The following is a 72,089-nucleotide window of genomic DNA, read 5'->3' as shown; positions in this document are numbered from 1 at the left end:
TTGAGACTTGTCCTTTTGTGACCCATTCTTTTAGTGACCTGTTCTTATGCTACAGTCTTTTTGAGATTTGTACTTTGGCAACACGTTCTTTTAGGGAACCGTCCTTATGCTGCCCGGTGTTTTTGCAGCCTTTCCATATGCTACACAGTATTTTTGAGATTTGTTTTTTAGCGACCCGTTCTTTTAGGGATGTCTCTATATGCTACCCAGTCTTTTTTCAACCTGTCCATATGCTACTCATTGTTTTTGAGACTTGTCCTTTGATGATTAGTTTTTTTTTTAGCAACATGTCCTTATGCTACAAATTATTTTTGCGACCTGTCTATATGGTACAAAGTGTTTTTGAGATTTGCACTTGGACCACATGTTCTTTAAGCGATGTGTCCATTTCGTACAAAATATTTTTGAGACTTGTCCTTTAGCGTTCCGTTCTTTAAGCGACCTGTCTTTATGCTAAACAGTGTTTCTGACACTTTGGTGATCCGTTCTTTTAGCGACCTGTCATTGTGACCCATATTTTTTGAGACTTTGCCCTTGGCGACCCGTTCCTTTACCGACTTGCCCTTATGCTACACAGTCTTTTTGAGACTTGTCTATTGCTGACACATTGTTTTAACAATCTGTCGTACGGCAACCGTTCTTTTAACGGTCTGTCGTATGGCGACCGTTCTTTTAACGGTCTGTCGTATGGCGACCATTCTTTTAACGGTTTGTCTTACGCCGGCCGTTCTTTTAACGGTTTGTCCTACTGCGTCCATTCTTTTTTAACGATCTGTTTTACAACGACCATTCTTTTAATGGTCTGTCTTACGGCGACCCGTTCTTTAAACGCTCTGTCCTGCCGCTACACTGTTTTCTTGAATCTTGTCCTTTGGCGACCCGTTCCCTTGGCGAACTATCCTTAAGCTACACAGTTTTTTTGAGACTTGTCTTTGGCTACTCGTTCTTTTAGCAAAGTGTGCTTATGCTACCGACTATTTTAACGACCTGTCCATTGGTACAAAGTGTTTGTGATACTTATCCTTTGGCTACCTGTTCTTTAGTGACCTTTTCTTATGCTACAGTCTTTTGAGAGTTGTATTTGGCGACCGTTTCTTTTAGCGACCCACCCGTATCCTGCCCAATCTTCTTGGGGCCTTTCCATATGCTACACAGTATTTTTGAGAATTGTCCTTTGGCAACCTGTTCTTTTAGCAATCTCTCCATATGCTACCCTGTCTTTTTACAACCTGTCCATATGTTACAAAGTGTTTTTGAGACATGTAGTTTGGCCACCTGTTCTTTTAGCTATCTGTTCATATCGTACAAAGTGTTTTTGAGACTTGTCCTCTAATGACCCGTTTTTAGCATCTGTCCTTATTCTACCTGGTATATTTGTGGCCTTTACATATTCTAGCCAGTCGTTCTGAGACTAGTCCTTTGGCGACCCGTTCTTTTGCCAATCTGTCCATATGGTACAAAATGTTTTTGAAACTTGTTCTTTGTAAACCCTGTCTTTTAGCAAGGTGTCTTTTAGCAGACTATTTTTAAGGTCGTCCATGTGATAGAAAGTGTTTTTGAGACTTGTCCTTTGGCGACCCATTCTTTTATCGATCTGTCCATATGGTACACAGTGGTTTTGAGAATTGTCCATTGGCGACCCGTTCTTTCAGCAACCTGCCCTTATGTTACAGACTAGTTTTACGACCTGTCCATATGGTTATGCAGTCTTTTTGAGAATTGTCCTTTAGCGTCCCGTTCGTTAAGCAACCTTATGCCACCGACTAATTTTACAACCTGTCCATGTGGTACAAAGTTTTTTTCAAGACTTGTCCTTTAGCGACCCGTTCTTTTAGCAATCTCTCCATATGCTTCCCAGTATTTTTTCTCAATCTGTCCATATGCTATTCTTTGTTTTTGAGACTTGTCCTTTGGAGACCAATTCTTTTGGCGGCCTGTCGTTCAGCAACCCACTGTTTTTGCAGCCTTTCCATATGCTACACAGTATTTTCGAGATTTGTCCTTTGGCTACCCATTGTTTTAGCAATCACTACATATACTAAAAAGTCTTTTTTCAACCTGTCCAAATGCTACTCATTGTTTTTGAGACTTGTCCTTTGGCGACCAGTTTTCTCTAGCAACAGGTCCTTATGCTACAAACAATTTTTTAACCTGTCCATACAGAAGAAATTGTTTTTGAGACTTGCCCTTTGGCGACCCGTTCTTTTATCGATCTGTCCATATGGTACACAGTCGTTTTGAGAATTGTCCATTGGCGACCCGTTCTTTCAGCGACCTGCCCTTATGCTACAGACTAGTTTTACGACCTGTCTATATGCTACCCAGTTTTTCAACCTGTCCATATGCTATTCATTGTTTTAGAGACTTGTCTTTTGGCAGTCTGTCGTTCGGCAACCCACTGTTTTTGCAGCCTTTCCATATGCTACACAGTATTTTTGAGACTTGTCCTTTGGCGACCAAGTCTTTTTGTGACCTGTCCATATTGTCCAAGGTGTTTTTGATGTTGTCCTTTGGTTGCCCGTTCTTTTAGCAATTTGTTCTTATGCCACAGACTGTTTTCATGACCTGTCCATATGGTACAAAATGTTATTGAGACTTGTCCTTTGGCTATCTGTTCTCTTAGCAGCCTGTCCTTCTGCGACCCAGTCTTATTGCGGCCTTTTTTATACACTACACGCTAATTTTGAGACATGTCCTTTTGTGACCCATTCTTTTAGTGACCTGTTCTTATGCTACAGTCTTTTTGAGATTTGTACTTTGGCAACACGTTCTTTTAGGAAACCGTCCTTATGCTGCCCGGTGTTTTTGCAGCCTTTCCATATGCTACACAGTATTTTTGAGATTTGTTTTTTAGCGACCCGTTCTTTTAGGGATGTCTCCATATGCTACCCAGTCTTTTTTCAACCTGTCCATATGCTACTCATTGTTTTTGAGACTTGTCATTTGACGATTAGTTTTTTTTTTTTTAGCAACATGTCCTTATGCTACAAATTATTTTTGCGACCTGTCTATATGGTACAAAGTGTTTTTGAGATTTGCACTTGGACCACATGTTCTTTAAGCGATGTGTCCATTTCGTACAAAATATTTTTGAGACTTGTCCTTTAGCGTTCCGTTCTTTAAGCGACCTGTCTTTATGCTAAACAGTGTTTCTGACACTTTGGTGATCCGTTCTTTTAGCGACCTGTCATTGTGACCCATATTTTTTGAGACTTTGCCCTTGGCGACCCGTTCCTTTACCGACTTGCCCTTATGCTACACAGTCTTTTTGAGACTTGTCTATTGCTGACACATTGTTTTAACAATCTGTCGTACGGCAACCGTTCTTTTAACGGTCTGTCGTATGGCGACCATTCTTTTAACGGTCTGTCGTATGGCGACCGTTCTTTTAACGGTCTGTCGTATGGCGACCGTTCTTTTAACGGTCTGTCCTATGGCGACCGTTCTTTTAACGGTCTGTCGTATGGCGACCGTTCTTTTAACGGTTTGTCTTACGCCGGCCGTTCTTTTAACGGTTTGTCCTACTGCGTCCATTCTTTTTTAACGATCTGTCTTACAACGACCATTCTTTTAATGGTCTGTCTTACGGCGACCCGTTCTTTAAACGCTCTGTCCTGCCGCTACACTGTTTTCTTGAATCTTGTCCTTTGGCGACCCGTTCCCTTGGCGAACTATCCTTAAGCTACACAGTTTTTTTGAGACTTGCCTTTGGCTACTCGTTCTTTTAGCAAAGTGTGTTTATGCTACCGACTATTTTAACGACCTGTCCATAGGTACAAAGTGTTTGTGAGACTTATCCTTTGGCTACCTGTTCTTTAGTGACCTTTTCTTATGCTACAGTCTTTTTGAGAGTTGTATTTGGCGACCGTTTCTTTTAGCGACCCACCCGTATCCTGCCCAATCTTCTTGGGGCCTTTCCATATGCTACACAGTATTTTTGAGAATTGTCCTTTGGCAACCTGTTCTTTTAGCAATCTCTCCATATGCTACCCTGTCTTTTTACAACCTGTCCATATGTTACAAAGTGTTTTTGAGACATGTAGTTTGGCCACCTGTTCTTTTAGCTATCTGTCCATATCGTACAAAGTGTTTTTGAGACTTGTCCTCTAATGACCCGTTTTTAGCATCTGTCCTTATTCTACCTGGTATATTTGTGGCCTTTACATATTCTAGCCAGTCGTTCTGAGACTAGTCCTTTGGCGTCCCGTTCTTTTGCCAATCTGTCCATATGGTACAAAATGTTTTTGAAACTTGTTCTTTGTAAACCCTGTCTTTTAGCAAGGTGTCTTTTAGCAGACTATTTTTAAGGTCGTCCATGTGATAGAAAGTGTTTTTGAGACTTGTCCTTTGGCGACCCATTCTTTTATCGATCTGTCCATATGGTACACAGTCGTTTTGAGAATTGTCCATTGGCGACCCGTTCTTTCAGCGACCTGCCCTTATGCTACAGACTAGTTTTACGACCTGTCTATATGCTACCCAGTTTTTTCAACCTGTCCATATGCTATTCATTGTTTTAGAGACTTGTCTTTTGGCAGTCTGTCGTTCGGCAACCCACTGTTTTTGCAGCCTTTCCATATGCTACACAGTATTTTTGAGACTTGTCCTTTGGCGGCCAAGTCTTTTTGTGACCTGTCCATATTGTTCAAGGTGTTTTTGAATGTTGTCCTTTGGTTGCCCGTTCTTTTAGCAATTTGTTCTTATGCCACAGACTGTTTTCATGACCTGTCCATATGGTACAAAATGTTATTGAGACTTGTCCTTTGGCTATCTGTTCTCTTAGCAGCCTGTCCTTCTGCGACCCAGTCTTATTGCGGCCTTTTTTATACACTACATGCTAATTTTGAGACTTGTCCTTTTGTGACCCATTCTTTTAGTGACCTGTTCTTATGCTACAGTCTTTTTGAGATTTGTACTTTGGCAACACGTTCTTTTAGGGAACCGTCCTTATGCTGCCCGGTGTTTTTGCAGCCTTTCCATATGCTACACAGTATTTTTGAGATTTGTTTTTTAGCGACCCGTTCTTTTAGGGATGTCTCTATATGCTACCCAGTCTTTTTTCAACCTGTCCATATGCTACTCATTGTTTTTGAGACTTGTCCTTTGACGATTAGTTTTTTTTTAGCAACATGTCCTTATGCTACAAATTATTTTTGCGACCTGTCTATATGGTACAAAGTGTTTTTGAGATTTGCACTTGGACCACATGTTCTTTAAGCGATGTGTCCATTTCGTACAAAATATTTTTGAGACTTGTCCTTTAGCGTTCCGTTCTTTAAGCGACCTGTCTTTATGCTAAACAGTGTTTCTGACACTTTGGTGATCCGTTCTTTTAGCGACCTGTCATTGTGACCCATATTTTTTGAGACTTTGCCCTTGGCGACCCGTTCCTTTACCGACTTGCCCTTATGCTACACAGTCTTTTTGAGACTTGTCTATTGCTGACACATTGTTTTAACAATCTGTCGTACGGCAACCGTTCTTTTAACGGTCTGTCGTATGGCGACCGTTCTTTTAACGGTCTGTCGTATGGCGACCATTCTTTTAACGGTTTGTCTTACGCCGGCCGTTCTTTTAACGGTTTGTCCTACTGCGTCCATTCTTTTTTAACGATCTGTCTTACAACGACCATTCTTTTAATGGTCTGTCTTACGGCGACCCGTTCTTTAAACGCTCTGTCCTGCCGCTACACTGTTTTCTTGAATCTTGTCCTTTGGCGACCCGTTCCCTTGGCGAACTATCCTTAAGCTACACAGTTTTTTTGAGACTTGTCTTTGGCTACTCGTTCTTTTAGCAAAGTGTGCTTATGCTACCGACTATTTTAACGACCTGTCCATTGGTACAAAGTGTTTGTGATACTTATCCTTTGGCTACCTGTTCTTTAGTGACCTTTTCTTATGCTACAGTCTTTTTGAGAGTTGTATTTGGCGACCGTTTCTTTTAGCGACCCACCCGTATCCTGCCCAATCTTCTTGGGGCCTTTCCATATGCTACACAGTATTTTTGAGAATTGTCCTTTGGCAACCTGTTCTTTTAGCAATCTCTCCATATGATACCCTGTCTTTTTACAACCTGTCCATATGTTACAAAGTGTTTTTGAGACATGTAGTTTGGCCACCTGTTCTTTTAGCTATCTGTTCATATCGTACAAAGTGTTTTTGAGACTTGTCCTCTAATGACCCGTTTTTAGCATCTGTCCTTATTCTACCTGGTATATTTGTGGCCTTTACATATTCTAGCCAGTCGTTCTGAGACTAGTCCTTTGGCGACCCGTTCTTTTGCCAATCTGTCCATATGGTACAAAATGTTTTTGAAACTTGTTCTTTGTAAACCCTGTCTTTTAGCAAGGTGTCTTTTAGCAGACTATTTTTAAGGTCGTCCATGTGATAGAAAGTGTTTTTGAGACTTGTCCTTTGGCGACCCATTCTTTTATCGATCTGTCCATATGGTACACAGTGGTTTTGAGAATTGTCCATTGGCGACCCGTTCTTTCAGCAACCTGCCCTTATGTTACAGACTAGTTTTACGACCTGTCCATATGGTTACGCAGTCTTTTTGAGAATTGTCCTTTAGCGTCCCGTTCGTTAAGCAACCTTATGCCACCGACTAATTTTACAACCTGTCCATGTGGTACAAAGTTTTTTTCAAGACTTGTCCTTTAGCGACCCGTTCTTTTAGCAATCTCTCCATATGCTTCCCAGTATTTTTTCTCAATCTGTCCATATGCTATTCTTTGTTTTTGAGACTTGTCCTTTGGAGACCAATTCTTTTGGCGGCCTGTCGTTCAGCAACCCACTGTTTTTGCAGCCTTTCCATATGCTACACAGAATTTTCGAGATTTGTCCTTTGGCTACCCATTGTTTTAGCAATCACTACATATACTAAAAAGTCTTTTTTCAACCTGTCCAAATGCTACTCATTGTTTTTGAGACTTGTCCTTTGGCGACCAGTTTTCTCTAGCAACAGGTCCTTATGCTACAAACAATTTTTTAACCTGTCCATACAGAAGAAATTGTTTTTGAGACTTGCCCTTTGGCGACCCGTTCTTTTATCGATCTGTCCATATGGTACACAGTCGTTTTGAGAATTGTCCATTGGCGACCCGTTCTTTCAGCGACCTGCCCTTATGCTACAGACTAGTTTTACGACCTGTCTATATGCTACCCAGTTTTTCAACCTGTCCATATGCTATTCATTGTTTTAGAGACTTGTCTTTTGGCAGTCTGTCGTTCGGCAACCCACTGTTTTTGCAGCCTTTCCATATGCTACACAGTATTTTTGAGACTTGTCCTTTGGCGACCAAGTCTTTTTGTGACCTGTCCATATTGTCCAAGGTGTTTTTGATGTTGTCCTTTGGTTGCCCGTTCTTTTAGCAATTTGTTCTTATGCCACAGACTGTTTTCATGACCTGTCCATATGGTACAAAATGTTATTGAGACTTGTCCTTTGGCTATCTGTTCTCTTAGCAGCCTGTCCTTCTGCGACCCAGTCTTATTGCGGCCTTTTTTATACACTACACGCTAATTTTGAGACATGTCCTTTTGTGACCCATTCTTTTAGTGACCTGTTCTTATGCTACAGTCTTTTTGAGATTTGTACTTTGGCAACACGTTCTTTTAGGAAACCGTCCTTATGCTGCCCGGTGTTTTTGCAGCCTTTCCATATGCTACACAGTATTTTTGAGATTTGTTTTTTAGCGACCCGTTCTTTTAGGGATGTCTCCATATGCTACCCAGTCTTTTTTCAACCTGTCCATATGCTACTCATTGTTTTTGAGACTTGTCATTTGACGATTAGTTTTTTTTTTTTAGCAACATGTCCTTATGCTACAAATTATTTTTGCGACCTGTCTATATGGTACAAAGTGTTTTTGAGATTTGCACTTGGACCACATGTTCTTTAAGCGATGTGTCCATTTCGTACAAAATATTTTTGAGACTTGTCCTTTAGCGTTCCGTTCTTTAAGCGACCTGTCTTTATGCTAAACAGTGTTTCTGACACTTTGGTGATCCGTTCTTTTAGCGACCTGTCATTGTGACCCATATTTTTTGAGACTTTGCCCTTGGCGACCCGTTACTTTACCGACTTGCCCTTATGCTACACAGTCTTTTTGAGACTTGTCTATTGCTGACACATTGTTTTAACAATCTGTCGTACGGCAACCGTTCTTTTAACGGTCTGTCGTATGGCGACCATTCTTTTAACGGTCTGTCGTATGGCGACCGTTCTTTTAACGGTCTGTCGTATGGCGACCGTTCTTTTAACGGTCTGTCCTATGGCGACCGTTCTTTTAACGGTCTGTCGTATGGCGACCGTTCTTTTAACGGTTTGTCTTACGCCGGCCGTTCTTTTAACGGTTTGTCCTACTGCGTCCATTCTTTTTTAACGATCTGTCTTACAACGACCATTCTTTTAATGGTCTGTCTTACGGCGACCCGTTCTTTAAACGCTCTGTCCTGCCGCTACACTGTTTTCTTGAATCTTGTCCTTTGGCGACCCGTTCCCTTGGCGAACTATCCTTAAGCTACACAGTTTTTTTGAGACTTGCCTTTGGCTACTCGTTCTTTTAGCAAAGTGTGTTTATGCTACCGACTATTTTAACGACCTGTCCATAGGTACAAAGTGTTTGTGAGACTTATCCTTTGGCTACCTGTTCTTTAGTGACCTTTTCTTATGCTACAGTCTTTTTGAGAGTTGTATTTGGCGACCGTTTCTTTTAGCGACCCACCCGTATCCTGCCCAATCTTCTTGGGGCCTTTCCATATGCTACACAGTATTTTTGAGAATTGTCCTTTGGCAACCTGTTCTTTTAGCAATCTCTCCATATGCTACCCTGTCTTTTTACAACCTGTCCATATGTTACAAAGTGTTTTTGAGACATGTAGTTTGGCCACCTGTTCTTTTAGCTATCTGTCCATATCGTACAAAGTGTTTTTGAGACTTGTCCTCTAATGACCCGTTTTTAGCATCTGTCCTTATTCTACCTGGTATATTTGTGGCCTTTACATATTCTAGCCAGTCGTTCTGAGACTAGTCCTTTGGCGTCCCGTTCTTTTGCCAATCTGTCCATATGGTACAAAATGTTTTTGAAACTTGTTCTTTGTAAACCCTGTCTTTTAGCAAGGTGTCTTTTAGCAGACTATTTTTAAGGTCGTCCATGTGATAGAAAGTGTTTTTGAGACTTGTCCTTTGGCGACCCATTCTTTTATCGATCTGTCCATATGGTACACAGTCGTTTTGAGAATTGTCCATTGGCGACCCGTTCTTTCAGCAACCTGCCCTTATGTTACAGACTAGTTTTACGACCTGTCCATATGGTTACGCAGTCTTTTTGAGAATTGTCCTTTAGCGTCCCGTTCGTTAAGCAACCTTATGCCACCGACTAATTTTACAACCTGTCCATGTGGTACAAAGTTTTTTTCAAGACTTGTCCTTTAGCGACCCGTTCTTTTAGCAATCTCTCCATATGCTTCCCAGTATTTTTTCTCAATCTGTCCATATGCTATTCTTTGTTTTTGAGACTTGTCCTTTGGAGACCAATTCTTTTGGCGGCCTGTCGTTCAGCAACCCACTGTTTTTGCAGCCTTTCCATATGCTACACAGTATTTTCGAGATTTGTCCTTTGGCTACCCATTGTTTTAGCAATCACTACATATACTAAAAAGTCTTTTTTCAACCTGTCCAAATGCTACTCATTGTTTTTGAGACTTGTCCTTTGGCGACCAGTTTTCTCTAGCAACAGGTCCTTATGCTACAAACAATTTTTTAACCTGTCCATACAGAAGAAATTGTTTTTGAGACTTGCCCTTTGGCGACCCGTTCTTTTATCGATCTGTCCATATGGTACACAGTCGTTTTGAGAATTGTCCATTGGCGACCCGTTCTTTCAGCGACCTGCCCTTATGCTACAGACTAGTTTTACGACCTGTCTATATGCTACCCAGTTTTTTCAACCTGTCCATATGCTATTCATTGTTTTAGAGACTTGTCTTTTGGCAGTCTGTCGTTCGGCAACCCACTGTTTTTGCAGCCTTTCCATATGCTACACAGTATTTTTGAGACTTGTCCTTTGGCGGCCAAGTCTTTTTGTGACCTGTCCATATTGTTCAAGGTGTTTTTGAATGTTGTCCTTTGGTTGCCCGTTCTTTTAGCAATTTGTTCTTATGCCACAGACTGTTTTCATGACCTGTCCATATGGTACAAAATGTTATTGAGACTTGTCCTTTGGCTATCTGTTCTCTTAGCAGCCTGTCCTTCTGCGACCCAGTCTTATTGCGGCCTTTTTTATACACTACATGCTAATTTTGAGACTTGTCCTTTTGTGACCCATTCTTTTAGTGACCTGTTCTTATGCTACAGTCTTTTTGAGATTTGTACTTTGGCAACACGTTCTTTTAGGGAACCGTCCTTATGCTGCCCGGTGTTTTTGCAGCCTTTCCATATGCTACACAGTATTTTTGAGATTTGTTTTTTAGCGACCCGTTCTTTTAGGGATGTCTCTATATGCTACCCAGTCTTTTTTCAACCTGTCCATATGCTACTCATTGTTTTTGAGACTTGTCCTTTGACGATTAGTTTTTTTTTTTAGCGACATGTCCTTATGCTACAAATTATTTTTGCGACCTGTCTATATGGTACAAAGTGTTTTTGAGATTTGCACTTGGACCACATGTTCTTTAAGCGATCTGTCCATTTCGTACAAAATATTTTTGAGACTTGTCCTTTAGCGTTCCGTTCTATAAGCGACCTGTCTTTATGCTAAACAGTGTTTCTGACACTTTGGTGATCCGATCTTTTAGCGACCTGTCATTGTGACCCATATTTTTTGAGACTTTGCCCTTGGCGACCCGTTCGTTTACCGACTTGCCCTTATGCTACACAGTCTTTTTGAGACTTGTCTATTATGACACATTGTTTTAACAATCTGTCGTACGGCAACCGTTCTTTTAACGGTCTGTCGTATGGCGACCGTTCTTTTAACGGTCTGTCGTATGGCGACCGTTCTTTTAACGGTCTGTCGTATGGCGACCGTTCTTTTAACGGTCTGTCGTATGGCGACCATTCTTTTAACGGTTTGTCTTACGCCGGCCGTTCTTTTAATGGTCTGTCTTACGGCGACCCGTTCTTTAAACGCTCTGTCCTGCCGCTACACTGTTTTCTTGAATCTTGTCCTTTGGCGACCCGTTCCCTTGGCGAACTATCCTTAAGCTACACAGTTTTTTTGAGACTTGTCTTTGGCTACTCGTTCTTTTAGCAAAGTGTGCTTATGCTACCGACTATTTTAACGACCTGTCCATAGGTACAAAGTGTTTGTGAGACTTGTCCTCTAATGACCCGTTTTTAGCATCTGTCCTTATTCTACCTGGTATATTTGTGGCCTTTACATATTCTAGCCAGTCGTTCTGAGACTAGTCCTTTGGCGACCCGTTCTTTTGCCAATCTGTCCATATGGTACAAAATGTTTTTGAAACTTGTTCTTTGTAAACCCTGTCTTTTAGCAAGGTGTCTTTTAGCAGACTTATTTTTAAGGTCGTCCATGTGGTAGAAAGTGTTTTTGAGACTTGTCCATTGGCGACCCGTTCTTTCAGTGACCTGTCCTTATGCTACCGACTACACAACCTGTCCTTGTGGTACAAAGATTTTTCCAGACTTGTCCTTTGGCGACCCGTTCTATTAGCAATCTCTCCATATGCTACCCAGTATTTTTTCTCAATCTGTCCATATGCTATTCTTTGTTTTTGAGAATTGTCCTTTGGAGACCAATTCTTTTGGCAGGCTGTCGTTCAGCAACCCACTGTTTTTGCAGCCTTTCCATATGCTACACAGTATTTTTGAGACCTGTACTTTGGCCACCCGTCCTTTTAGCAACCTGATCCTATGCTACACAGTATTTTTGCGACCTAATCTTTTAGCGACCTATCCTCATGTTGCCCAGTCTTTTTGCAGCCTTTCCATATGCTACACAGTATTTTCGAGATTTGTCCTTTGGCGACCCATTCTTTTAGCAATCACTCCATATACTAATCAGTCTTTTTTTCAACCTGTCCAAATGCTACTCATTGTTTTTGAGACTTGTCCTTTGGCGACCAGTTTTCTCTAGCAACATGTCCTTATGCTACAAACTATTTTTGCGACCTGTCCATATTGAAGAAAGTGTTTTTGAGACTTGTCCTTTGGTGATTCGTTCTTTTATCGATCTGTCCATATGGTACACAGTAGTTTTGAGAATTGTCCATTGGCGACCCGTTCTTTCAGCGACCTGCCCTTACGCTATAGACTAGTTTTACGACCTGTCCATATGCTACCCAGTTTTTTTCAACCTTTCCATATGCTATTTATTGTTTTTGTGACTTGTCCTTTGCCGACCCATACTTTTATCATCCTCTCGTTCGGCAACTCACTGTTTTTGCAGCCTTTCCATATGGTACACAGTCGTTTTGAGAATTGTCCATTGGCGACCCGTTCTTTCAGTGACATGCCATTATGTTACAGACTAGTTTGAAGACCTGTCCATATGGTACAAAGTGTTTTGAGATTTGTTCTTTTGAAACCCGTCCTTTTAGCAAGGTGTCTTTATGCTACAGACTATTTTTATGATTTTCCATATGGTAGAAAGTGTTTTTGAGACTTGTCCTTTGGCACCCTGTTCTTTGAGCGACCTGTCCTTATGTTAAACAGTATTTCTGACAGTTTTCCTCTGACACTTGTCCTTTGGGGACCCATTCTTTTTCCAAAGTGTGTGTATGCTACCGACTAGTTTTACAACCTGTGCATGTTGTACAATTTTTTTTTGAGACTTGTCCTTTGGCGACCCATTCTTTTACTGATATTTGCATATGCTACCCAGTTTTTTTCAACCTGTCTATATGCTATTCATTGTTTTTGAGACTTGTCCTTTGGCGAACCATTCTTTTGGCGGCCTCTCGTTCAGCAACCCACTGTTTTTGCAGCCTTTCCATATGCTACTCAGTATTTTTGAGACTTGTAATTTGGCGACCCAGTCTTTTTGCGACCTGTCCTTATTGTCCAAAGTGTTTTTGAGACTTGTCCTTTGGCTACCTGTTCTTTAGTGACCTTTTCTTATGCTACAGTCTTTTTGAGAGTTTGGCAACCGTTTCTTTTAGCTATCCGTCCTTATGCTGCCTGGTCTTTTTACGGCCTTTCCATATGCTACCCAGTCTTTTTACGACCTGTCCATATGGTACAAAGTGTTTTTGAGACATGTAGTTTGGCCACTTGTTCTTTTAGCTATCTGTCCATTTCGTACAAAGTGTTTTTGAGACTTATCCTTCGGTGACCTGTTCTTTTAGCAACTGTCCTTATTCTACGTGGTATATTTGTGGCCTTTACATGTTCTAGCCAGGCTTTTTGAGACTAGTCCTTTGCGACCCGTTCTTTTGCCTATCTGTCCATACGGTACAAACTGTTTTTGAAACTTGTTCTTTGGAGACCTGGTCTTTTAGCAAGGTTTTTTTTTTTAGCTACAGAGTATTTTTAATGTTGTCCAAGTGGTAGAAAGTGTTTTTGGGACTTGTCCATTGGCGACCCGTTCTTTCAGTGACCTGTCCATTTGCTACAGACTAGTTTTACGACCTGTCCATTTGGTTACGAAGTCTTTTTGAGACTTGTCCTTTTGTGATCCGTGTTTTTAGCGACTGTCCTTATGCTACCTGGTCTATTTGTGGACTATTCCATGTTCTACACATTCTTTCTGAGACTTGTCCTTCGGCAACCCGTTCTTTTATTGATCTGTCCATATGGTACACAGTCGTTTTGAGAATTGTCCATTCGCAACCCGTTCTTTCAGCAACATGCCCTTATACTACAGACTAGTTTTACTACCTGTCCATATGCTACCCAGTTTTTTTCAACCTGTCCATATGCTACTCATTGTTTTTGAGACTTGTCCTTTGGCGTTTTTTTTTAGCAACATGTCCTTATGCTACAAATTATTTTTGCGACCTGTCTATATGGTACAAAGTGTTTTTGAGATTTGTATTTGGACCACCTGTTCTTTTAGCAATCTGTCCATATCGTACAATGTATTTTTGAGACTTGTACTTTAGTGTCCCGTTCTTTAAGCAACCTGTCCTTATGCTAAACAGTGTTTCTGACAGTTTGGTGATCCGTTCTTTTAGTTACCTGTTGTTGTGACCCATTTTTTTTTTGAGACTTTGCCCTTGGCGACCCGTTCCTTTACCGACTTGCCCTTATGCTACACAGTCTTCTTGAGACTTGTCTTTTGCTGACACATTGTTTTAACAATCTGTCCTACGGCGACCGTTGTTTTAACAGTCTGTCGGACGGCGACCGTTATTTTAACGGTCGGTCGTAAGGCGACCGTTCTTTTAACGGTCCGTCGTAAGTCGACCGTTCTTTTAACGGTCTGTCGTAAGGCGACCGTTCTTTTAACGGTCTGTCGTAAGGCGACCGTTCTTTTAACGGTCTGTCGAAAGGCGACCGTTCTTTTAACGGTCTGTCGAAAGGCGACCGTTCTTTTAACGGTCTGTCGAAAGGCGACCGTTCTTTTAACGGTCTGTCGTAAGGCGACCGTTCTTTTAACGGTCTGTCGTACGGCGACCGTTCTTTTAACGGTCTGTCGTACGGCGACCGTTCTTTTAACGGTCTGTCGTACGGCGACCGTTCTTTTAACGGTCTGTCGTACGGCGACCGTTCTTTTAACGGTCTGTCGTACGGCGACCGTTCTTTTAACGGTCTGTCGTACGGCGGCCGTTCTTTTAACGGTTTGACTTACGGCGTCCATTCTTTTTTAACGGTCTGTCACACGGCGGTCGTTTTCAACAGTTTGTCCTACGGCGACCCTTTCTTTTAACGCTCTGTCCTGCCGCTACACTGTTTTCTTGAATCTTGTCCTTTGGCGACCCGTTCTCTTGGCGACCTATCCTTATTGTACACAGTGTTTTTGAGACTTGTCTTTGGCTACCCGTTCATTTAGCAAAGTGTGCTTATGCTACCGACTATTTAACAACCTGTCCATAGGTACAGTGTGTTTGTGAGAATTGTCCTTTGGCGCCCTGTTGTTTTAGCGGCTTGTTCTTCTGTGACCCAGTCTTATTATAGCCTTTTCATACGGTATACCCTATTTTTGAGAGTTGTCCTTTGGCGACCCATTCTTTTGGCGGCCTCTCGTTCAGCAACCCACTGTTTTTGCAGCCTTTCCATATGCTACACAGTATTTTTGAGACTTGTCCTTTGGCGACCCAGTCATTTTTGCGACCTGTCCATATTGTCCAAAGGGTTTTTGAGTGTTTTCCTTTGGATGCCCATTCTTTTAGCAACGTGTCCTTATGCTACCGATTATTTTTACTATTGTCCATATGATAGAAAGTGTTTTTGAGACTTGTCCATTGGCGACCTGTTCTTTCAGTGACCTGTCCTTATGCTACAGACTAGTTTTAATGCTCTGATGCTACTTGTCTTTTTGAGACTTGTCTTTTGCTGAGACGTTGTTTTAACGGTCTTGTCTACGGCGACCGTTGTTTTAACGGTCTTGTCTACGACGCCTGTTGTTTTAATGGTCTTGTCTATTGGCATCCGTTCTTTTAACGCTCTAACAGCAACCGTTGTTTTAACGCTCTGTCTTACGGCGACAGTTCTTATAATGGCCTGTCCTACCATGACCTGCTGCTACACAATTTTCTTGAATCTTGTCCTTTGGCGACTCGTTCTCTTGGTCTTATGCTACACAGTGTTTTTGACACTTATCCTTGGCTACCTGTTCTTTTAACAATGAACGTGTCCTTATACTACAGACTATTTTCACGACATGTCCATATGCTACAAAGTGTTTGTGTGTCTTGTCTTTTGGCGACATGTTCTTTCAGTGACCTGTCTTTATGCTATGCAGTCTTTTTGTGGCTTTCTATGTGCTACAGTCTTTCTGAGACTTCTTTTACAGCCTGTTCTTCTGCCACCCAGTCTTTTTGCAGCCTTTCCATGTACTACACAGTCTTTCATAGAATCTTGCTCTGGAGACCTGTCCTTTTAGCGATCTGTCTTTATGGTACACTGTCGTTTTGAGACTTGTCCATTGGCGACCTCTTCTTTCAGCGACCTGTCCTTATTCTACAGACTAGTTTTACGATCTGTCCATATGGTACACAGTCTTTTTGATACTTGTTCTTTAGCGTAACATTCTTTAACCGACATTACCTTATGTTAAACAGTATTTCTGACACTTCCTTTGGTGATCCGTTCCTTAAGCGTCCTGTCCTTGTGACTACCATATTTTTTGAGACTTTGCCTTTGGCGACCCGTTCCTGAATGATCTGTCCATATGCTACCTGATATATTTGTGGCCTTTCCATATTCTACAATCTTTTTGAGACGTTTCCTTTGGCGTCCTGTTCTTTAAGCGATCTCTCCATATACTACCAAGTCTTATTGCAGCTTTTCCATACTCTACACATCATTTTTGAGACTTGTCCTTTGGTGACCCAATCTTTTAACGATCTGTCCATATGCTACCCAGTGTTTCTACAACTTGTCCCTAAGGCACAATGGTTTTTTGAGACTTGTTCATTGGAGACCTGGTCTTTTAGTAAGGTGTCTTTTGGCTACAAATGATTTTTAAGATTGCCCATATTGTAGAAAGTGTTTTTGAGACTTGTCCATTGGCGACCCGTTCTTTCAGTGACCTGTCCTTATGCTACAGACTAGTTTTGCGACCTGGCCATATGGTACACTGTCTTTCTGAGACTTGTCCTTTAGCGTCTCGTTCTTTAAGCGACCTGTCCTTATGTTAACCAGTATTTCTGACACTTGTCCTTTGGTGTTCCGTTCTTTTAGCGACCTGTCATTGTGAGTCTCATATTTTTGGAAACTTTTACTTTGGCAACCTGTTCTTTCAGCGATCTCTCCATATGCTACCCAGTCTTTTTTCAACCTGTCCGTATGCTAATCATTGTTTTTGAGACTTGTCCTTTGGCGACCCGTTCTTTTAGCAATTTCTCCATATCCTACGCAGTCCTTTTACAACCTGTCCATACGGTACTCATTGTTTTTGATTCTTGTCCTTTGGCGTCTCAATCTTTTTGCGACTTGGCCATATTGTCCAAAGTGTTTTTGAGTGTTGGTCTTTGGTTGCCAGTTCTTTTAGCAACGTGTCCTTATGCTACCATCTATTTTCACAACCTGTCCATATGGTACAAAGTGTTTGTGAGACTTGTCCTTGTGCTACCTGTTCTTTTAACAGCCTGTCCTTCTTCGACCCAGTCTTGTTGTGGCTTTTCCATACACTACACACTATTTTTGAACTTATCCTCTGGTGACCTGTTCTCTTAGTGTCTATCCTTATGCTACACAGTCTTTTTGAAACTTGTCTGTGGCTACCCTTTCTTTTAGCATTGTGTGTTTTTGTTAGACTAGTTTTATGACTTGTCCATGTGGTACAGTGTGTTTTCGAGACTTGTCTTTTGGCTACCCGTTCCTTTAGCAATCTCTCCATATGCTACCCAGTCTTTTTTCAACCTGTTCATATGCTACTCATTGTTTTTGAAACTTGTCCTTTGGCGACGTGTTCTGTTAGCAACCAATCCTTATGCTACCCAGTGTTTTTGAGACTTGTCGTTTGGGGACCCGTTCTTTTAGCGATCTCTCCATCTGCTACACGTCTTTTTTGAACCTGCTACTCATTGATTTTGAGTCGTGTCCTTTGTCGACTAGTTTTTTTTAGCAACATGTCCTTATGCTACAAGCTATTTTTATGAACTGTCTATATGGTATACCCAACGGTGAAAGAAATAGTAGGCAAATGCTCCATCAAGATTTTCATTCAGTGAGTTTTCCACAATGTGATGATCATGAAAATCATCAATAGGCAGAGAGCAACATCTGCTATGTATGAACATAAATTCATTCCTTAAAACAGCAAACGGTGTGGAATAAAGCGCAATGAAAATTGTAGTGGACAATTTTCTTTGCCATTGACTGTACAATTTGTTTTTGAGATTTGTCCTTTGGCTACACATTCTTTTAACGATCTTTTTTCATCCTGTCTGTGCTACTAATTGTTTTTGAGATTTGTTCTTTGGTGACCCATTCTTTTAGCAACTGTTCTTATGCTACCTGGTCTTTTTGTGTCCTTTCCATATTCTACAGTCTTTCTGAGATTTGTCCTTTGGTGACCCGTTCTTTTACCGATCTGTCCAACTGGTACAAAAAGACTTGTCCTTTAGAAACCCGTTGTTTTAGCAATGTGTCTTTATGTTGCAAACTATTTTTACGATTGTCCATATTGTACACAGTATTTTTGATATTTGTCCTTTGGTGTCCCGTTCTTTTTCCTTTTGCTGAATGAAGATTTAAGAGTTATTTGCTAAGTAGTTACACTGTTGTGTAAATTTTAGGTATTCAATTCCCGTTTTGAATTTAGTCTTGCTTATATACACATTGGTTAACCATTTTATCCAACTTAATTTAGGTTCTGCCTCTAATTACCTTCATTTGTTCCATTCTTGTTGATTATGTATTTATTCTAATGGTTTCCAAATAAACTCTTATTAATATGCTGTGTACCTTTGTATTTCAAAGAATTATTAATTTCAAAATGTTGTTATGGATTTTTTATTCAACTTCAGTTTTTTTACAAAACTTGATTACGTTCACATTAAATTGTTTATTCTGATAGTTGTCAACAAGTGCAATTGTTTTTCTAGGACATACTTATGTTCAATGACAATGCGAAGAATTCTTCACTGGAGCTCCTTGGGTGATGTGAAGATGAAACAGCACGGTGATATTACATATCAAATAGGATAATCTGACAGGGTTTGTGACATTAATTTTGATAAAATTTTGAGATGCTTTATGTTCAGAACTTCTGTTTTAATTGCAGTTAAGGCTTCAGCAGTTTGTATGTCAGAAATTACTACATGATGGAATATGTAAACCTACTGTGATGTTTTAATTGCTGCATCTTTAGTAGAGCTTTAGTATTGGACCTTTTTCTCTTAGTTTTATACAATGATAACCTTTTTATTATTATTATTATATTTCTCAGCTTATACAGTATAAAATATTAGCTGCTGATGTCCATGGTAGAACGGTAAGTTTGAAATCTAGTCAATGTTTATTCCATCATCCATTTCGTCATTATTGTGATCAACACAGCAGCTAGAGAAGCTACGTAAAATTAATAGAAATAACTATTCTGCAATTTTACTTTTCGAGAAATGGAATTTGACTGGATAATATTTATGTATATTTTTTAAAAATAAATACACATTATTGTAAGAATATTAAGCATTTCTTGTTTTCATTTCAGGTGAAAGAAGATCTTGATAACCATGTGCAGACGTCCTCAGTGGATGGAAGTTTCAAATGACATCTACAGCTTTTCGGGAGTTTTGAGGAAGGCTTTTGTTGGCTTGGGACTAGAAATGCCAAATTTTAGGTATGGAGGTCACGGCATTTATTGATTAGAGTTTAATGTGTTATAGTTGTAAGTTTTGGGTAAGGTTGCTTGCTTGATCATTTAGGATGCTGGGAGAGATTAAAGTTAGTTGAAAGGTTGAGGTTCAGTTCCTGGTCACTGAACAGACGACATTTGCCCTAATTGTCATTTACACATATTGTGATGATTAGGGGGCGGATTTTGCATATTTGCATGTTCATATGCTCTCAATAGAGCAATAGATTTATCGATTTTGCTTGATGTGGGTTCCTCTGGTAAGGTTTTATAGTGGATATAAATGCATATTTGGGATGTTAGGGCATTTTTTTGCTTAACGTGCATATAATGTGCATATATTGGCAATTTGGGAGCAATTTTCATGTAATTGTTCATCTCAAGTTGTATGCTTCATTTTCCCTATTCTTTGTGCCAGCATTAAAAAATAGGCTACTTGGTCTGGTCATGGCCACTAGTTGGGTCAAGGCATTCCAAAACTCATCTCATATCGTTGCAGGTTTTCTGTTTGCTAAGATAGAGAGAACCCACCCTTTCACCAACCAACGACCTTTCAGAGATGTGAGTCACGTTTCCAAATTCCTACAACATCACTGGGGTCACGTTATTTGAAGATTATCTTTTAATGTGACATCATGACCTGTCCATAAGGTACAAAGTGTTTTTAAGAATTGTACTTTGGCCACCTGTTCTTTTAGCGATATGTTCATATCGTACAGAGTGTTTTTGAGACTTGTCATTTGGTGACTCGTTCATTTAGCAACTGTCCTTATGGTACCTGGTCTATATGTGGCTTTTCCATATTCTAGACAGTCTTTCTGAAACTTGTCCTTTGCGACCCATTCTTTTTCCGATCTGTCCATATGGTAAAAAGTGTTTTTGAGACTTGTCCTTTAGAAACCCTGTCTTTTAGAAACGTCTCTTTATGCTACAGACTATTTTTACGATTGTCCATATGATAGAAAGTGTTTGTCCTTTGGGTAGCATATGGACAGCTTGCAAAGTCTTTTTACAACCTGGCCATATGGTACAAAGTGTTTTTGAGACTTGCTGTTTGGAAACCTGGCCTTTTAGCAAGATACCTTTATGCTACCGACTATTTTTACGATTGTCCATATGGAGGAAAGTGTTTTTTGAGACTTGTCCTTTGGAGTCCCTTTCTTTAAGTGACCTGTCCTTATGTTAAACAGTATTTCTGACACGTGTCCTTTGGTGATCTGTTCTTTTAGTGACTTATCGTTGTGACTCCCATATTTTTTGAGAGTTTGCCTTTGGCGACCCATTCTTTTAGCAACCTGCCCTTATGCTACACAGTCTTTTTGAGACTTGTCTTTTGCTGGCATGTTCTCATGTTACGGCGACCAGTTGTTTTAACGATCTGCACTACATCAAGCGTTGTTGTAACGATCAGCACTACATCGATCGTTTTTTTAACGGTCTGTAGTATATCGATTGTTGCTTTGACGGTCTGCCCTATGTCGACTGTTGCTTTCATGGTCTGCCCTACGTCAACCATTGTTTTGATGGTCTGCCCTACGGTGACCGTTCTTTTAAAAGTCTGTCCTTAGGCCTGTCTTTCAGTGACCCAGTTTTTTTCGCGACCTGCCGCTACATTATTTTCTTGAAACTTGTCCTTTGGCAAACCGTTTTTTTTTAGCATTGTGTGTTTATGCTACCGACTAGTTTTATGACTTGTCCATGTGGTACAAAGTGTGTTCGAGACTTGTCCTTTGGCTACCCATTCCTTTAGCAATCTCTCCATATGCTACCCAGTCTTTTTTCAACCTCTACATTTTCTATTCATTGTTTTTGAAACTTGCCCTTTGGCGACCCATTCTGTTAGCAACCTATCCTTATGCTACACAGTCTTTTTGAGACTTGTCCTTTGGCGACCCGTTCTTTTAGCGATCTCTCCATATGCTACCCAGTCCTTTTTCAAACACTCCATATGCTGCTCATTGTTTTGGAAACTTGTCCTTTGGCGACCAGTTTTTCTTTAGCAACATGTCCTTATCCTACAAGCTATTTTTATGACCTCTCCATATGATATACCCAAAGGCAAAAGAAATAGTAGGCAAATTATTGATCACCATTTTCTTACAGTCCGTTTTCCACAATGTGATGATCATGGAAAACATCAATAGGCAGAGAGCAACAACTGCTATGTATGAACATAAATTCATTCCGTAAAACAACGCAAGGTGTGGAATAAAGTGCAATTAAAATTGTAATGGACAATATGCCTATTATTTTCTTTGCCGTTGACTTTACAATGTGTTTTTGAGACTTGTCCTTTGCCGACTCGTTCTCTTAGCAACCTATCCTTATGATGAACAGTCTTTTTGAGACTTGTCTGTGGCTACCCATTTTTTTAGCATCGTGTGGTTATGCTACTGACTAGTTTTATGACTTGTCCATGTGGTACAGTGTGTTTTCGAGACTTGTCTTTTGGCTACCCGTTCCTTTAGCAATCTCTCCATATGCTACCCAGTCTTTTTTCAACCTGTTCATATGCTACTCATTGTTTTTGAAACTTGTCCTTTGGCGACCTGTTCTGTTAGCAACCAATCCTTATGCTACCCAGTGTTTTTGAGACTTGTCGTTTGGGGACCCGTTCTTTTAGCGATCTCGCCATCTGCTACACGTCTTTTTTGAACCTGCTACTCATTGATTTTGAGTCGTGTCCTTTGTCGACTAGTTTTTAGCAACATGTCCTTATGCTACAAGCTATTTTTATGAACTGTCTATATGGTATACCCAACGGTGAAAGAAATAGTAGGCAAATGCTCCATCAAGGTTTTCATTCAGTGAGTTTTCCACAATGTGATGATCATGAAAATCATCAATAGGCAGAGAGCAACATCTGCTATGTATGAACATAAATTCATTCCTTAAAACAACAAACGGTGTGGAATAAAGCGCAATGAAAATTGTAGTGGACAATTTTCTTTGCCATTGACTGTACAATTTGTTTTTGAGATTTGTCCTTTGGCTACACATTCTTTTAACAATCTTTTTTCATCCTGTCTGTGCTACTAATTGTTTTTGAGATTTGTTCTTTGGTGACCCATTCTTTTAGCAACTGTTCTTATGCTACCTGGTCTTTTTGTGTCCTTTCCATATTCTACAGTCTTTCTGAGATTTGTCCTTTGGTGACCCGTTCTTTTACCGATCTGTCCAACTGGTACAAAAAGACTTGTCCTTTAGAAACCCGTTGTTTTAGCAATGTGTCTTTATGTTGCAAACTATTTTTACGATTGTCCATATTGTACACAGTATTTTTGATATTTGTCCTTTGGTGTCCCGTTCTTTTTCCTTTTGCTGAATGAAGATTTAAGAGTTATTTGCTAAGTAGTTATACTGTTGTGTAAATTTTAGGTATTCAATTCCCGTTTTGAATTTAGTCTTGCTTATATACACATTGGTTAACCATTTTATCCAACTTAATTTAGGTTCTGCCTCTAATTACCTTCATTTGTTCCATTCTTGTTGATTATGTATTTATTCTAATGGTTTCCAAATAAACTCTTATTAATATGCTGTGTACCTTTGTATTTCAAAGAATTATTAATTTCAAAATGTTGTTATGGATTTTTTATTCAACTTCAGTTTTTTTACAAAACTTGATTACGTTCACATTAAATTGTTTATTCTGATAGTTGTCAACAAGTGCAATTGTTTTTCTAGGACATACTTATGTTCAATGACAATGCGAAGAATTCTTCACTGGAGCTCCTTGGGTGATGTGAAGATGAAACAGCACGGTGATATTGCATATCAAATAGGATAATCTGACAGGGTTTGTGACATTAATTTTGATAAAATTTTGAGATGCTTTATGTTCAGAACTTCTGTTTTAATTGCAGTTAAGGCTTCAGCAGTTTGTATGTCAGAAATTACTACATGATGGAATATGTAAACCTACTGTGATGTTTTAATTGCTGCATCTTTAGTAGAGCTTTAGTATTGGACCTTTTTCTCTTAGTTTTATACAATGATAACCTTTTTATTATTATTATTATATTTCTCAGCTTATACAGTATAAAATATTAGCTGCTGATGTCCATGGTAGAACGGTAAGTTTGAAATCTAGTCAATGTTTATTCCATCATCCATTTCGTCATTATTGTGATCAACACAGCAGCTAGAGAAGCTACGTAAAATTAATAGAAATAACTATTCTGCAATTTTACTTTTCGAGAAATGGAATTTGACTGGATAATATTTATGTATATTTTTTAAAAATAAATACACATTATTGTAAGAATATTAAGCATTTCTTGTTTTCATTTCAGGTGAAAGAAGATCTTGATAACCATGTGCAGACGTCCTCAGTGGATGGAAGTTTCAAATGACATCTACAGCTTTTCGGGAGTTTTGAGGAAGGCTTTTGTTGGCTTGGGACTAGAAATGCCAAATTTTAGGTATGGAGGTCACGGCATTTATTGATTAGAGTTTAATGTGTTATAGTTGTAAGTTTTGGGTAAGGTTGCTTGCTTGATCATTTAGGATGCTGGGAGAGATTAAAGTTAGTTGAAAGGTTGAGGTTCAGTTCCTGGTCACTGAACAGACGACATTTGCCCTAATTGTCATTTACACATATTGTGATGATTAGGGGGCGGATTTTGCATATTTGCATGTTCATATGCTCTCAATAGAGCAATAGATTTATCGATTTTGCTTGATGTGGGTTCCTCTGGTAAGGTTTTATAGTGGATATAAATGCATATTTGGGATGTTAGGGCATTTTTTTGCTTAACGTGCATATAATGTGCATATATTGGCAATTTGGGAGCAATTTTCATGTAATTGTTCATCTCAAGTTGTATGCTTCATTTTCCCTATTCTTTGTGCCAGCATTAAAAAATAGGCTACTTGGTCTGGTCATGGCCACTAGTTGGGTCAAGGCATTCCAAAACTCATCTCATATCGTTGCAGGTTTTCTGTTTGCTAAGATAGAGAGAACCCACCCTTTCACCAACCAACGACCTTTCAGAGATGTGAGTCACGTTTCCAAATTCCTACAACATCACTGGGGTCACGTTATTTGAAGATTATCTTTTAATGTGACATCATGACCTGTCCATAAGGTACAAAGTGTTTTTAAGAATTGTACTTTGGCCACCTGTTCTTTTAGCGATATGTTCATATCGTACAGAGTGTTTTTGAGACTTGTCATTTGGTGACTCGTTCATTTAGCAACTGTCCTTATGGTACCTGGTCTATATGTGGCTTTTCCATATTCTAGACAGTCTTTCTGAAACTTGTCCTTTGCGACCCGTTCTTTTTCCGATCTGTCCATATGGTAAAAAGTGTTTTTGAGACTTGTCCTTTAGAAACCCTGTCTTTTAGAAACGTCTCTTTATGCTACAGACTATTTTTACGATTGTCCATATGATAGAAAGTGTTTGTCCTTTGGGTAGCATATGGACAGCTTGCAAAGTCTTTTTACAACCTGGCCATATGGTACAAAGTGTTTTTGAGACTTGCTGTTTGGAAACCTGGCCTTTTAGCAAGATACCTTTATGCTACCGACTATTTTTACGATTGTCCATATGGAGGAAAGTGTTTTTTGAGACTTGTCCTTTGGAGTCCCTTTCTTTAAGTGACCTGTCCTTATGTTAAACAGTATTTCTGACACGTGTCCTTTGGTGATCTGTTCTTTTAGTGACTTATCGTTGTGACTCCCATATTTTTTGAGAGTTTGCCTTTGGCGACCCATTCTTTTAGCAACCTGCCCTTATGCTACACAGTCTTTTTGAGACTTGTCTTTTGCTGGCATGTTCTCATGTTACGGCGACCAGTTGTTTTAACGATCTGCACTACATCAAGCGTTGTTGTAACGATCTGCACTACATCGATCGTTTTTTTAACGGTCTGTAGTATATCGATTGTTGCTTTGACGGTCTGCCCTATGTCGACTGTTGCTTTCATGGTCTGCCCTACGTCAACCATTGTTTTGATGGTCTGCCCTACGGTGACCGTTCTTTTAAAAGTCTGTCCTTAGGCCTGTCTTTCAGTGACCCAGTTTTTTTCGCGACCTGCCGCTACATTATTTTCTTGAAACTTGTCCTTTGGCAAACCGTTTTTTTTAGCATTGTGTGTTTATGCTACCGACTAGTTTTATGACTTGTCCATGTGGTACAAAGTGTGTTCGAGACTTGTCCTTTGGCTACCCATTCCTTTAGCAATCTCTCCATATGCTACCCAGTCTTTTTTCAACCTCTACATTTTCTATTCATTGTTTTTGAAACTTGCCCTTTGGCGACCCATTCTGTTAGCAACCTATCCTTATGCTACACAGTCTTTTTGAGACTTGTCCTTTGGCGACCCGTTCTTTTAGCGATCTCTCCATATGCTACCCAGTCCTTTTTCAAACACTCCATATGCTGCTCATTGTTTTGGAAACTTGTCCTTTGGCGACCAGTTTTTCTTTAGCAACATGTCCTTATCCTACAAGCTATTTTTATGACCTCTCCATATGATATACCCAAAGGCAAAAGAAATAGTAGGCAAATTATTGATCACCATTTTCTTACAGTCCGTTTTCCACAATGTGATGATCATGGAAAACATCAATAGGCAGAGAGCAACAACTGCTATGTATGAACATAAATTCATTCCGTAAAACAACGCAAGGTGTGGAATAAAGTGCAATTAAAATTGTAATGGACAATATGCCTATTATTTTCTTTGCCGTTGACTTTACAATGTGTTTTTGAGACTTGTCCTTTGCCGACCCGTTCTCTTAGCAACCTATCCTTATGATGAACAGTCTTTTTGAGACTTGTCTGTGGCTACCCATTTTTTTAGCATCGTGTGGTTATGCTACTGACTAGTTTTATGACTTGTCCATGTATTACAAAGTGTGTTCGAGACTTGTCCTTTGGCTACCTGTTCCTTTAGCAATTTGTCCATATGCTACCCAGTTTTTTTTCAACCTGTTCATATGCTACTCATTTTTTTGAGACTTGTCCTTTAACGACCCGTTGTTTTAGCAATGTGTCCATATGCTACACAGTCTTTCTGAGACTTCTCCTTTGGCGATCCATTGTTTTGGCGTTCAGTCGTTTTGCAACCCCCTGTTTGCACCCTTTCTATATGCTACACAGTATTTTTGAGACTTGTCCTTTGGCGACTCAATCTTTTAGCAACCTGTCCATATTGTCCAAAGTGTTTTTGAGAGTTGTCCTTTGGTTGCCCGTTCTTTTAGCAACGTGTCTTTATGCTACCTATTTTCAGGACCTGTCCATATGGTACAAAATGTTTGTGAGACTTTTGGCTACCTGTTCTTGTAGCAGCCTGTCTTTCTGTGACCCAGTCTTATTGCAGCTTTCCATGTGCTATACACTATTTTTGAGACTTGTCCTTTGCTGATCCGTTCTTTTAGTGAATTGTTCTTATGCTACGCAGTCTTCTTGAGACATATACTTTGGCGACCTGTTCTTTTAGCGACCCGTCGTTATACTGCCCAGTCTTTTTGCGGCCTTTTCATATGCTACAGAGTCTTTTTTCAACCTGTCCATATGCTACTCATTGTTTTTGATACTTGTCGTTTGGCGACCAGTTTTTTAGCAACAACCTTATGCTACAGACTATTTTTACGACCTGTCCATATGGTACAAAGTGTTTTTGTAACTTGATCTTTGGCCACCCATGTCCTTATGCTACACAGTCTTTTCGAGACATGTCATTTGCTGACACGTTTTTGTAGCCGCTCGCCCTACGGTGGCCTGTTGTTTTAGCGGTCTGTCCTACTTGGACCCATTGTTTTAGTGGTCTGTCGTATGGTGACCCGTTATTTTAATGGTCTATGCTACGGCGACTCATTGTTTTACAGTCTGCCCTACGGCTACCCTTTCTATTAATGGTCTATCCTACGGTGACCCTTTCTGTTAATGGTCTATCCTACGGTGACCCTTTCTATTAATGGTCTATCCTACGGCGACCGTTCTATTATTGGTCTATCCTACGGCGACCTTTCTATTAACAGTCTGTCGTATAACGACCATAATTTTAACAGTCTGTCGTATAACGACCATACTTTTAACAGTCTGTCGTATAACGACCATACTTTTAACAGTCTGTCGTATAACGACCATACTTTTAACAGTCTGTCGTATAATGACCATACTTTTAACAGTCTGTCGTATAACGACCATACTTTTAACAGTCTGTCGTATAACGACCATACTGTTAAGTCTGTCGTATAATGACCATACTTTTAACAGTCGGTCGTATGGCGACCCTTCTTTTAATGGCCTGTCCTACGGCGACCAATTTTTTTGACAGCCTGTCCTACAGGGACCCGTTATTTTAACAGCTTATCTTTCGGTGACCCCTTTTTTTGCGACCTGCTGCTACACTGTTTTCTTGAAACTTGTCCTTTGGCGACCCGTTCTTTTAGCGACCTGTCGTTATGTGATACCCATATTTTTTGAGACTTGTCCTTTGCACTGTAACGACAGACGTGGTAAATCGGGAAAGGTCAGGGAATTTGAGAGGTCAAAGAAAGTTAGGGAAAAGACGGGGAATTTTATGTTGATTGACATATTAGATGTCGTTATGAAGTGCTGCAATAGAACAGGAAATCTTGTCAAGTCTCGTCATCAACTTTTAAGTCTCTTTTATGAACAACATGCATGAGCAACAAATAATATAGAAAATAACCCAGTCAGATCGTTGAATTTTCGAAAGGCAAACATCCTTGGAATTTACGAAATGTTATGTGATGTAAACTGGGCACCTATTAGTAGTATGGATAATGTAGATGATGCTGTAAAGTTCTTTAATGACAATATGAATTCAATATTTAATCTTACAGTACCAACAAAGAAAATCTATGCAAATAATAAAAATATCCTTGTTGGTTTACGTGAGAAATCATTGACACACTTAAACTTAAAGAACGACATAGAAGGTGCATGAAATACGATAGCGACAGTAGAATTAAATATAAAGATACTCGTAAAAAAGTAAATACACTCATAAATAAGGCATATAATATGTTCCTAAGAGAAACCGAAGAAAGTATTGAGAATAATAGTAAATTATTTTGGAGTTACGTAAAAACTAGAAAAGGTAGAAATACATATTCAAACCAAAGTATGACATATATGGATAATGTAATAGAAACAAATCAAGGTATGGTCGATAACTTTGCTTGTTACTTTAAATCTGTCTATTCTGAGTTTCCAAGCACGTATGATGTAACAGAGCAAATGGAATTATGCAAATGTTACTTGACTGCCTTGAAAGATTTCTAAGCCCAGAAATCGTTAATTTGGCAACATAGCTCTTGAGAACCAGCAGAGAGTAGCCAACTTTACTACAGGTTTCTCTACTAGGCAAGAAACCCTGTGGTGAAAGATTTAAATTCTCGTTTATAACATGAAGTCTCAAACTATATTCGCCCAACATATTAATAGAGAACAAAACAGAGAACTCAAGTATGAGGAATAATTTAAGAGAATACTTGCGATTCAGCATCTTAAAATTGGAATCAGAGAAACTGTTGTGAGGTTGGACACACTGCACTCGCTCGTGGTCCACCAGGAGGAAATCGCTGTCAAGATTGAACACAAAAGGGCATAATTACAAATAGTTTATGCAAATAAAATATAACAACACCTTGCAAGGTACTGTGCAATGAACGAAAACAATAATTCTCGCAATTTGCAATGAAAATGTGTTCATCGTTTGGAAAAGTGGTAGCTTGCGGAATCAGCAACACGATTCAAGGCATTTGATGTAAACAATGTTGTGGAGTGTTGGTAAAAAGTACTCGTGTTACAGATATATTTTTCCCTGGAAATTTATGGTCGGGTTCAAATCTAAAACCCTCTTTTTATTTCTTCCAAAAATTTTAGTTTCAGAATGTTCGCAAAAAGTAATTCGATGCGAAATGCGACGAATGTTTCTATCAGCTAAATGTATTTGTTTCTTTTTTCTTTCATGCAGTAAGGTACGCAATTCAAATGTATTTCAAAGAAACTTTCACTCTTGTGAAAAGTCTATTATTTTGACATAACATTATTAAAAAAAAAACAATAAAAAAAACTATTGTTGCTGATTCCGCAAGCTACCATTCACTGTAAGTACTTTATTTTATTATTCTTTGAAAAACAATAGGAACATTCATCAATTTGGATCAAAAAACCTAATTTGTCATCGTATTCCAACAGATAGTATTTGGTCAAACAATGAATGTGCTGACTAGGGCTCGGAAGTTGAAGAATTCTGAGCTTTCAGAACAATGCTAAAACTGATATCAGGCAGTTTCCCTTCAGCTAGAACTAGAAAACATTTTTTTTTTGCGTTTGCCGGCTCTTTTCTTGCTTTTAGGTAATTTTCAGTATTTCTTGTTTTTTGTTGCATTTTTTTTTTTTAGTTTAAACCTATTTTTTTCTTTGTTTCGTGAATTTTAAATGCATTTGCTAGCATAACTTATATATTTATATTCCCTAACATGGTCCTTTTAGCAAGTTTGCTATTAAACAAATATATGGCCAAAGGAGAAGGAAACTATTATTTTCAAGTGAAATATTTAGCAATGCATAAACTAATTAATTGTGGTAAATTTATTTTTCCTGCAGCAAACTTAAATTGCTATGTGTGAAGCCTACTTTAAGATTCCCTCTGTTATTGCTTTAATCTGTGCTTTAAAATAAAATTTGTCACAATATAAAAAAAAATATATAATCTTATGTTCGCCAAACACAAATGTATATTGAGTTGCTGATCATCTACTGTATCGTGGAAGATCCATTCTCAAAGGAGATGAATCATTTATACAAAAAAAGGTGTAGTGCATACATGTTACATAACTTTGAAGTTAAAATATAGAAAATTAAATTAGCACTTACTGCTTTTATCCCCTTTCAGTAGTTAGTAGTTTAAACTTCCAAACAGCAGGTTTTATCGAATTATTCAACTACTCTCTTCTTATTTATTAAAAAAATGAAGCTGTCATTTTCAGTGCGAAAAGTATTTTAGGTTTTTTTTTAAAAATAATTTTAAGGTTATTCTACAGGTCATCAACTGCCGAGCCCTAGCGATAACTAAGCTATTCTTCCTATCTGCTTCCTGCACCTGTCACGCAGTATCAGATTGTCTGCCTCAATTTAGATAGCTGTCTGGAATTTAAGGTTTCCTGGTCTTTGAAGAAATCAACATTATTTCCATGAATCTGAAGAAATATTTCGTGAAACGCTTCTCGCCTTCTGGAAAAGTACCTGCTGTGGTTGTGGATCGATCTTACGACCCCTGTCACATGAGTCAAGTACGCTACCAGTACACCATAGGTGTCACTAGCACTAAACATGTAGTTTAGAAACTGACAGTCCTCTATTTAGGTCCTTTAGTTTTAAAACATCTCGGATCCGTATTTCTGAAATGAAGCAAAATGAAATTGTAAATACCCAGCTGGTATAATTCCTCTCTCTCTCACTCAATCAATATACATACATAATTTCACTTTTCCCACTTGTGCTTGACCTCTCTTCATTTTCCCACATTTCTCAGTAGTTCAAAGTTCTGAACACACGAACGCACTACTTGGACTTCCATGAATAATTCGCCGCACGTTTCGGTTTTACATAACTAACAGTGAAACTAAAAATTATTGAACTTAATTACTATACTCCATACCCAATGTATATGAATGCCATTATTAAAAAAAAAACAACAAAAAAAACGATTGTTGCTGATTCCGCAAGCTACCACTTTTCCAAACGACGAACACATTTTAATTGCAAATTGGGAGAATTATTAGAGATTAATGAGAGCGATTTCCTCCTGGTGGACCACGAGCGAGTGCAGTGTTTCCAACCTCACAACAGTTTCTCTGATTACAATTTTAAGTTGCCGAATCGCAAGTATTCTCTTAAATTATTCCTCATATTTGAGTTTTCCATTTTGTTCTCTATTAATATGTTGGGCGAATATAGTTTGCGACTTCATGTTATAAACAAGAATGTAAATCTTTCACCACATGGTTTCTCGCCTAGTAGAGAAACCTGTAGTGAAGTACCACTTAAATCATGTAGTAAGAGGTGCAATGATTAGTATGATTGCAAGTTTTGAAATTTTTCATTTAAAAATTCATGGAGAATTACTTTTTTTCAAACTGAAAAGTGTCATTTTTCAACTACTTTCTAAAGTGTTCTATAGAAATAGGCTATGTATTATCTTTTGAGAATGTGTTGTCCTACATTTTGGGACAGCATGTCCTACATTTCCCTTACAGCGATCTGGTAACCCTACATCACTGGCTCCAGCCCACATAGACAAAGTATACATTTTGCACGTGGCATGATATTCTTATATTGGCTGCTCTGCTCCACCCCTTCTTACTTCCTCAGCTACTTTTTTATAGCGCCGTGGCTGAGTTAATGGATGACAATGTCGTTATCTGAGAATCCTTTATTTTCGATTTCATGCAATCATCAATGGATCGAGATGGGTGATGCTGCTGGATCTAAACTGTGAAAACTAAGAATAAGTTGTCATCACTTTAAAGTTAACAGTAATAGCCCCCCCCCCCCCTGCCCCTTTGACAATTAAAATAGCCCAAGGAGGTGCACTATCAACCCTTCGTAAATCTAGCTCCTTGAAAGTCAACTTGAGCTCCACTTAAGGTGAAAGTTAGCTCTTATATGCACATCAGGTTTGACAACACTGCCAGAATGGCTGCAGGAGTCAAGGAGAAATGCATTCCCCTAACAGAGCATTATTTTATGTGTTCTTGGGAACATAAAACATCCAATGGCATAGAAAGGTACTTTTTGCAACTTCCATTCCGCAAGCAAACACGATCCCCCTACACTACACTGCTCACGTTATTTTAAGCACTCAGTTCGAGAGATGAAGACATACACATTTCTGTAGAGGTGTATAGTGTAGTGTGAAGTGGAAAGTTTTAGGTGGGGAATGTTTGCTGAGCCCTTAGGATAGCTGAGGAATGCTTGCAGCAATAAAAATTATGACTAGGACTTGGAAGTTGATGACTTAAAAAATTGCAAAAGATGACCTATAGAATGGCCTAAAAATTACCCAAAAATAATTTTCACTCAAGTAAAAGCTTACTTTTTTCATAAAATACAAGATAAGTTGAATAATTCGATAAAGCAGGTTGTTTGGTGGTTTAAACTACTGAAGCAATTAAGTGCTAAGTAGTTTTTGTTTATTTTTACTTCAAATAGCCAACTTCCACTAGGCGAAAAACTCTGTGGTGAGAGGTTTTCAATTTCGCACATTCCACGAACTTAGAAACTATAAACCGCTATTAAAATGCACAATGAAACAGAAAGAATAAATTGGGTTCGAAGCTGCTACTTTGCAAAAACTTTTTTGTAAAGTAAGCAGCCTTGGACAAGAATGCTTATCTACATTTCTTGGAGATTTCCATTGATATTTGAAGGACTCGGGTGCAAAACATGGTGACATTTTGGTCATATTTGAGTTAATTATGAAAAAAAGGTTATTAGAAGCTATACTGTAGATAAATTGTTTTCGTGTTGTGTTTACCAATTTCAGGAGGCTTCACTGAGTCCAATGCAAATTTGGTGACATGGCAATTTCACTCTAAAATTGAAGGATGGCACATTTTACTTTGTAACTCAAAAATTACTAAATTTCATTTACCATGTTTTACACCCGAGCCCTTCATTTATGCAATTTATGTCCAGCATTTCCGGATGACATGTTAATCATAGTAATGAAAATGCGACTTTTCCTCCTCCGTGGCCATGCAGTCTGAGGTGCTGTGCTTTGGAGCCTGCCTGAGTTCAGTCTTTGGACATACACTTTAAACAGAAATCTGAGACATTTTGCAATAAGCCTCCACCGGATATCAAACCTGGGACACCTTGATTACATTATCCTGTTTATTTATGACAAACAAATTCTTAATGCGTGTTAACATAACTTTTGACAGCTGGATGAAAAGAAAGGGCTTGGTTAAAATCCTGCCAATGACTGAAAAATCATGGAGATGAGCAGAAGCATTCATTGAGGTCTGCATCACATAAATATTTACCGTGATTTAATATAATCTTATAATACATTATTACCACACTGCACACCCGGTAAATAACAATAAAAAAAAAGAATCGGGAGAGGGTGGAATTTGAACCTACGATGATTCGTTCTTGATGAGGGAAGTATAACAAGGTGACTAACCAACTGCTTTACGATATTACTGACGAGAATATCTGTAAAACAAGTTGATCTCGGTTGAATGAAAAATGTAGTATGTTGCAAAGTAATGTTGAAAGTAGACATACTTCTTGGGGAAAAATAACAATGTATAAGAGTGGAAACATTGCCAGTTACGAGGAATAAATGTGGAATTTTGCTTCTAGCATCAGCCCTGTTGACATTGGAAGGATCAAATTTGTAGGGAAGCATGTCAAAAGACCACTTTTTGGGGATTGAGACCCGAGCCTTTACCTAATCTCAAATTACCTTCTCTTAAGTTCACACATTGCACAAATAAAATTTACACCATAACTTCAAATATATATATATATATATGTATATATTAACACACTTGTATAATCAAAAAAATTACAGCATTCACAGCCATTTTTAGATGTTCAGTTTTTATCAACAACTTTTCAAACAAAAGAATTATGTAAAAATCTCAACTTTTAGATTCAACTAGTTTTGGTCAATATGAGGTAACGTATGTCACCTAATTTCTGATGTTGCAAAATAAGGTTAAACTATATCCCATACTTAGAATAATAAGGTCTTTTATTTTTTTTTATATTTTAAATTTGGGTTAACTAAAGCCTCAGAAAATATAGTAACATAAGGTTTTAATACTAGACTTACCAGAAATTGAAATTACAAGGTATGACAATTGAAAATCTGTGAAATCTCATTGCAAAAGATTTGATTTATTAGGTACCCATGACCAGTTGGTATTGTCAGCTTCAAAACTGAGCTTCCCCACATTTTTTAAATGTAGCAGTACATGCAGCTCAACATAGGCAGTGGCATGCCCAGGAATTTCGAAATGGAGGGGGTTCCATATACTTTTTTAGTATACAGTCCTGTTTTTGCCACATTATCCTGCCTTTGACGTAATTGTTTATGGAATACTAGGCCAAAGGTATTGCACTATGACCCCCAAGCCCTCCCTGGGCACTCCACTGAAAGTAGCCTATTTATTTTGGAGGGTCAAAGCTGGTAGAATATATTATTTTTTGTTTTCTGTATTTTCCACATTTTTTTTTGATTTTTCAATAAAAGACATTCGTTGAACTAGTTGTGAGTCATGCACAGCAGAAGATTCAGAGACATGTTTTGATAGGATGTGAGGCAGGCCTGGAATTGATCTGTGCATGGATAATCTCTGCTGTCATTCTTCCTTTGCCTAATGTGCCGAGACTAGTGACTTGTGAATGTTCGTTATCTGTGACTAATTAATCTTAACAAACTCTGTGAAAATGATAAAACACGTATTAGGTCAAGACTGCAGGCGGATGGCTTTGAGACAATATGCAAATAACATTGAAAATAGTTTTTATATGTAAAGTATGTTGTGATCTTCAGAAGTACCACTTAAAGAAAAAGTTAAGTAAGGAAATTTTTAAAGTGGCCGCGGTGGCTCAGTCGGTAACGCGACTGACTACCATGCTAAAGGTCCCGGGTTCAATCCCCGGCCGGTTCAAATCCGGGAACTTTTCTAACGATGGAAGTGGCCCCGGTGCCCACCCAGCGTCGAATAACGTGGGTACCTGAGGGAGACCCTGGGGGGTAAAGGCGGTCAGGAGCGTGGTGCTGATCACATCACCCCCACTCATGACCGGATCAAGAAAATGTGGGGCGTTACCCCCACAGCCCCTATACGCCTTCATGGCGTGGTGCTATGCACAGGGGAGCACTTTTAAGGAAATTTTTAAAATCAATTTACATCATATGGCAAGGCAAAAAAATGGCAAGGCAAGGCAAGTAAGCCTTATACCAGTTAAATCAATATGCCTAGCATTTTGGAGTTAAATTTTCATATCTGGAGAAAGTGACTCACTTGAATGCCAGAATGAAAATGATAACAAGGAGTGCAAAGGAAACTGGAAAGTTGCTTTTCACAAAGTATTAGAACTGAAGAAAAGGAAAGCAAGTGTGACAATCCTTTGCATGGCCAGTACAATCTGTATAATGGAAATTATAAGAAGAAAAATTTAAATTAGCGAAAACTAATGTTGAAAAGGTCAGAATCATCAGTTTGATTGCTACCAATTGGTCAAGAAAAGATATATGTGATGAACTAAAGGTTTCTGATAATTTACTTAGGAACTTAGTGAAAGAACAAATAATTCTGCCTGATCTGACAAAGAGAATGAATAGGAAACTGGAGCTGACAACACCAACTGGTCATGGGTACCTAATAAATCAAACCTTTTGCAATGAGATTTCACAAATTTTCAATTGTCATACCTTGTAATTTCAATTTCTAGTAAGTCGAGTATTAAAACCTTATGTTACTATATTTTCTGAGGCTTGATTTAACCCAAATTTATAAAAGATAAAAATAAAAGACTTGATTATTCTAAGTATGGGATGTAGTTTAACCTTATTTTGCAACATCAGAAATTAGGGGACATACATTACCAAAACGAGTTGAATCTAAAAGTTGAGATTTTTACTGTGAATTAGGTTCATGCAGGGCTTTTTTTATGCCAAGTTTCAGAATTTTTGAAGATCACTCATCTGAGATATTTAACCCCAAAAACTGTCAAAATTCAATGAACAGCCATGTTTGAGCCCATGCTGTAAAAAAGGATTGCATTTCTAGGCACTGATATTTTATTTACAGACACCCTGCACGCAGGTCTGCACATGAAAAAAAAATCAAGCCTTAGACTAAACCCCTTCATTGACAAAAATCAGGCTTAAAAATACAAATTTTTAACTATTTTTACCCCAATTTCCACCATAATTTTCGTACTTACAATGCAATTTTAAATACTTGAATATCATAGAAAGTATACTTCATAAGCTACAATATGAATTTTGTTTCAGGAGACTAGCTCTAATGGTTTTTGAGATATTAAGGTTTCTGAAAAGTTCTACATGAGCAAAAAAAAGCCATGCGCCATGTTGGAAAAATGGCTGCCCTAGGAGAACTAAAGACAATAAATTTTTTTGAACATTGGTTTTGATATCTAGAAACATGTACAAACATTTGTACTAAAGATGATTTTTTTCTAAACTGGTCATGCAACCACCATTGGATGGTTTGGCATGAAATGACCCATTTACTTTATAATAGGGATGGAGCCTTCCCGATGGCTCAGTAATCAAGGCATCCTGGGTTTGATACCCGGTGGAGGCACATAGTGATTCGGATCCCACTTTGAACTGTAGGTCCAGTCCAAATTAGCCTCACTGTGCATAAAGTGGACTTAAAACAACAAATCAATTCAATTGGGATGGCACCGATTAATCGGTATTCTATCGGTATCTGCCGATATAGGAAATCGGTTTATTGGTAAAATTGCCGATTATTTTACCGATCCGATATATCTATAAATATTTCATAATTTAGTGCAAAATTCTGCCATTTTGTTGTAATTTTTATGGATAACCTCCATGCCCTACTTTCTAAAAAAGTAAATGTCTAAATATGCAATTTCTTTTGCTCTCCAGTCACCTTGAGACACACATTTATTAAGGAGGTGAGTGAACTTTCAGGTTCTTCAAGGACCATTTGTAATTTTATATCGGATCTGTAAAATATCAGTTATCGGTATCGGTAATTGTTATATCCCTACTTTATAATAAGAACACAGTCTATACTTGGATGATTAGCAGATTCCTCATTAATATTTAATCTTAGAAAGTAAGTCTTCTTGACATTGTTTTAAATGATTTATTTGTTTAAAACATGTTTTTTCGGTTCTTGTTTAAAACATTTAAAACATATTTAAAAAAAAATGTGTTTTGTTTCTTTTTTTTTAAAATAAATTTTGCCAACCCTGCTTTTAATCCAATCCTATATTAATTATTAAGTTAAATGTTTTAAGGTTACATTTCAAAGCTTATCTTAGTTGGATTTATGGCTTTCTTAGCTTATCTGAGAAAAAGGCACTGGCGCCTGAATTTTTTTAGGTTTGTCTAAGCAACCACCTGCTTGTGTTCTAAACCATTTTTTGCAATATACTGTGGAAAGAACCACTTTATAGTAATGCCCGGTCTGTGCAAGGTATCTTAAATTAAATTTGCGTGCTTGATAAAAAATTTTCAATAACATATCAAATATTTCGTGAAAATTAGCTGTGTCTGTTAATTGAAGTGCTGGAACTCTCTACAGGTTTTGTTGTTCTTTCAGCAGTTCCAGGAGGTGTGGGATTCTTCAGACATCTACAATGACCCAGGAATGCTGACAGTGCAGTTTTGTGGCAGCACAAACAGGATAATTGTTTGTTCCTCTTAGAGGTAAGAAGTGTAACTTGATCATTTAGGATGTATGGGTTATGTTCCTGGGTTAACAAAAAGAAATCGATCGGGCAATTTGATTTATCGAAGGTGTATAATAGAAAGGAGTTAGTATCGTATTTACTATAATAATTGCAGCTGTACAGTAAGCAAGTCACTGTTTGGGAAACGACATATTATAATAGAAAAGGGGGTTCGAATCAATTAGATCTTTACCAGGCATGGATGTTCAGAAATTAATTTGACATCATCTAGAAAAAAAGACCTGAAAATATAATGCAACACCTTACTTGTGTACAATTATAAAATATGGGGAGGTTGTGTTAAGTTAATGGCCAGAATTCGGCCAACGGAGAAGGCCAGTCCAGTTCCTTATCCGTTGGTCTTCGTTCACAAGCCAAGTTCAGTAATTATATTTGTTGTTGCACATAAGAAAATCAGGACACGTGAAATGTTGGAAGAAAATATTTTAATGAGTCGTCGAATACTTACACCATCTCACCACACAACATACATGACCAAACAGTCGAACAGCGCAGCGAGTCGACAGACCCATCCTGCACTGGGTGAAGACATTTGAAGCTCGCGAGCCGTGCTTGCGATGTTCCGTACACACAGAAACTAGTACCGATGCACTTCTTAATAAAGTACTAAGATTTAACTATAGGTCAGAGCACTGAACTAACACCTAATAAGTGTTCAAACTGGAGTGAAGAGAAAAATCTTTTCCCCTCCGATATGTAAAAATGCTGATGAGAGTGTGTTTTGTTTGAAGCATCTTGTGGCTCTAAGCGATTCATGGAAACTGTCCTTCTTACACCATCTTTGCTTCCGAGCTTTCTCAATCTTCCAGCACTAGGAGGAAATATATCTTTCTTCCTATTGGTGAGTACACTTTAGCTCCACCCACATGTGACTTCATGGTTTCAGCGAGAAGGGATGATCGTGAGGAGGGATGATTACGAGGACCAAACAATCCATTGTTCGTTGGAGAGTGAAAAGTACATGGTTCGAATTAATTTTTAGTTCCTCGTAACTTTACGGCGAGCACTTCAATTTTGACATTCTATTTGGTTTATCACTTTCCTTAGTGTCCTTAATTTCACTGGGGAAGATATATATTTTCGAGCGAGGTCATCGGGGTTCAACATCCAGCACTTTTTCCCGTTGTCACTGGCTGTCCATGTGGCAGACAGACTGGCGCGCTTGTTAAAGTTATGTCTTCGGCTCAGCTCGTGATACGTGCTGAGATGCCAGTCTGTTTAGGTCTGTTTGCTCCGGAACGGTTGACTCTCATCACTGGAATAGAGAGAGCCATTGTCTTTACAAGTCTGTAAATAAGAGACTCAGCACCTGGGGGATGTTCGGCTTCAAAGAAACAGAGGACTCCTTGTTTTCCAAGTTCACGATGAAGGTGAGAGTCGTGTTCTAGCAGGAATTGTTTAGGTATTTATAAATTAAGGCTCTGGAACTCAGTGGTTGAATGGTCCTCCTCTAAATTCTTAACCTTCCACCCTCTGCAGAGCACGAAATTTTATGGTGACTGGTCCAAATGAATATGAAGGGAGATCACAGTTTATTGCGGGACCCTACTGGCTTCCTTTTCTTGATTGTAGTTTTTTTTTATTTTATAGTTGGATAGATGGCTGGCTTCGTGGGAAAATTGCTTGCCGGATAGAGACAGTAGTGTCGTTTTCAGAGAGCAGAGGAAGACCGAGATGGTAATGTAACTCGGTCATAGGTGGGAAAAGAACATCTGGTTTGACCAAGTTCCCAATGTAAACAAGTGGCATAAATATTATCATGGAGCTTATTTTGTTACAAAAGATTGCATATTGAATGTACGATTTGAAATTTTTAATCAGTATAGAAGAAAAAAGGTATCTGGAAAAAAATGGGAAGTTCCCAGATCTTTTCGATGAATGGTTTAACGTGGTGACAGTGTATACCATGTACATATATTTATAAAGCCTTCTAAAATATGAAGATAACACTCGGAAAAAAACATCCATTCCAAGAAGCCAGATTTTTTGCAACTACTGCTTTATATCTATCTATGAATTCCTTGTTGAAAGTTGTATTTGAGAAATTTACATATACTAGAGAGAGATATTTACACACTAACCAAAGTACCATGTCGGTACTTATAATGGACATTTCCACTACAAAATGAAAAACGTTTTAAAGTCATTCATCTTGAGAAGCACGCCTTCAAACATTACTGAAATTCACCTACGTGACTGAAGTGAAAATGTCCTCTGATTGTCTGATGTCATCTATTGGGAAGGCACGTGAACTTAGCGTGGGTCGTGAAAGCAACAGCAAAATGTCATTAGTTACTGTGTAAAACAGAAACGTAACTTGCAGTGCAAATACTTGTACTGTGTTTCTTGCAGATGAATTATGTCCTAACAGTATAGGAGCATTTACTAATTCAGCCACTCCAGTGGAGGGTTTTTGCATTAGACTGACAAAGCAATACTGGTAACAGCCAATGGCTGAACACAGAATTTGTGAACAACATAATCTGACCAAAAAAATTGAACTTATATTGATTGAAATTTACTATAACCTGTAGTGTAGTGCAAAATAGGAATGACATAAAAGTACGGTATTATACTTTTCACGTTCTTCGCTCTATTATAAAGCCATTTTTACTATATCTTCAATAAGGCAATTTCAGTTTGTGTTTTCTTTCTGTGCACGCAGTCATTATAAATTGTGATGGAATATTTTTATGTAACCTTTCTTAATGAAGTTTTTTGTTGTTTGTCTTAATAATCTCTCTGCACTGAGAAAGTCTGTACGAGTGGCCCTTTGCGTATGTTGTTCATTCTATATTTTTGGAGACGAGAGGGAACGAGAATTGCCCATCCAAATCAAAACTGGATATAAATTTATAAATCAAGACCAGACCATCAATGAGAGATTTACAAATTTTATTCTGCAAAATAGCTGCCTCATCTCATTAGCTGAGCACGTCAGTGGCGTAGCGTGATTCTATGAAAGGTGTAAGGCTTCCTTAGATAAACCTGACCTGAATATTGGATAAAGAAAACCCAAAAATATTTTAACTAAATAGAATCTATTTGAATGTAAGCCATGTATGGGCATACTCAATTTCAAACACAAAATGCACACACTCTATGTTAACAATAATAGCATATGTATTACTTAATGAAAATTCTCATTTATACTGTAACCCGATCCGACGATCCTTTAGTCTGAACACCTCAATCACGTCGTCATAGAATCGGGAGTTTCTGGTCAATGTCTTTGGCAGCTCCTTTTCAATGGATATCAGTCCCAAATCAGATTTCCTTGCCTGAGTCTGTGTGCTGTGTTGAAATATATGAATCGTCTTCAGTGCAGAAAACGACCTTTCCACCGACGAGCTTGAGGCAGGAACAGTGAGGAACAATTCTGTTAGTTTGTACACTTGTTCAACAGCTTCATTCAAATAGGTAGTACGGAAGTACTCATGAAGTTCAAACACACTCTTTACTCGATATTCGGCTTCAGAATAAATTACCTGTAGCTCAACTTTCAACTGGTAGCAATTGAAAAATCTTGCATACAGCTTAGTTTAGGACACAAACTCTTCTTCTTGAAAGGTCATGTCATATTTTTATTCTTATTGTGGGAAATGCGTAGAATACAATTTGCAAATGCAAATGCATTCGAGAATATTACTCATTATCATGGTTACGATATTTGCGCACATTTTGAAAAGCATATGAAGCAACTTAGTGAAAGGAAAAGGTAAAAAAAAATTCTGTAAATCATAACGCTAAGTATTACGCGCATGCTTTAACATTACGGGTAACTGGGATGCACGCGCCAAACTTTGCGAGCGCTGCCGGATCTAGGATTGCCAGACATTCCTCTTTTATCATTAACTTCGCTGCTTCTAATGGAGGTAATATCTAACGTTAAACCATCTCGTTTGTGAACTTAATAGTTAGTTTACACATTAAAAATGACACCCGTTTTGTTACACCTCCCGTCAAGCATTGTTGAAAAAACACGGGAGTCGAATTTCCTTGTTCTCTTCCGACCGTGGCAAGCATATGAGTCATACGCAGCGGCAACCATGCCAACGTAAGCTTCGTCTGCCTGGGGACAGATATTCTCACCAGTTATCACCCACTGGTAATGCGCATTACATCTGGCTCAGAATCGGGGTGCCCTGTCATTGGTTGAGAAGATACTACGTAAGCAAACACACCCGCCATGGGCGAGTCCAAATCATTTCTTCCATTCACCTACACGTAAGTCCTCTGAAGAAGCCTTACAGAGAAAGAACTCGAATCAAAACAAGTCCTCAAATATTTCGTTAAAAGTTCTACTTGCAGTCTGATATTTCTGTGTGTGTTCAAGCGATAAATATGGGAATGAAAGTTTTCTTCAATAATTTCAACTTGTAAGGTGGACTTACAAGCCTTACGTGGGCACTACGCCGCTGGAGCACGTTGGTTGGTTGGCTCACAACTTCAACACTAGAGGTGGAATCGAGATGAGATGAGACAGTGTCAGTCTCATTTCCATGTTGTAAATGCCTGTTTCGTTCTTGGTCTCCACTATCTGCTCTTTCCACCAACATCTTGGTCTCTGCCTTGGCCTTATTCCCACTCCTTGTGCATTGTAAGCTCTTATTGACAGTCTTTCTGCATCCATCCTCTTCATGTGTCCGAACCATCTCATCTGTGCCTGATCTATCCTGTCCTGAAGCTTCACCACACCCATTGTCTGTCGGATCTCCTCATTCCTTATTCTATCACTTCTAGTCTTCCCCAATATATAAAAAAGGCTTGAACATGGTTATCTTCAAATTTATGTTGATATAATTTATCCTTTTTTATTTGAAAGAGCTACAACTCTATGTGAATAATAAGAACTCAATTTTAGGAATGGTTTGAGAAACTGAAAAATAAAATTGAAAGTGGCAAAATTTGAACATTTTACCAGTACTAAAAATAATTTTCTAGAATAACAAACACAACTGCTGCACTGAAAGTACTCTAGAGATTTATTTATAGTATTTTATGGGAGTAATGAAATTAATGCTTTCAACAATAACTTGTTCGGAATATTAGTGGGTAGATATTGAAAAAAATAAGATTTTCACACTTTTTGAATCGCACTATCTCAATAGTTCAAGTTTAGGGAGTAATCTTCCATAATTGAGTTGAAGTAGATCTTTGAAATTTATTACTCTACTAAAAAGAAGTGCTTATTTATTGGTGAGACTGGTTTTTATGATGTATTAATTTCGGTAGCCGCTGCCACCACCCAAGTCAATAGAACATCATATAAACCAGTTTTTCATTTCAGTACATTAATTTGCTTGTATTTTTCTTTCCTTGAAATATGAATAAAATTGATGCACAATTTTAACATTGCATTCATCATTTGTGCAAATAACTTTACATGCAAAGAAAATAATATTCTTGTTACTGCTTCATTTGGCAATAAATTACAATTTTGTTAATTTTTACTATAATAGCCACTTTCTTGTTTACAGAAGATCCCAAGTGACAACAGTATTTCCCCAGCAATATGACGACAGTTCGTGACAATGGATAAATTTTGGAGCTGCACTTCCAACTTCCACTTGCTACTGGTTTCATTGCATCACATCTGAAGGAAGGATTGAGAAGACGTGCAAGATACATTCGTTAGCTTAAGCAAGTAAGTTTGAAATTAAGTAACAGTGATTTAGGGAGAATTCACACTGAAGTGACAGGCAACATTTGTCGCTTGGAGGATTTCACTAATTGTGGCTTGTTATACTGCTATGGTGTGAAACGTTGCTGCTGATTGGCTTTTTCCCAAGTATGATGTGTTGCTTCGGTCTGAAATCTTCCTTAGTGAAATTAGTTTTAGAGAACCAGTCGAGCATAGCAGTAGGAATTCACACCTCAAAATATTTTTCTAAGTCCAGAATTCATTAATATGGCAGCATACCATTTGAACTCCAACTAGGCTTGGTTACTTTTGAAACTGGTAGATCCCTTCATCAGACAAAGCAATGCAGTGAAAGTGAACACATTTTGTGTGTTCAATTTTAAAACTGAACTTTCTGTGAAGTTTTGAAGCGCTGGACCATATCATGTTCATCTCAATGAAATAGCCATCATCACGTTTGAAAGTAAACTGAAAATTGATGAGGTTTTCTCGGACAATCAACCAGGTGATTTCCAGATAGGCTTCCAAGCTTTCGAGAGCTAACGTCACTTCCACCTTCAGGGATTCAAGTGCAGTGAATGAGTCCGGTCACTGGACCAAAATGAATGTTTTGTGTGTGGCCACTGATGAACCAAAATGTGCTTGCCTGTTGGGCCGAGATGGGTCTGTCTAATTTGTACGATGCACGCCAAAGAAAATGATAGTACTTACTGCGTGTCGCTATCACAAACCCATACCTCTGGAGTGGAGGACCATATTGAATTCTATAAGGTGATTCGACTCGGATGATTGCAAATGACACTGATAATAACGAAGATATATTGACTAAAACCAAAGATTACATGTATATACAAACTTGCTGCAATGCAACGCGATGCACGGAATGAAACTACCACGCACACTCGGCCATATTGTCTCGCGAACCGACTGAGCGTCACTCTCTCTCTCTCTTTGTTCGAGAGTAAACATAAAACAAAACTGAATTCCCCTGACATCTATTGTTAAAAATATCAAACATATCAATTATGACTTGAGACATATTCCCCCCTCTTGGTCAAACAACGTGTGACCAACTAAATTCACTTATCTCCATCCTTATTGCACTGAGGAAGTGGAACTAGTCTGTGAATCGATCTCTTGAAGATCCCTGAAGCTGGATGCACTGTGGCTACTCGCACTAAGCCGTCTCTTCCTGGCTGGACGCTGGTGACTCTTCCCAATTTCCACGATAGGGGAGGTAAATGGATGTCTTTGATGACAACTATCCAGTGGCGTCGCGTGCTGTTCACATACGGGTGTTCACAATAAAAATTTTATACTGATTGGAGATTTACTACTCTCCCTTGTAACTTTATCTTCAATATTGAACAAGTAAGAATAACAGTTCAACTTATTTTCAACAATTTCCCCCCAAAATCACGCTATATCTGAAATAATACAATACTATTTTATTCAATTAACACCCTTTTAATTACGTTATTTACAATTAGTGATGGCTAGTGCAAACTAATTAGTATAACATGCAATCTCAGGTATGTACAACACAAGATTATCATACTTCGCAATCTACTTTCTATTACAGCGACCATATGTTAACCAACGACATTCATTCATCATTGAAAGCATGTGCATCGTTAGCGGGACAGAGAGGAGGACGTGTCCAGTCCAGAAAAAAAAAAAATTGTATATAGTATAAGATATTTGGGTATTGTACAGAATGTCCCCTCGCCACGCCCACAATAACTCGGTTGTGATGCTTGTGATTGAAGTATCAGTCAATGTGACATTGCTTGTATTCCTTCTTTCCTAGTGTTTCGTATTTTTCCTCCTAGTCATGGTTCAGAGAGAGATTGATTTTCGACCATTTAAAGAAAGGATTCCCAAACTTCTTTGCTTCACGACTCCCTTAGTTTTTTCAAGACTTTACCGCGGCACCCAGAAAGTATCCCTCTCTAACACTTGCAACGCTCAGTTACTTCTAAGATTGCTTGTCTTAAGTTAAAAATTAAACACGTATTTCAAATTCAGAAACATTTTATATGTAAAAAAAAAGTACTAAATAAGCAGATATTTGAAACATTCATAGCATTGACTAACGATTCAGTAAAAATATCGGAACATTTCATTGCGCCCCTGTAAGCTAATCACGGTGCCCCAGGGTGCCGCAGCACACACTTTGGGAACCACCGATTTAAAGCGTATAGTAACATCTGTTCGTCGTTGTCATTAACATATTTACTCGTCGTCGCCTTGTAAGCGAGGGGTTCCGGTTCGAAACCGGGTGGAGGCACACAGTGGTTCGGATCCCACTTAAAACTGTATGTCCAGTCCCGATTAGCCTTACTGTGCATAAAGTGGACTTAAAGCACCAAATCAATCAATCAAACATATTTACCATCCTTGATCTTATACATTGCACGAAACGAATCGTTCCAATCCAGATGCAGTCTCTTTTTAAGCGAGTCGCATGTGCAAATGGTAACAAACGCCCAGGATGTGTCCTGTGTTTGTCCATGAATTGCCGCTTCCAAACAATAAACAAGGAAAACAAAATTGCGCGTTCACAACGTTGCACACACATAACCAATTGTACTTCGTGTACCAGTAATTTTTTAATGTTCTTTTAATAACGCAATTGGGAGTACTTACCTCTTGTACAATGTAGAGGTCGGCTGGTGAGGGCCCATCCTTTTTACTTGAGTTCGTTCTGCTTCGCTTAATCGCGAAAATTACTTTTCTTTCAAACTCCTAACAGTATTCATAATGTACAAAACACAACACAACACAACACAACACAACACAACACAACACAACACAACACAACACAACACAACACAACACAACACAACACAACACAACACACGCACACACGCACACACGCACACACACATGCACACACACGGCACAACACACACGCACGTGTGAAAGCCAGTGCAAATAAATTCACCCAATGTTCTTTTAATAACGCAATTGGGAGTACTTACCTCTTGTACAATGTAGAGGTCGGCTGGTGAGGGCCCATCCTTTTTACTTGAGTTCGTTCTGCTTCGCTTAATCGCGAAAATTACTTTTCTTTCAAACTCCTAACAGTATTCATAATGTACAAAACACAACACAACACAACACAACACAACACAACACAACACAACACAACACAACACAACACAACACAACACAACACAACACAACGCACGCACGCACGCACGCATGCATGCACGCACGCACGCACGCACGCGCAAACACACACACACGGCACAACACACACACACGGCACAACACACACACACGGCACAACACACACACACGGCACAACACACACACACACGGCACAACGCAAACACACACGGCACAACACACACACACACGCAAACACACACGGCACAACACACACGCAAACACACACGGCACAACACACACGCACACACACACGCAAACACACATGGCACAACACACACGGCACAACACACACGGCACAACACACACGGCACAACACACACGGCACAACACACACGGCACAACACACACGGCACAACACACACGGCACAACACACACGGCACAACACACACGGCACAACACACACGGCACAACACACACAACACAACACACACAACACAACACAACACAACGCACGCACGCACGCACACACACATGCAAACACACGCACACACACACACAAACACACACGGCACAACACACACACACATGCAAACACACGCAAACACACACGGCACAACACACACACACATGCAAACACACGCACACACACACGCAAACACATGCAAACACACGCACACACACACGCAAACACACACGGCACAACACACACACACATGCAAACACACGCACACACACACGCAAACACACACGGCACAACACACACACACATGCAAACACACGCAAACACACACGGCACAACACACACACACATGCAAACACACGCACACACACACGCAAACACATGCAAACACACGCACACACACACGCAAACACACACGGCACAACACACACACACATGCAAACACACGCACACACACACGGCACAACACACACGGCACAACACACACGGCACAACACACACGGCACAACACACACGGCACAACACACACGGCACAACACACACGGCACCACACACACGCACAGCACACACACACGCACGCACAACACACACGCACAACACACACACGCACACGCACAACACACACGCACAACACACACACGCACACGCACAACACACACGCACAACACACATGCACACACGCACGCACAACACACACACGCACACACACACGCACACACACACACACGCACACACACACGCACACACACAAGCACACACACACGCACACACACACGCACACACACAAGCACACACACACACAAGCACACACACACGCACACACACAAGCACACACACACGCACACACACAAGCACACACACACGCACACACACGGCACAACACACACGCACGTGTGAAAGCCAGTGCAAATAAATTCACCCAACCGCTTGTCAATAGATATCTTGCTCTCGACATCGACACTAACCGCCCTTTACCCGTTGCCGCCAAAGAGCATAGGCTTTTTTGTTGCCCCGAAAAACTAACGGTACTTGATCATTCCAAAACAAAATGTGCTCCCTTGCAGTTCTTCCAAAGCAGCAGTGTTGCCAACAATTGAAACGCAGAAGTTTCTAAATCTTCAACATGCGCTAATTAAAAATCGCTGAATCAAATTTGCTGGTAAAAAATACAAAATGTATTTTTAAAAAATGCTGTGCGGAACAACTTACACCAGGTTTATTGAATGTATGTGCGTGTATATGCACATTAAAAATGCATTTAATTTCAATTGTGACAATTTAAATGCATATGTTATTTCGACTTTCTAACTTCAAAATAGAAAATGTATGTGTAGCAAAAATACAGCTTTAGTTTTCTGAAAGTTATATTTTGTTCTTTACAATAAGCATATTCTAATAACGTAGAGAATAGTAAAATGATTTACTAATATCAATTGATAACTTTTTTCGGTAACAACTATTTAGGCCATACAACCCCATACTATTCTGAGTATAGTTACCAGAAAAATGCGCGTTGAATTGATGTAAATGTAGTCAGCACTTTCCTTTGCAATTTAAGTTGGTGAGAGTTATTTCCTTGGCATGAAAAATGTCGATTACTAAAGGAAGTTGCACAGTCTGAATTGCCCTTAGACGCACGTGCGCAAATCATACACAATATCTTTCAAAGTTTATAACTCCTGCAGACTAGTTTCTAAAGAAAAGTCGCTCGTCGCTATTCCGTGAATTTTAGCGCCCACTGGAATTTAAAATCCGCCAGGTTTAGAGATTTCTCACTAAAGATTGCAACTATGTAGCGCCAATCTTTTTGAGTCCTCCTAGACGTGCCTGTATATGCTGCGCCCTGGTGCCGAATGTAAGAAGTATTGCCGCTTGGATCAGGGTTCGCACCACAATGTTCGCACAGGGCAGTGAACACTTTCGGGGTATAGTGGCCAACAGCCCCTTAGCTGCCAGTTCACAACACACAACACAGCCATTGTGTTCATCGCAACCGTGGAACACAATGGGAGTCAGTGTTACCAACTATCTAAAAAAGTTATCAGACTTGAAAGACGTCGTATCAGACTAAATTGTGTGTGTATACTCGAACATCAAAAAAGTATTATTTCGAAGAAATATAGTTGTGTGCATTTAATATGTACGTAATTTAGAACATATACATGAGTGTTCACGTGCTCATGCAAACATTATCAGGCGACGCGCCTGCAACTATCAAACCTGGTTTGATGTTTTCTTGGACACTAGTCCACTTGGATCGTTGCTGAAGACCGTTTAAATACTCCTTGGACCATCGCTGCCAAATGTTTTGATGAAAGCTTTGGAGTCTCTGCCATCTGGACAGTCGATTTCCTGGGAGGTCAGTGAGGTCTGGCTCGGGAAAGGAATTAAGGGCTGAACCAATGAGAAAATGTCCAGGAGTGAGAGCACTTAAATCTTCTGGATCGTCGGATAAAACAGTCAAAGGCCTTGAATTTAGGCATGCTTCTATTTGGGTGAGCAAAGTTGCAAATTCCTCAAAATTCAATGTTGACTTTCCTACTACTCTAACTAAATGATACTTCATGGAGCGCATTCCACTCTCCCATATTCCTCCGAAATGTGGTGAGTTAGGTGGAATGAAATGCCACTGGAAGGATTCAGAACTCGCGTACTCATCAATATTTTGTGCGAATTCCTGTGACGAAAATAAGTTATGTAGCTCTTTAAGTTCGTTTCTTGCCCCGACGAAATTTTTGCCATTGTCACTGTACAGATTGGCACATTTACCTCTACGAGATGTAAATCTTCGCAGGGCTGCGATAAATGCGTCTGTGGTGAGATCGGAGACGAGCTCTAAATGTATAGCCTTGGTGGCTAGACAAATGAATAAAGCCACGTATGATTTGCGATGAACTTTGCTGTGTGGCGAATGCGATTTCAATAGGAAAGGTCCGCAATAGTCTACACCAGAGTTGAGAAATGGTCTTGACGGTGTGACTCTAGGTGACGGAAGTTGACCCATGAGTTGCTTGGCCGTGGTTGCCTTCAACTTGTAACATGCGAGGCAATTGTGAATTACTTGCTTGATTGTACGCCTTGCTCGTACAATCCAGTATTGTTGCCTGAGGGATGACAACAATAACTGTGATCCTGCATGAAGCTGTCTCAAATGTTCCGCTTCTATTATAAGCTGTGTCAGGTGACCTTTCGAAGATAGAATAATTTGATGTTTTGTTTCATAAGTCAAATTGCTATTCTTGAGTCTTCCTCCAACGCGAAGAAGGTTGTTGCTGTCCAAAAATGGGTGCAGCTCTTCAATGTGCTGTTGGCTGAAACTTGTTGGTGCCGTTGAAGATCTTGAATTTCAGACTTGTAGCTTGATAGCTGAACAGTCTTGATGCATGTATGCAATGCTGATTGCATTTCCTTTGTTGAAAGACTTGCTTTTACATTGTTGTTGGACTTTCTGCAGTTATGTATGAATCGCTGACAGAAAGCTATCACTCGAGTTAATTTCGATAATTTGGAGAACCGTTCGATTGTTTGCTCAAGTGAATTCTGCCAAATTGATAATGCCGTTATGCTTATTCCCTCCGGAATTTCAACTTTCCTTGGCTGCTGCGTAAGTGGCCAATGCTCTTCTGTATCTGTTAACCAATGTGGCCCATGCCACCATAAATGGTTATGTTGTATTGAAGTGGGTTCAATACCTCTTGAGATTATGTCTGCCGGGTTATCTGCTGAAGGAACATGTTTCCAATCGCTAATTTGCGTAATGTCTTGAATCTCTGCTACCCGGTTGGCTACAAAGGTTTTCCATCTGTTGGATGGTTCTGCTAACCATGCCAATACAATTTGTGAGTCCGACCAGAGATGTATCTCGTCTACCTTCAGACGTAAAACTGGTAATACCTTGTGGACTAATCTTGCTAGGAGTAATGCTGCACATAATTCAAGACGAGGTAATGTCACCTTCTTGACTGGCGCTACTTGTGATTTAGCACAAAGTAGATTTACTGCTGTTTCACCTTTGTGGTTAGTTGAATGCACATACAAACATGCACCGTAAGCATATTGAGATGCATCTGCAAATCCATGTATCTGGGTATTTCTAACTATTCCATTAATTAGAACAAAACGATTGACTTCGATGTGTTTAATTGCGGGGAGTTGTCTGCGCAACTGTTGCCATTTCTGATTCAAGTCTTGTGGAAGTTCTTCATCCCACTGAACATTGCATGTCCACAATTGTTGAAGAAATGATTTGTATGTAATAACAATTGGAGTGATGAGACCTAAAGGGTCAAATATTGACGCAACGACTGATGCTACCTGTCGTTTAGTGCTTGATATTTCGACGCTATTCGCTACTTCAGAAGCTTTGCTGTTGATCAGTAATTTATCTGCAATAGGATCCCAAGATAAGCCTAAAGTCTTCACTTCTGAATCGTGAAATTCGACTGGAAGCTTCATTTCACGCATGGCTGGCGGAACTGCTTCTAGCACTGTCGTGCTGTTCGAACACCATTTACGCAAAGTAAATCCTCCACGCTGCATAATGTTAATTAATTCTGCCTGAATCTGCAATGTGTCAGCTACGTCTTGTGCTCCGCTCACTACGTCATCAACTAACATGTCTTCCTTGATGATACTACTGATGCGAGGATGCCTGCTGATTTTGCTGTCTGCCAGTTGCTGTAAGCATCTAGTAGCTAGGAATGATGCCGAAGCTGTGCCATATGTAAGCGTTCGTAGCTCAAAAACTTCAATTGGATGCTTGTTGGAGCTTCTCCACAATATTCGCTGTAATGGATTGTCATCTTTTTGCACCTTAATCATTCTATACATTTTCTCTACATCTCCTGTGAATGCTATAGGATGTGTGCGAAATCTTGTCATGATGGAGAATAAATCTTGTTGTATGGTGGGCCCGACCATCAATATGTCATTGAGGCTCTTGCCACTTGTGGTTTTGGCCGATCCGTCGAAAACAACACGAACCTTGGTGGTGGAACTCTGTGGTTTGATTACTGCGTGATGTGGCAAATAGTAGGCTACCCTGTGGTCATGAGACATCGGTAATTGTCCTACAGGTACCATGTGACCTAGCTGTTCATATTCATTCATGAATTCTGTGTAAGGAATCCTTAGTTCCGGTTGATGCTCAAGTCTTTTCTCTAATTGGAGAAATCTCTTGGTGGCATGTTGAAGTGAATCGCCCAATGCTTCTCGGCTTTCTTTGAGTGGAAGTCGAACGATGAATTTGCCTGTTTCGTCCCTCACCGTGTTTTCACAATAGTGACGCTCACAGCTGATTTCTTCCTTTGTTCTGTGCCTGGTATATATCTCAAGGTCCCAAAATCGCTGAAGCTGTAGGTGGAGACTTTCTTCCGTTCGAAGGAAGCATGATATCGATGAATTGTTGCCACTGCATTGTTGTGGAATGCGTCCTGCGACTATCCATCCTAATTCAGTGTTTTGTAGAATCGGCAAATCAGCAGAACGTGTTATGCGATCAGGCTTGAGAATTTCGAAGAAGATCTGTGTGCCTATCAAAAGATCTATCTTCGCTGGCACATCAAATGTCGGATCTGCCAATGTTACATGTCTTGGTATTTTGATTGATGCTCGGTCGACTCGATGTGAAGGTAAGTTGCTTGTGAGCCGCGGCAATATGGAGCATTCAATGTTGGAAAGCCATGTGCTTATTCTAGATTGCAACTGAATATCCACCTTGAAATTTGCTTGCGACTCAACATTGTTTATGCCTTGAATCGGTAAATGCTGAGGATGTTTCTTCAGTTTGAGACGCTGAACCAACTCTTCAGACGCAAAGTGGTTCTGGGATCCACTGTCTAGCAAGGCTCTACAGTATATCCATTGACCTGCATGATTCTTGACCTTTACCACTGCCGTGGAAAGTAACACGCGTGATGTATGTTGCTCTTTGAGTGCACAATAAGAAGCTTGTGGAGTTTGATCTTGATTCTCGTTTTGCGTTGCTTGAGAATTTTCGTTCTTGCCTTCTTCCGTAGATTCTGTGCTGGAAAATGGCGTTCTTGATATACCATCATTATGCAACAATGTGTTATGCTTGCGTGAACATTTTTTACACGAACCTGCCTTGCAAAGACGCAGTATGTGATTTGGAGATAAGCAGTTCGTGCAGAGTTTATTCCTTCTAACACAATCATACTTCTGTTTGTTAGTCGCGGCAATAAATGATGCACACCTAAAGAGAGCATGCGACTCTTTACAAAAGAAACAAGAGTTCGCACTAGTGGTACTAATGAAAGATTTTGAAAAACCCTTGTTTGATCTTACATTGTAATGCTGAGGTTTGATTGATTGTTTATTTACATCACTTGGTGCGGACTGAATGCTTTCCAGCGCTTGACATCGTCTTTCCAAAAACTAAAAGAAATCATCCATGCTGACAAAATCTGTTTCGCTATTTTGCAGTTCCCACGCTTTCCTAGTTCCTGAATCTAGCTTAGACACAAAATGCTGAGTACATCTGTGTAAAGTGCATTTACTGCATTCAAGTTGCTTGTCGCACATCCCACAAAGGAATGCAATTCCTGAGCACTTTCCTTGCTGACTGCCTTGATGTGCAATATTTCTTGAATGTACGATGATGCGATTAGCTTCTTGTTTGCATATCTACTCACTAACAACTTCCAGGCAACTGCGTAGTTTGCCTCCGTGATGGGTAAGTTCTGAATGAGCTTGTACGCTTTGCCCTTGAGCGACGAACGTAGATACTGAAACTTCTGAATGGAAGCGATGTCTTTGTTATTATGTATTAAAGACGTGAAAGTGTCTTCATAAGACAACCAGTGCCGATAATCACCCTCAAACGTTGGCAATTCTATTGTGGGAAGTTTGAGCCGGGTTGCTGTGACATGCGATGTGTTGACAGCATCATGCTCCGCTTGAACTTTATCATGCTGCGATATTAAAGCTTGCATCCGGGCACTCAACTTGTAGTCCGCCGTTTCCAATTCGTCTCTGACGTCATCCTGCGATGAACCAGTTTCAGCTTCTAACTGATCTTGCACTTGCTCAATGTCCACCCAAATGCGAGACAATGCATTGAAACGAGTACGCACTTCTTGAATGTTTCCTTCACTTTCACTGAATTGATTGACGAAAGTTTCCATTCGAGTGATTTTTCCTTTTAATGTCCCTCGTTGTCTAACGAGACGCTGCTGCACTTCGCTCTCACTCATTTTTATGAAGAACACGAAAGGTTAAAGGAAATAAATGCAAGGAAATGAGCCAGACAAAGTAAAATATACTTACCGACCTCCTGCGCCGTTGTCGTGAAGAAAATGATGCATGAAAAGTATCGTCAAGCTGTTTACAATCCTTTGCTGCGAACGACAATGGAGCTGCATTGTTGGCAATATGGCTGCTGTAAGAAACTGTTGTTTCCGCACTGCACTAGCACTTGACCTTGAACATGAACAGAATGTCACGTAGCTGAAACATCCGTGCCGGTAAGGACCAAAAATGAATGAGTCCGGTCACTGGACCAAAATGAATGTTTTGTGTGTGGCCACTGATGAACCAAAATGTGCTTGCCTGTTGGGCCGAGATGGGTCTGTCTAATTTGTACGATGCACGCCAAAGAAAATGATAGTACTTACTGCGTGTCGCTTTCACAAACCCATACCTCTGGAGTGGAGGACCATATTGAATTCTATAAGGTGATTCGACTCGGATGATTGCAAATGACACTCACTGATAATAACGAAGATATATTGACTAAAACCAAAGATTACATGTATATACAAACTTGCTGCAATGCAACGCGATGCACGGAATGAAACTACCACGCACACTCGGCCATATTGTCTCGCGAACCGACTGAGCGTCACTCTCTCTCTCTCTTTGTTCGAGAGTAAACGTAAAACAAAACTGAATTCCCCTGACATCTATTGTTAAAAATATCAAACATATCAATTATGACTTGAGACATGCAGAGATACGTCAGGGTGAAGTTATATGTATTTGGTGTGGGAGGGGTCCGGTGTAGGTGGCGAGCCAATCAGGTGGTGTTTCTTCGACGTCCGTGCTCCCGGTCGACTATTGCTAACCAGGCTGGGTCCAGTCCAAGTCCCGTGTCCCTGTTGAGGTTTTTCTTCTGCCTGTGAATCACTATTGCTTTTTTGATGAAACGGCCCCAGTAATATGACGATTTATTGATGATCTTGGTGGTTGTGGAGTCAATTCTATGGCCCTCCTGGATGGAATGTTCTTCCAAACCTCCCCGTTTGTCCAATGTAGGCTTTACCGCAGGAACAGATGATACGGTAAAACCCAGGTGTCCTGTGCTAGGTGGTCTTTAGGGTTTCGAAGTCTGTTTCTGACTTTCGATGGTGATTTGTGGATCGTCTTGATGTTGTGTTTTGAAAGAATGCAGCTGATGACTGCAGAGAGGTTACCAGGGTATGGGACGATGGCTATCTTCTTGTTTTCTTGGTTATCAGGTGGGTCCAGGTGAAAGTGAAAAGTTTTTCAGAACATGGTCAGGGTTGCTCAAACTACGGCCTTCATCACATTCATTCATTTTCATGTAGCCTTCCATAATACTTGCAGGTTCTGCATATGTTAAGAGAGCGATTGTTAAGACAGTTGGAATAATAATAATAAAATAAACTTGTAGAGTTGTATTAATTAATTAATGTGCAAATGTTCTCTTCAGATTTGATTATTGTCTGATGCAGTTGTTCATGATAATCTGTGGAAATGAGGTTTATTTAACTCCTTCCTTTGGTTGGTGAATATGAAACAAACTCTTCCTCCTCCAATCAGCTCTGCCATATGAGACCAACTGCATTGATTAGTTGACACATTGTTAGCATTTTTTTTTGTAAACAGAATAGGCTGAATCCATCTCCAGACAGGCAGAGGGGTGGGAATCATAGTCTCTGATTTTCCTGAAATTTTAATATGTGAAACTGAGAAAATACGTATTTTTTTTTTTTAATTTTAATTTTCTAGATATAGCTGTTCAAAGTTGACCATGCCGCAGACATTTTGGATCTGTCAAATTTTTTAAATTGCAATTTCTTCTCAACAAATAGAGATAAATGGATGAATCTTTTTTTGTTTTGAAGTATTTGTGTTTCTACATATTATAAACAAATAATATCTCCAAAGCCAACATTGAAACAGCAATTAAAAATTTAACAATTTTTTAAAAAAAATTGTTTATCTCAAAAACACCATGAGGCACTGGTAGTGGAAGAGTTCCAATCCAAGAAGAGTCCATGCTCTGAGTGCAGATAATGCAGACCGGAGAGTGATACTTGGCAATCTATGCCAAACGGATAGATTGGACCAATAGCTGAAAAGAATACCTTGTGCCTACACCAGACTTCACGCCACTAAACTTTGTGTAAATGGATACATAAAAGATGAAGTTTACTGGACAAATCCAGCAAAAGTTGTTGAAGGCAGCGATTAAACGAGAATATGTAAAAATTCCGAAAGAAATTATTCTTGATGTTGGCGATTCCATTTCTTCGCATTTCCAGCAGTGCCTGGACCGAACGGTCATCAGTTTGAAAACTGACATTGACAAGGAAAAATTATTCATGTCGATAGATTATTTTAAATTTTGAAAGTGAACTGTGTCTTAATAAACACTGATGTTATAAAACCAAACTAGTTAGTTGAAACATCACGTTTTTAAGTGTTTATTATTTTTATTTTTTACAGAAATAGAGAATGCCTTGGTCAGCATATGTATTGTTTTTTCTGGCATGGAAACAAGGCTTAATTGTGTTACCTCAGGCAGAGCTTCCACTCAGGATTTGTGGATGTTATTGTCCATTATTTCTCATGCAACAAATACCAGTGACAGTAGGTGCACTCTCGATCTTTGTCAAAACCGTAAAGTAAAACGTTCTGATAGAAGGTGAAAAATCATGGGAGGCATCCATGTACATATTTCTTTGTGTAGCTTCTTGGGGGGGGGGGGAGGGGTTGGTCAAATTTTGGAAAGCTTGCATAAATATGGTACATTTTATTTTTTAAGCACAAAATGTGTTTAAATTTGCAACTTCAAATGCATGAAAAATGTCTTCAGATCATGCCACTGCACACATTCATTTTTTTTTACAACAATTAACATTATTTGGTGTTGTGTTTACTCTCTGTCTATTGGGTTGAGATCAGAAGACTGCTGGTTATTTCATTTGTGCCGCCAAGATGCTCTCATCCACCTTGTGCCAGCGAGGAACCTACAGAATGTATTTTGTTGTTTGATATGTTGCAAGAAGAATGGGACGAGGCAAGGGGGAACAAGCTTTATGCTGTCAAGCCCACCATTTGTGCACGGTGTTCCTCCCTCCCTTCAAGAAGAGGACATCTTAACGTGACGTCGAATTGGACACTTACCCATGGTCATTTGCTGTAAGGGCTGGACCCCCTCTGCGGTGTCAAGTATGTAATGCTGTTTTAAGTGGTCGGCATATTCTTATTTCCTCAAAGTTTTAATCTTCCCAAATGTTTATCGTCCTTGTTGGGAGGAAATGACAAGTGGTTTAACAAATGTTTATAGCTTTTTGAGAAGAGCAGGCATCTTACACTGTTTGAGGCAGTTTTTGCTCTTTACAACCTTTCACACTTTTGGCCTTTCTCAGGGGCTCTTTGAACCCCCTTTTTAAAGGATTTTTGATAAGAGGATTTTCCTCCATGTAGTTTGAAAGATGCACCCAAAAATTTTAACTCATCTACAAAGTAAGCTACAACTACTGAAAGATGAAGGTTATCATCCATAAAAATTCAAACATTTCGATCCGATAGGTCCATGTAACAGGTAAAATATGTTGGATGTTGTCATCAGTACAGTAATCCCATGTGTGCTTGAGTTTTGGATAAATATGTTCGTGAAGGTTAGACCTTTCTCGTTCCAAGATAGTCATGAGAAGTACATAAGCACTTCATTTCTTGTCATTGAGCAACATGGTGCAAATCTGAACTTCAAACTTCTTATTCACCATATTCTTGTTACATTTGTTATGCACAGGCTAATAGAGACTGGACATATAGTTTAAAGTGGGATCCAAACCACTATGTGCCTCCACTGGGTATCAAGTCTTGGATGGGACCCTCTGTTGCATTGTAATCAAGGGGTCCCAGGTTCGATACCTGGTGAAGGAACGTAGTGATTCAAAAGCAGTTTAAAACTCAGAAGTGAATGGTTGTGACTGATAATTACGTAAAAGGTTGTAAATGGTTGTTAAGTTTCACCATATCAAATCAATTTCTCCATCCTTAATTATATAATAACTGTCAGTATTTCATTCACAATAACCTGGCAACAGTTTTACACAGTACAAATAATGATATTTAGTTTGTTACTTTAATAGACAATGTTGAACAGTTTTGTTTACAACACATGTGATAGGAATTTACCCTGGCTTCTTGTAAAAGTGTCTCTATACCTGCTAAAACAAATGGCTGAATATAATTTAACAGAAATTAACAAATGCATATATTATGGACTAATTTACCACTATGTTGAATATGGCATAATAGCTTGGGGTGGATCATTTTATAATAATACTGTCAGAATACTGAGACTTCAAAAGAGAGCACTTAGAATAATGTACAAACTAGGCTGTAGGGAATCTTGCAAAGAGTTATTCAGGGAAAAACAAATAATGACAATATACTCCCTATACATCTATAAGGCTATAATGTTTGTTCTAAATACTGGAAGCATGACTAAAAATAACCAATTACACAACCACAATACAAGGGGGAAAGATAATTATTACCAGAACCAACACAGACTCAATATCTCAAAACAATCACCAATGAATGCTGGAAAAATATTCTACAACCAGCTGCCTCATGACATAAAACTGATATCTCCAAAAGATAATCAAATACAAACAATAAAAAAATATTTGACAGATAGAGCTCTCTACAGTATCGGAGAATTCATGGAACAAGACAATACAAGGCCAATGTACTAAAAAAGGTGTATTTTAATTGTATTCTTATTTCAATCATGCAACAATGATAATGTGTTTTTTTATTTTTATTGTAATGTAATGAAGTGTATTTTTCATTTTTACTTTGGTGTAGTGATGTAATGTACTACGCAATGTTTCTTCTTTTTTGTTATGATGTACTTAACTAATTATTATTTCATTATGTATCTTGACGTTTTCCATGCCCTTTTAAACAAGGGTCAACGGAAAAAAAATAAAATTCAAATTCAAATTCAAATTCTTACTCGATTTACAATGTCTGCGAGTACCTTTCCTATGTTCGACACTTCCTGTATCCTTAAATTGCTGATACCAATGCTTTGTGGGCATTACTAGGATTACACTTGTACCGAATATGTCTTTTGAACAGTTATTGCAGGTTTGGTTTCCTGAAACCAAAGAACGCGCATACCTCTCCCTTGAACAGTAGCCATCTTGGTACTGAGGTTTCCTACCTTGCTACCATGGTACCCAGTGGCAAAGATATAGTAGAAGTGATGCAAGCACTGCTTGCACTATTAAAATATTATTTAATGTACTTAATGTTGAGTGGCTTATTTACTTTCTATTGCACTCTATTTCACAAAATTTTACGCCCGCAAACTCCCTCAGCAGCACGTTGGCAAGCAGCAGCGTCTCCTCTGCAGCAAACCACTTATAAAAGCTCTGCTTTTCAGAACTTTTCGGCTTCTCTCAAACAGCAGAGCTAAGCAGAAAGCACGCACTAATAGCAGAAAGCATATAAGATGAATATTTGCTTTATTATAAACACAGAATTATTTAAAGAAATGATTATATAACTGTTACATATTTCATGTAGACAAAGTTTAAAGCATTACTTTATCCCGATTTGTAAAAAGTGTCAATAATGTTGACATTCAGGGATTAAGACAAACGTCGTGTCCTTGGCACTGCAGAGTGCTGGAATCTGCAGAACAGCTGGCTGTTGTCCACCTCACACCTCTCATATCTCAAATTGCAATGCCACGCCAGTGTTGACAACTACCAAATAATTTACACAGTATTTATGCTGAGTTTCCATGCAAACAAATTCAATAAACTGATGTTTTTTCCCGATAAAACTTATGTAAAGAAAAGAATGAAACTATTTTTATTAATATATTATTAAAAAAGAACCGGCGCATTTTCTTTCTGTTGTAATCACCTATTATTCAAAGCTTAATTAATTTTAAGCTTCAAGTCAGTTCTTTTACTCTCCCTTGATCAATGATTTTTACAACAAGTTGGTATCACTTTTCTGTTAGTTTCAGAGCTTTTCGAAACATTTTTCATTTGTCTGGGAAGAACGAGTGAAGTGAAGTTAGTGGTCTCTTTTGCTTGGTGTGATGGATTTATCAAAACAAACATGGATATTTCAAATTGTGTACGGGAAGCTGTAAGTAATAGCAAGTATTTTATTATATCAATAATTTCAACTAAGAATCATGGCCGTTGAGAAAGGAATTGGGGATATATTATTTTTAATAAATTGGGGCAATGGGCTGTATAATTATATACTCCCCCCCCTTTCCCTTTTTAGGAGTACTGCATTGCTTACCTTCTTCTTAAGACCAAGCTTTGCCACTGATTGCACCATGTATGTTTGGTCGATGTAACACAAACACTTACTGCTGCTCTTGTCATTTGCAACAAAAGAAAGGCTGCTTCAATATATGAGAAGTGCTCGGGGAGTAAAAAATGGTAAGTGACCAAATGTAGGTTTCCGGATATTGAAAGTTGACGTTTCAAACAAAATCTGAGTTACAAGTTTAAACAAATTTCTAAACTACAGCAAATGTGATTCACTTGTATGTTTGTCATTTTTCATCCTAATTAAGTTTTTCTGTGGTGCTATATGCGATTTGTTTGAGGGTTGTTCAAGGAATTGTTGTAGTTACCATGCTTTACATGCAAAGACATTATCAAAATGAGTGATCAGATACTTTATTCAAGATGACTAATATTTTGATTTATAGCAACCATAATTTGTAATACAAAAGTGAATGGCTTTAATAATTTTATTCAATAAACAATAACGTGAGCTACTGGTTATAGGCTCGTTCCATGCCAAATCAGTACCAGTAAAGTTGACGAAAACTGCCAAATTTCAGATTTTTTCGGGTCTAGTTTTTAAGTTCGACTTTCAAAAAAGCAAAAATCCCAAAATTTGACGACATATTGAAATCTTTGAACAACTGTAGATCAAGAACTATTTGACCTAGAAAGCTCAAATTGGTGTCATTCTATTCTGCTTTTAATGAACTTTAATTTCAAATGCAACATGACTGTGGTATTTGAATTTTGTAATTTTTTTGAAAAAAAAATGTAGGTTTTGATGGCAATGGGTTTATGTGGAAATTATTTTTTTTGTATTGTAATGTTTGCGAAATTTGCTAAATTTGTTGACTTCCATGTTAAGACCACAACTATATGCTGAGTGGTTGATGTTGAAGTCTTCGTATTAGTCTATTTTATAATTTTTGGAGTACAAATAACATGAAAATACCTAAAATTTATCACTTTTAATACCAGGCAAGCAAATTGAAATTGTATGATGGGAAGTCATTAAATAACAGGAATCTTATTCTAAAGTTCATGGAGATTTATGCACAACGAAAATTTGTGTTTCGGCACTCAAATAGGTTCCTTAGCAACACACCATAAAGGTGCCTTGACGATCGAGCAGTATGCATCTGCGCAGTAGCACGGACAATATGGTCGCTACACAGTTGACTTGCACTGTAGAAGAGCAATGAAGTGTTATTATTTTTTTGTGGTCAAAGGAAGTGAAACATTCTTAAGGCGAAGAGGGACAATTACGCACCATTTGTGCATTTATTTCAATATAGTCGGATTGGGCACTGCTATTTAAAAAGGGTTTAGTATGTAAAAGAGTATGAATTTCTCTCCATGTTGCAAGTGGAAACTGTTTTTCAAGTTGATTTGTAAGCTAGACACGATGTTTGAAAAATATGATTAATAAGTATTTACAGAATCCCATGTATTCCTTATGAGAAATCAAATTCAATTTCAAGTTACGGCTAATCAAATGGGACTTTCGACTTTTCCTTCTACTATGACATACTTCACCGCATCCTTATCCGTCCATGTACTTTTCTACGTCATTGGATCTTTGATATACCCGAGAGAACAAATAAAATAATTGTCCCATAAACCTAATGCATTTCTCCTTGCCTCCTGCGGCCATCCTGGCAGTGTTGCCAAACCTGATGTGTATAAAAGAGCTAAATTTCACCATTAATAGAGGTAAAGATGACTTTCAAGGAGCTAGATTAATGAAGGCTTCATAAAGTGCCTCCTAGGGTAATTTTAGGTGTCAGAGGGGTGAGGGCGCTGCTATTACCGTTAGCTTTAAAGTGATGGCAATTTATTCTTAGTTTTCAAGGCCAAGATTTGGCGGCATCACCCATCTCAATAACACTGCTCTGCAGCAAAAATGAGGTTTTCAAATGAATGAGTGTTCCTAAATGGAATTTTCACACTGAGTTCAACGGTGCAATCCGTTTTTTCCTATCACGTCAGGTTTTCGAGAAAATCAGGAATTTGTGTTTCATAAAAGTCCCGTTTATATACCATAGGAGGGCATGGATGGAGAGTATTTAGAGTTAAATTGTGATTACACCTTTGTATGTGGTCTGGCAACAGTAATTCAACTGTTTTTTTGTTTCACAGGTGGTTGAGTGTGTTGTATTAAGTGACAAATTGTGTATATTCGGACAAAAAGAAGCCTACCTTGCGTATTTTGGACTTGTGCTTGGCGATGAAAATAAACCATGGGCACCCCAGAAAGTATGTAAGACTTGTGTGGAAGGTTTGAGGTTCTGGATGAACGGACAAAGAGAGAAATTCTATTTTACTCTGCCAATGGCATGGAGGAAACAATTAAACCATACGGATGACTGTTATTTTTGTCAAGTTCAAATGCAAGGTTTCAGTGCCAAGAACAAAAGTGACATAGTGTATCCGCATTTGCGATCTGCAATGAGACCAATCAAACATGACGAAAGTCTACCTATTCCTTCTCGTCCATCTTCATGCTGTACATCGCCTCGAAAGGAAGTTGTAAGCAATACAACGGACATCAGTGGATCAGTACAAGTGATAATACCCCAGTACAAGTGATAATACCCCACACTTATTTAGTCAGACCACACTGAATGACTTGGTACGTGATCTTGCGTTACCAAAGGAAAGTTCTGAACTGTTAGCTTCTGTACTGAAAGACAGACATTTATTGTTACCTGGCACTAAAATTTCATGTTACAGATCCCGGGAACAAGAAATAGTTTATTTATTTTCAGAAGAAAGGTCTATGATCTTCTGCAATGACATACCGAAACTTGTAACGTGGCTTGGTGTAAAGTATGTAACTTCGGAATGGAGGCTTTTCATAGATTCTTCTGTAACCAGCCTGAAAGGTGTTTTACTCCACAATGGTAATGTTCTTGGATCTGTACCAGTTGCTTATTCTATTACTTGGAAAGAATCATATGAAAGTTTGCAGTTTCTATTGCAGTGTGTGAAGTACTTACAGTATGGGTGAATTGTATGTGGTAACTTCAAAGTTATCAACCTTTTACTGGGACTACAAATGGGATACACAAACATGCCCTGTTTCCTGTGCGAGTGGAATAGTCGAGACAGACAAAATCACTCGCAAAGGCGGGAGTGGCCAATCAGAGGACCCTTGACACCCGGAACAAAGAATGTTGTGCATGTGCCCCTTGTGGAACCCACGAAAGTTCTTCTCCCTCCTCTACACATTAAATTGGGTATTATGAGCCAGTTTGTACATGCCCTAGATAAGGACAGTGAATGTTTTAAGTACATATGTAGTGTTATCAGAGAATGACCCTAGATAAGCTGAAAGCAGGTGTTTTTACTGGACCTCAGATCAGAAAATTAATGTGTGACCCCATTTTTGAGGATACAATGAGCCAAACAGAAAAGCAAGCCTGGGAGAGCTACAAAGATGTAAAAAACTTCCTAGGAAACAGGAGCAGCCCAGCTTACAAAACCATTCTGAACACCATGTTGGAAAATTTGAGAAAACTAGGTTGTAACATGAGTTTCAAGTTACACTTCCTTCATGCTCACATTGACTATTTTCCAGATACCTGTCTTAGATTTTACAGTGAGGAACAGGGTGAACGTTTCCATCAGGATTTGAAAGACATGGAAAGAAGATACCATGCTGGTTGGACTGTGAACATGATGGCAGACTATTGTTGGTCCCTGAAAAGGGAAAGTACTTCTCATGCATATGGAAGAAGTTCAAAAAGACGAAAATTCCTGCCTGTAAAATAAATGAGGTCACTGTAAATAATATCACTTGTTGGTAATTCTTGTGAACTGTAGGTACATTGTGTTTACAATTACATAATTATAATATACACCACGTTTTTAACCATGGCAATGATCTTGTAGAAGGGTATAAATATATGCCAGTAATGGTTCAATATGCAAATTTTGTTTTAATTTTTTTCAACAATATGGACGTGATAGAAGAAAACTGCTTACATATTTAGAATCAGCGCCCCAAAATTAGGGGAAAACGACATTCGAAACCAAAACATCAAAAAAAATATTTCAAATTGCAGAGCAGTGTAATCCAATGATGCTCATATGAAATCGAAAATAAAGGATTTCCGGATAACAATATTGTCATCTTCACCTTAGCCACAGCACTATATAAAAGTAGCTGACGCAGCTAATATAACAATATCACGTCACATGCAAAATGTACACTCATGCCAAAGTTGGTCATTATGGGCCGGAGCCAGTAGTAGAAAAAATAGTGGAGCATGTGTCAGTTCACAGCCAAACGAGTGCACGAAAGAGCCAGATCTGGCTCCAAAAGAGCAAAGTTGGCAACAGTGATCGACAGCTGCCCCAGCGAGAAAGACCTAGGGGAAATTGTCCGTCTCCCCCTTAAACTTACAGTAGAATGAAGGCTCAAATTTCTATGTGACTACACGTATTCATATTAGCAGATGGAAAGTATATGCTTCTCGACTAGATTGCAATTCATATCCAAGTACAAGAGTAAAATTTATTTCGAAACTGCCATCATTAGCACTGCTGCATGTAAACAATGGTATGTACAGCAGATACCACATTTTACATGAAATGGAATATTTGTTGCCAGTTTTACTCCCATCTGCATCGGTAACCTCTTCATTCTCCTCATTCTTTTTCGGTGGTACATATTCCTCGTGACTTAAATACTCGGGAACTTTCTGAGACATGTTGCATCTCAGTAACTGCTGTTTCGCCGCCATCTTTGCTACTTACCATACTGTACACAAAACAACTGGTAGATACCATGACTACCAACATGTCTAGCTCTGTCATCTGTTGACGAAACGAAACACTATGAGTACAGTTTGACTCCATTTATGATAGACTGCACTATGCACTGTGCTACTCAACAATGACCAAAATGTTACTTAGCATGTTTTACTCCCAAGCCCTTCATATCAAGATGTATTCAATAATTTGTAACCACCCTATATAATGACACTGTGTGATTATCTGTAAAGGAAATTATTTTAAATTTTTTGCAGTATTCCGAGATCACACTCCAAATGATAAACAATTTCAGTTTCCAGGTTCAAACTTCCTGTGTAAGTGACCCTTCATCAGTTTGTATTCACAGTTGAGATTAGAATTGCAAAAAAAAAATAAAAAAAAAAATAAAAAGCTGTTCTTTTGGGGGGGGCTGGAAATTTTGTCCTTTTTATCAACTATGGCTAACTTGTTTCACTTGCAGTGTCAGTTGTGAGTTTAAAGGTTCATAATGATATATTTTGCAACCAAATAGCATGGTGTAGCAGCCAAGAGACAGATATTTCCATTACTTTGAGTTACTAATTTGTTTTTGCCTTGTGTGTGTGAGCCTATCAATAGCATAGTGATTTGTATTAATTTTAAAACTAAAGGTTCAGTCCTGATTACCTAATAGCATAAAATGGACTTAACACAAACTTTCACAAACTTCAATATCAAAGTATTAGGTGTTTCAAGACTGTTAAAACATGGCTGTTCATAATATATATGCAGAAGTACACCTATTACATGAATGTGTGTGTACCCCATTTAATACTTAAGATCAGTATGCTACTACAAGATTAACATTTAATTTAGCCTGTAGAGTCCAAAGCTACTTATTTGATTATAGGAATTGTAGTTTTCCTGGCGACCTGATTTGAACAAGTGTTCTTTACTTACCAGCCAGGTTAAGTCGATGTTGGCTTCCAACATTTTGAGTGCATACTTTGGTCTCATCAACAGGGAATACATATTTGATTACTGTTGTTGGGAAAATGAAGACTTGTTCATTGAATATTTGATTTGCACATGCTGTGAATGAAATGGCAGAAGATGCTCCAAGACATTGTAATATTCCATGGACACCAGAGGTCCCGGGTTCAAATCCCAGCCTTGGCATGGGTGTGCAATATCATCACTCTTCATCTTTGCGATTAGCCAAAAGTGGCAGAAATGAGAAGAAGTAAAATAAACTAAATCAGTCAGTCAATATCCCATGGATAAATTGTGTACTCAAAGCACTAATCATTCAAAATTACTGCATTTGGCCTGGTCCCATGTGTGTGTGTGTAATGCCTTCGTGGATAGATTAGGTTTGTTAGGATTAGTCCTCTTAGCATAAACACACTGCAATTTTTGGAGGCTTCATCAAGAAGGTATTATTTCAGGGTGGCTTCTCACTGGAAATTCCAGGAATTCTGCGTGAATTTTTTTCGTAGACATGAAAAATTGCAACTCTTATTAATCCAAATCCCATTGATTTTATACATATTTATAAATGCCCTGAGGCAAGATTTTCACAGTATAGCTTTTATTTTTAAAGGAAGGAAAAGAAAAGAGAGCTGCGTGGAAAATAAATCAAAATTCTCTCAATCTGTTTGCAGAACAATTTGTCTGACAGAGTATCGCAAGATATCTTGAAGTTCATTAGGTAAATTTGAGTTTGAAATTCTTCTACAGTAAACAATGTTTCGTAGATTAACATATCCCGTAACATTTATGACTTGTGTTTGCATTTTGGTCTGAGTATGTGAAATGGCAAATGTGAACTCTGCATTGTAAATAATTAAATATTACACACAAATCACACACCTTTTAATTGAATTGAATTATATAATTTCTTGATACATTGGAATCACACTGATCCTTTATATTGTTAAATATGTGTGGGTGATGAGAGATTGTAATACATAAGGTTGAAATAGAGAGGACATTTGTTTGTATCCTTGAATTTTTAGAAAGTTTTCCTTGGAAACTGGGAATGATTTTATCAAGGTTCTAGATATATGCTGTATTTATGCCGAGAGACCTAAAGCTACCAAGGATAGCACTTTGCCTGATGTCAGAAGGCGAAGGATGGGGCTTGACCAGAAAGTTGTTTTGAGTCTTGTGCAATAAGTGAGCCCCCCTCACCCTCTATCAAGAGGATCTACCACTGCCTTCACAAGAGTGCTTCAGATTAGCAACACTTTGTTGTCCAGATCTGGACCACAAACTACTAACTTCCACCCACCCTCCCCTCTCCCTTCCTAATGACCCTTCACTAAAGTTTCTTGTGGACTTTTGCAAGTTAAAAGCCTCCTCAACAGTGAACATTTTTTCATTGGTGAACAGAATTCTAACAGCAACACTTCCATCACGGAAGCTAAACACAAATGTCCATTCTTGCCTGGGAAGTTGGTTCCTCACTTGGTGTTCAGTCAACATCTTTTGTAGTTGAGTCCCAGTGGAGGTAGTGATTCAGATCCCATTTTAAATTGCAGGTCATTCCAACCGTTTTTTAATTTTGTGGTTGCTTACTTGCTTTCTAATTTTACTCTTGGTTTGATTGTAGTAACCTGATTCGGCTTGCGAGCTCTGGGTTTATGGCACCAGACCGACCAGTCACTCGCAAGTCTTAAGTTAGCTAATTTGTGTACTGTAAAAAGATTAACACAAAAGGAAATAAACCACTAATATCTAATTTTTACCTTGTATTTGAAAATAAACCTTAAACTCCAATATTCACTACATTTTACACTATACACAGTGGTATCACCTTTTCTTCTTATGCTGTTCTTATGCCAGAGAATGTGATGTGGGATTATAAAAGTATTTTCGCGACGCCCGGATAAAGTTTGATCAACCGCGAGGAACTCGCAACGCGACGTCCGAAGGCACTACTCCTAACCGAGGAAATCTTTCCACGCCGAGAAAGTTGATGTTACGCCTGTTCTGTTACCAACCGCACTGTTCTCGTTCTTTTTGCCTCACTCACCCCATTGCAACTCTAAGGCTGTGATTGGTCTTTGCATAATCACACCATGCAATGTTAACCAAAAGCATTCAAGCTCTTACCCGCCTAGCTACAGCTTCTATTGCGCCACTATGTAAAACATGCTCACTGTAATCCAACACTCTTCCTACGCACTCTTTCGTCCTACGTGTGCGTTATTTTATGTGACCCAAAGTACTAGGTCACAAGGTCCAGTTCCAATTAGCCTATCTGACCATAAGTAGACTTAAAACAAAATTGTAATGGACTTTTTCTTTTGCCATTTGTGGCCACTCTATTTCAGTTTTTTTTGAGGCAGTGTTTCTCAAACGATCCCCCCCCCTTTTTTTGTAAAGTCTAGTCATAATCGAAGTATTACTCTGTGATTGTGCCATAATTCACTTACAAGGGATGTTATCTAACTGTACCTCTCAGATTTCCATGAAACTTGGCAGGTGTATAGAGGGGCCCCAAAGGAAGAAATACGTGTTTTTTTTTGTTTCGGCTAAAAAACTGTTTTAGGGGTCAGATCCCCACTTCAATTTGTCATCATCTTGACATTTGAGGTGGGTTTTGCCCCCTAAAACAGTTTTTTAGCCGAAACAAGAAAAGAAGTATTTCTTCCTTTGGGCCCCCCCTCTACACCTGCCAAGTTTCATGGAAATCGGAGGGGGACACTTAGCCCTAAATATTACTAACAAGGGAGGTTATCTATGCCGATACTGTTACTAAAATTTGTTCAAGATATTGATCAATAATGGTGTGTACATATTCTTATGTGATTATGTGTGTCAAGAATATTCAAGAATTACATGAGAATATTATAATAGATATTATGTAATCACAAAATACACTTTTTGTGCAAAATAAAAAGAAAGTTTGAATTTTTAATACTTTCTAGGATAATGGGGCTCTGCAAAATGCCGGGAAAGTATTGGCTGATACCGATACATGAGCATTGGCTCAGCCCTAGTAATATTTAATTTTAAGGGTGCTTTTTAATTCATGTGAGAAGCAGAGGGATGTAACTTCAGTTTCTCAAAATTACAGAAGATAAGACATATTCCTAAGAATACATTATTTCCTAACTCCAAATAGAGCTCTCCATAGGCAATATGTTAAACGAAACAGAAAACCTCATATTTGGAGTTACATTCCTCTGTTCTAAGTTTTAACTTAAAGGTTTTTTTTTCTTTATGGTGTCTCTGCTCTCATTGAGTCTGAACTATTTTCCAGGCCTTGTAAGGACGACCACTGATGAACTTCGAATAACATGGGGCAAGGTTCTCGTCCATTATGCTGCAATCATCATCTCCAATAGAAGTCCAGGAAATGACGCTTCTCCCACCAACAGCCAGATGCCATCTGCCTGCAAGTGGAGTTCACCAGGCCAGAAGCGAAGAGAGGAGCAGCTGGATGGAAATCTAAGGATAGGGTCAGTGGAGGAGGCTGCAGAGCAAGAAGAATTCAAAGTGAAACAAAACCTGAAATAACCTCGTGGAATATGTAGACTTGTTGGTTACTTTCATTACACCTTGACATTCAGATATTGTAAAAGTGCAAGTTTTCCCTCTGAGGGTGGAATTTTTGTAAACCTTGTGTTTTGCAGTTTCCTGTAATAAGGTGAGATTTTTTTTTTTTTTGTATGATCTTTTTTCAGGCATAGTGCTACATTTGAAAGCGTTCAAGTCTCATTTTGGCAGTGATTGAGTCTGTTGATACATTCAAAGGAAATGTTTGGGATTGCATTCTGAACATTTCCTTTCGATGTACCAACCAATTCAATCATTGCCAACATTGGACTTAAACTCTTTCAAATGTAGCACTTTGTTGGGAAAGGGAGCTTTTATCTTGTTTAATACCTAATAAAAGTTTACCCCCACATTACCTGAGACTCTTCTTATCAACATTTGACCTAAAGTGTTTAGGTGGGGGAAGGTTCAAAATTTTCTTAAATTGGACTTAGGGTGATTTTTAAGCATATTTTGGCCAAAAATTGACCAAAATATGCTTAAAATAAGGACATTTTGTATTATATAAGTCCAAAAATTTGATTTCTTTCTATTTTATTTAATAAGTTTAATTATTTTTTTTATCTAAGTCCAAGAATTTTATAAATTTTTAATAAACACTACATTTTTAAATTTATTTTTCTATCTCAAAACCAAAGATAAGTCAAATTTCTTATTTTCAATATATTTTATTAGTTCTAAAAATGGATACAATAGAGCATACCAATGGTTTTCCTCCCAATCAGAAGCACTGGCTGATCAACTGTTTCTAGTAAGTTTCAATTAGAAAACATTTCTGGATTTCTTTCTTCACTTTGAAACTTGTTCTTCGAAAATTCAGTTCTCCTACCAGAAGGGTGTTCCACCTGAAATAAAAAAAAAATGATCAGCAGCTAGAAATTAAATATATTGCAACAAATTAAAAAATATATATATCCAGATTGTTATATGTCTCAGCTTGGTCCCTTGTAAAGCATAAAATAAATTTAATAACATTTTGGTATGTTGAGACCAAGATTAAATGTATAATGCAGAAAAAATTATGATTGGGGGTTACACTACTAAAAACCAAATGAATACTTTCCAAAAATTAAGTGACAACTCTGAAGTATTTCCAATTCAAGATATCTTTGTTGATGCTTAAGAGCTATATTGACACACTTTGATACAGGTCTCTTTAGTAGACAAGTACATTCTTGCTTATCACATGAAGACCAAAACTATAACATTGTTCCTCATATTTGTTTGACATTTGTAAAGAATATTTTCTTCTGTCGAGATTGGATTTTGTCACTTTAGTGAGGTTGAAAACACTGCAATGATCTACCTAGATAATTCCCTATGAAGTATGAGCACAGAGGAATAATTACAAATAGTTTAGACCAGTGATTCTCAAACTTTTCCCTCATTGTACCCTTTAGTTGTAACTACAATTCTAATGTGCCCCTCCCCCATAGATTTTATCAGAATAGTGGGGTTTGGGGAATTTTTGATATGTTGAAGGCGTGTATCTGTAGTAGAGCAAAATGGCATTCAGGCTGTATGTGGAAAGATGGTAAACAATAGAATCCTACGCTTACAATCTTCTATGATTAATTACAAATAACAATGTGGAACACGTGCATGCTAACAAGTATATATAAACATTAATTTTCATATATTTTCCGCTAGTTGAAAAAAAAAGTTAAGAACAAAACTAAGATTGTAAAATTGTCAAGCACAATTTTGATCTTTTTAATGAAAAGGATGTGCCTGACAGTTCTTTGATGTCTTGTTGGGCACTTGAAACTTTCCAGTGGAGATTCAACTCCAAATTTAGTCTATTTAGTTCATCATGGATGAAAAAACCACTCTCCGAGCTGATAGCATACCCCCTTCAATTAGTTCATGTATCCCTGGGAATATATACGTACCACAGTTTGAGAACCACCTGTTTAGACGAAGTATATTTAACAATACCTTATGAACTGCTGTGGAAGATGTGATCAGAGACCTGCACAAGACCCGGAGAAAACCCGTCTGCGAGGAGGCGCGCCTACAATAATATGCAACACGCACATCAAGCCCAGGTGTTCGACATCGCGCAAGCGAGCTTCACGTCACAGTTTTGCACAG

At 38.7% G+C, this 72,089-nt stretch overlaps 1 long non-coding RNA gene across 2 annotated transcripts; it reads left to right on the top strand.

Moving 5' to 3' along the window:
- The first annotated feature begins 23,737 nt into the window (after nt 1-23,737).
- On the top strand, nt 23,738-70,083 carry LOC145982663 (uncharacterized). 2 transcript variants are annotated; one of them, XR_014441125.1, is made up of 4 exons: nt 23,738-23,853; nt 37,773-37,876; nt 43,401-43,567; nt 69,700-70,083. It is a non-coding gene; the product is annotated as an uncharacterized LOC145982663 (long non-coding RNA). The 2 variants fall into 2 exon arrangements; XR_014441126.1 differs by having other exon boundaries at nt 37,770-37,876.
- The last annotated feature ends 2,006 nt before the right edge of the window (nt 70,084-72,089 follow it).

The sequence above is a fragment of the Lepisma saccharinum genome, unplaced genomic scaffold, assembly GCF_977018435.1.
Source record: "Lepisma saccharinum unplaced genomic scaffold, izLepSacc3.1 HAP1_SCAFFOLD_296, whole genome shotgun sequence".
Taxonomy (NCBI): domain Eukaryota; kingdom Metazoa; phylum Arthropoda; class Insecta; order Zygentoma; family Lepismatidae; genus Lepisma; species Lepisma saccharinum.
The sequence above is the reverse complement of the archived record's forward strand: the minus strand, read 5'-3'. Positions and strand labels throughout refer to the sequence as shown.